Genomic DNA, 72089 nt, shown 5'->3' with positions numbered 1-72089 from the left:
TACTGAGAAGGAAAAAGAAATTCAAAATAATTCAAAGCTGGCTCTGTAAACTGAGGAACTGGCTTATTTTGTGAAAAGATTGACTAATGATGGCCCTGACAAGGAAAAAGAAAAAAAAAAAAACACACTAAAAACTAACAAAAAGAAGTTAATGTATTTAAGACTCAGTAAAGATCCACAGGTGATATAAATCATGGATCAGTTTACACCAGCTGAAGATGATCCTGTTGGTTTCCAAACCCTCGGAAAGTCAAGACTGTGATGATGAAGGTTACCATAGTTGTACCTTCATTTCAGATGCTCATTTGCCCACTGCCAAACTCATCCACTTGACCACTCGAATATTCAGTTCACAAGCACTTGCAGAGTAGTGTCATCACACCAGACATGATACATAAATTACAGTAATAACACTAAAATACTTCCCATGCAACTTAGGCAAAGCTGACAAAACCTAATTTTTCTAGCGGTCTGTGTCTTGAGACTGGGGAATAAAAATCTCGTTAGAGCTCTCAAATAATGCCATAGTTTAAAGAATTTTAAATCATGGGCATTCAGTAAATACCATAGGGTAGCTCCCAGAGAACTGATGGTTGACTGTATAGATAACAGCATGAGGTAAGACAGAACCAGCACTTCAGCTTTCATCACCAACCAAGCACAAATAGAACTGGCTATATTTTCATAACATTCTCCAGTAGGTTAGGCTATAGGCCACAGCTAAATCTTGTGTGGCTGCATAGAGACCTGTTCTCAGCATCAAGAACTAATGTTTACACAAGAAAAATTGTGCAAACTGTATACGAATGTCTAGCATATTAACTAACTCTCTTTGCACAGCTTTTAGTCCACACAGGTGATTCATGAGCTAGGGGTTGACACACCAACATTTTCCTCATTACCTTGCTTATGTAGTCAAGCCCTTTCTGAACAGAGCCACAGAAACACAGATATTGTGCATTTGGATAATCTCCAAGGTCAAATCTTTCCAGGCACAGCAGGGGAGCAGGAGTCCCTAAGGGCAAGAATATCAAAATAAAGACTATAAAAGGGATTGCATACCGCCAAACTGTTCAGCCAGATTTCCAGCAGGAAGCCCAAGGGAACATCTGGAGGCAAAGAAGGGAAATGATCCTCAGCTGTGCAGCTCTAGTAGTCTGCTGAACAAAATTCATAGGTCCTGGCTATGCAGAAGGCTTACAAAAAGTCTACATCATATTCACCATTATAAGAGGATGTTTAAGTTTGGAGTGTTTCTTTTTCTAAATTACGTATCTTTGTCAATTACTTCGTCCTGATCTTGAAAATGCCATTTGAAGAATTTTTTTTTTAATGTCTTTTAAATGTGAATTTCCCCAGTGTTCTTTGTCTGTTTTTGAGTGAGCCTTTCTTTCCAAGTAATTAAAAAAAAAAAAAACAACCTTCACAGTTCTCTGTTTTGAATTCAACTATTTGTCTCTGACCTTTGCTAAAACTTGTAAAATCACAAGGAGATAAGCATGAAAGAAATCATGTGCTGTTCAAGTACTTAAAGTCCAGGGAAATGCACTGAAGTAGAAAAGGGATTAACAGAAGAAGGAGGGTGAGGCCAAGCCGTACCGTGTTGGTAGAAGAAGGATTAGTAAGCAGACTGAACCAGGGGAGAAATTAGCAGTGCTTATTTTGGGTTAGACACAGCCATAGGACGTGCAGAGATAGAACAGGATCTCAGCAGAGGAGAGGTACCAGAAAGAGAGAACAGGTACAATGCATGACGCATTGTAGGTTCACTTTCTGGTGGAGTTGCCATTAGAGAACAGCAAGGGAACACAGAAGGAAACTGCTGAGTAGAGAAAAAGATACACTAGTTAAATGCAGAAAAGAAAGGCATGAACGGGGCAGGGAGGGGGTGTGGAAAATAAGGTTAAAAAAACTGGTGCCTTAGACAGGTTTTAGCATTTTGTGTCAGTGAAGTAAATCTAGCTGGCAGATGTACAACGTGACTGAACATTAGGGAAGCACTTAGAAGTCAATGAGCAAATATAGCTCTAGGTAGTTACCATCTTTTGTGCAGATAATGAGAAAAGAGAAGTGAACTTTAGTGTCTGTAGTCAAAGTTGTTCGCTTTTCCAGTTACAGTATAGAAGTGCAGGGTTCGGAGGCACTTTCTGGGGTGGAAGGGGTAGCCTGGAGGTTTGTATCACTTGTTTTTATTATTCTCTCTCTCTCTCTTTCTCTCTCTCTCTCTCTGTAGAGGGAGCTAGGTGTCCCACTGCAGGAGAGAAGAAGTCAGTGTGTGTGGACTGCCGGGTCTCAGAAGGAGCTGGCTCTGCTGGATCCACCATCATGCAGCTCCGTGTGCTGCTGCTCTTTTCCCCGCCACTGCTTCTTAGCATGCTTGACCAAGCTGGGGCTCAGTTTCCTCGCCAGTGTGCTACCGTTGAGTCCCTGAGGAGCGGTATGTGTTGCCCAGACTATTTCCCTGTGTTTGGGCCAGGTACTGACCAGTGTGGTGTGTCTACGGGGAGGGGCCGGTGCGTACAGGTGACTGTTGATTCACGACCCCATGGCCCACAGTACATCCACGATGGGCGGGATGACCGTGAGCAATGGCCCATACGCTTCTTCAACCAAACCTGCCGGTGCAACGGTAACTTCTCTGGTTACAACTGTGGGTCATGTCGCCCCGGCTGGAGTGGACCTACCTGCAGCCAACAAATTAATATAGGTAAGACCATCAGAAATAGGACATGAAAATTACCTGTTGGCAGTGCTTGCTTTGGAATGTACTTAGTGTATTTCTTTTCTTTAAAATACAAAATGCCCTTTATATTTATTTAGCAAATGTATGTTGCCATAGGTGTTAAGGCAGCTGCTAGATGAGTTGTTCAGCTTGTGTACCAAGCACCTACATTTACTACCCAATAAAAGGAAGAAACAAAACCTGTAGTCAGTGCAGGATTATGACCAAGTCCATTAAAGAGTAGAACACCTAAGTTGAAAAAATTGTATTCTTTGGAATTATTTAAAACAATGTATATAGACATGTATGTGTCTTTGTGAGTATGTCTGGGAATAATACATATCTAGATATCATGTTTCATACCTTGTGACAACTTTAAGTGTGATAGCAGCTCTTTTGATTCAAAATCCCTTAATACATTTCTGAACTATGTACCTGGCCTTGTAAATTTTTATTTATTTAGTTGCTTTCAATGACTTTAAAAGCCTGAACTCATGACTGTGATCTGTTCAGATGAATTAGCACAGGGACTGGTGGGTCTTTCTGAGAGTTCTTCAGTTTCATCCAGATGTCTAAAATTTTTTGAAATTGTTATGAAACCCTTGTGGGATGGGAAAAATGCTGAATATTGTGCATAAATTGAAAAAGACAAGCAGGTTTGGGGACAGATCCTTGTTCTCAAGTCAAAACCATCTGAATAAACAAGATTTCAGTCTTTATTAGTGAAAGTTTAAAGGCGTTATTGAAATACTGTAAAATCCATAATCCCCCAAATGAGTGACGGGTTCTGTTGACATGAAAAACAACATGTGTCTAGCACAAATGTGCAGTGCCTCTTGCAGAAACAGAAATCAGTACTGCCATTATTTTCACCAGATAAGAAATGCTCTGTGAACATGAGTGCATGTTCCAGCAAGGGTTAACAAAGGACCGCTTACCAATTCAAAATCTTAACAGTAAGATTCCTTAAAAACATCTTATGGAGGGCTGTAGAAAAGACCTTAGCATTTTATTCATCCTTTTAGCTCCAAGAAGCAAAACAGAAAGCAGAAAGTATGGCTCATGAATTGGATCTGCTAAACCAGGTTGCATCCTCTGATGCTCTGGCCTGTTGTCATTAACAATGATGATAACCCTGAAAAATAACCAAGAAATAAGTGTTAACACACACAAACTTAGCAAAGCAAATCTGGAGACAGGCAAAAAGCAGTTTTAGCTGATTTTCTAGGGTATACAAGAGTACTTTTGTCACTTATTAAATCCTTTACTACTCAGTGAAATGTTAAGCACATCAGATTTATTGTGCATGACAACATGAATTTAAATAGGAGAAATTATCTTCTTATTATGCTTTAAGTTTCCACATGGAGGTCACCTCTTTTGTCCATCCATAGATCTGGCCCCAGCTGCTCAGACTTTAGAAATAATTATTGGATTACTGTTGGCATATCTATACAAAATAGCTGTAAAATGCAGTTTGGTGCCTTCATATCTTCTAAATTCACATGTAACTTTAATAATAGTCCCAATTTTTTATTGTGGTTCACGTACATATTTTGGAAAATGAAAAGGTTAAGATGTCTACATAAATCAAAATTAGATGGATATTTTTAGTGTGCTACTTAAAATCAACAACAAAAAACCCTTCAGTGACCAGGGCTAGCACATGAGTTCAGGTCTGCAAAACAGAAAAGCATGTTTCAGGATACAGAGTCCTTGGATGAAATTCATGCTTCATAGAATTATTTCTACAAATTTCAGTGAAGCCAAAATATTCCCCCACTGAATCAACTTTACATAGTGAAATATAATTCACTTTTATTCTTCATATTGATTCATGATGAAGACCTGTTGTTCCTCATATCAACATAGTCTTTCACTCATGTGGAAAATTGTGGATTTTACAGTATTTTTTATAATGAAAATGAGTGCATGTCGAAGAATAGCTGTGAGGACTTCTACCCATGCCTTAGTCTCAACTTAGCCTGAAATCTTCTCAGTCCACGTGAAAGAGTGCTGGACTGGGACTGAGGTGATGTGGACTCCATTCCTCTTGCTGATATACTGGTATTTCAACAACTCAATTTTTTTCCCTGTTTCACTGTCTATATGTGGAAAATAATATTTTTAAATGGTTTTGTGATATACTGCTAAAAAGGACTAATATATGGCTGTTGTTAATAATAGCAGGTAATGACATTAAAGAGAGAAGTTGTACTGTGAGAAATTCACAATTCACTGGTGAATCTGCTATTTTTCCTGAAAAGGTTCAAGCATAAACAATGTACTTCTTCACTAAATTGTCAAGCAGTAGAGCTTCTGATTATTATAAATTGCCATATAGTATTCTTTTCTTGTAAAGTATTACCACAGGAAACCTTAAGTATATTGGATGAAGTTCTGAAAGGTTTGTGTGACAAAGAACTGTCTTTGTCATTTCTCTGACAAGATGGAAGGATAATCTGTAAAAATACTTCTAAAAGCACTAAAATCACAAGGTTTTGGGCTTTATTTTTGTGCGGCTCAACCTTTCTGATAATATATAACATTTTCTATTTGTGCTCAGGACTCTCTGAATTGCCCCAATAAAAAAATGGATGAACGCTTGAAGAAAAAGGGACTTACCTGGAATCATTAGGAACAAAATAAATTAGTCCTGTGAGATCAGACTTGAGTGTTTATTACTTTGGTAACTTGCTTATTTTGTATCCTCACAGTCAGGAGGAATCTTTTGGATCTGAACACAGAAGAAAGGAGGCGTTTTGTGAATGCCTTGCACCAAGCCAAGGTGACAATCCATCCTGACATTGTTATTGCCACACGAAGACGTGAGGAAATATTTGGACCGGATGGCAACACACCACAATTTGAGAATATCTCCATTTATAACTACTTTGTGTGGTCTCATTATTATTCTGTTAGGAAGACTTTCCTTGGTGCAGGGCAGCAGAGTTTTGGAGGAATTGATTTCTCTCATGAGGGTCCAGCTTTTGTCACGTGGCATAGGTACCATCTACTGCAGCTTGAAAGAGACATTCAGGTAAAGTTTGCATTAGTATTGAGCCATGTGTTCATGCTATGTTTTGTACAGTTAAAGAACTTCTCCCCATATTCCAATAAGCAAAAATGATAGCAGCTCTTTCGACACATTGAAATAATTCTGCTTCAATTTCAGTAACTCATTAGGTATACTAAACTTAATAGAGTGCATTTAGGTTTTAGACTGTCATTGTTAGACTGATCCTAAAAATAACATTTCAATCAGAGTAATGGAAAACATAGAAGTTACATAAAAACCTCCTGTGAAAATAGATACAAATTCCAGATATATCCATAAAAGGCATTTTATCGCACCAACAAAGTTATTTCCAGTGTTATTTTTAATATCAAGGCCCTGAATCTTGACTAAGTTAGACTAATCAAAGCCGCAGAAATTCTAAAGAAAAGTATTACAGAGATGGCTTGGGGATTCAGAGTCACATTTTATTTGTATAATTAGTGTAACTGGTTAGAGAAGTTAGTCTTTTGTTACACTTTTCCATAAATCAGTGATTCTCTTGTTTCCCTTTCCTTGTGTGGACCTATCCATAAAAGGAATATATTCTTTTATGGACCACCATCCTTCTTAAAGAAGAAAGAATTAAGTTTTCAAGGTCAGGATTAACTAGTCTTTGAAACAGCTTCAGGTGTTTCCACTAGCTTCAATGGCTCTGCATCCAGGCTGAGGCACAACCTCCCTTCAAAAACCCACATTTGACATCAGTGGCATTTCATTATGTAGAAGTCCCAAGGAGTTGTAGCTCTTGGTGATTTAATATATATTCCTATTTATGTTGGTAAACTTGATCACTCGTTAAGCTAATTTGGCCGGCCAACACATCCTGGTATATAAATATTGGAAGCCAGGACACACTCCAGAACTGTTCAACTCCAACCCATGCTAGACCAAATAATGACAATTTGAAAGGCCAGTATCCCTTTTCCTTACTTTTCCATCTGTTCAGTCATTCCACAGTTGGCTTAGTTATTACATGTGCTACAAACTCTGCTTTTGTTGACAGGCCATTAAAAATATCTGGAAAAATGGGGTATCAGTATTAAGTGATATTTCTTGCTACTCATGATATGATTTAATGGATGAAGTATTGTCTTATTAATGAGGGAGATCCATGAACTTAATTCAACAGTACAACTATCTGTTCTGTTGAACAAAGACATCAACATGAAAAACTACTGAAAGCTTTTACATAAATTTCATAGATTTTCCATAGATTTCCTCTCCTCCGTGAGGTAGGACTCTGACTCTTACTAAGATGCATTTAACTGTTTTTTAACATCCTTCTAGCAGTATAGCTGTCTGGGGCACACATGTATTAACACCATATTTAAATGGTTTAGAACATGCTGCAGGACCCCACTTTCGGACTGCCCTACTGGAACTTTGCAACAGGACAAAACACCTGTGATATCTGCTCAGATGACTTGATGGGAGCTAGAAGCAATTTTGATGTCTCTCTTATCAGCCAGAATTCAATCTTCTCTCAGTGGAAAGTGCTATGTGAAAATATAGAAGACTATGAAACTTTGGGCACCATCTGTAACAGTAAGTATGACTGCTGGCAGACATTTGGAGAGAAAATCTTTTCAATAATAAATAAATATAATACTTTACATTGCAATGGCTTTTCCCAGCCAAAAAGTCTTAAAGTGGGATTTGAATATTTTTGATCCAAGTTTCATCAGTCTTCTGAGATAGTACGTACTTATCATCTGTCTTGCACTGAGGCACCAAGCAGTTCAAAATTTGATCAGGAGCTTGTAGCAGAGGAAGAGCTAAATGCTTTGACTTCCCTTCTTATGCAGTATCTATTCATCTCCTGTGCCATAAATAATTAAATCTGGCAGTGTCATTTCTTAACTGAAGTTTAAGTTTTCTTCTGACTACTTCACTTATCACCTTCATGGCATTCTGCTCCTGAAAGGAGAACATCTAACAAATCCCCATGTTAACTATGTGGACCATGTTTTGAATGTGAAGAATATTGAATCCTAACACATCTTCCTCAGCTACAAGAGGTAAAAAATGCCAGCAAGATTCTTGTATATTCATCACCTTCAAGCCACAACTCAGCATCTTCATGGAAATAGGGGGAAAAAATAGGGAAAAAACATAATATTGGGTTAGTCATCTACGTAATCAGCTACAGTCCTTTCCCCAGCTACTCTGTTAGGATGTCCTCAAAACTTTTGCCCTAGGTCTCATCAAGAAGTCACATTGAAACACTACACAAAATTTTCCGAAAGCACTTACAGAGCCACAAATTTCAGCAAGAGGCTTCTAGATACTTTTTAAAATTCTAGTGCAAAGGATCCAGCACACAGGACCCCATGAAGATTCAGATTCTTTACCTGACATGAGGAACTGACCCATTCATTCAGTTTAAGTGTCATTTGCAAGGGATTTTCTTTTCCCTGTGGTTCAGTCATTAAAAGGATGCATTCTGTGGCCTACTGTTTTGCACCAGTATTGTTTTCCCTCTTCTCTCCAACCCCAGGCACTGAGGGTGGTCCCATCCGAAGAAATCCTGCTGGCAATGTTGCACGGCCTATGGTACAGCGTCTTCCAGAGCCTGAGGATGTTGCCCAGTGTTTGGAAGTTGGTGTATTTGACACTCCTCCTTTCTATTCCAACTCAACAGACAGTTTCCGTAACACAGTAGAAGGTAAGCATGGGAAATAAAAGGACCTGGAACAACTCCAAATAAGTAAATAAGGCTTTCCATTTTTTCTGTTGGAAGTATGAGTTTGGAGACAGTCTATTGGACACTAAGAACACATTATTCTTAGCATTAAGTACTTAGTACTAAGTGGAAATAAGCTCTGGGTAAATTATAGCTTATGTCAGTACTTTAAATGCATAAATGCTTCAGAAGTCTGTCATTGGCATGCTAAGTAGAAACTTGCTGAGATCAGGTCCTTGCAACCTAGTAATAGTTGTCGTTGCTGAAAACAGACAGCCCTTGCCTGCAGATTGATGCAGCTGCATCCTTAAACAAGGCACACAAGTGCTCATAGCAGTTAATCTTGTATCTGAATTAAAACAAACAAAAGAAAGCAAAAGAAATTGTAAGCCTTGGTAGTAATTAATGAAATGGTATTGAAGTAGTACCGGGTACAGTATTTAATGCTAGATATGTTAGTCCTTCTCTCTGGGCCATATAACTCTGTTCTTCTCTAAGCTCTACACATTTAAAATGAAATTTTCTGTCATTGGCATCTGAACACACACCCTCCAACACAGAAACCAGCCTAAAGATTTGATCCATACTGTTCAGCCAGTATACTGCTGGCTGCTTCTGCACTTTAATAAGCCAGAGTTTTTAACAGGGAAGACTATGATTCATAAGAAAAGATTACCAAGTGACAGTTCAGGTCCCTGCCAGACTTCCCGTAGATCCTCTGGCTCTTTTGAAGAGGCATAACTCCTAGGATGGAGAGGATCTGCTCCATTTTCTTTCTCTTGGAGAATAAAACCAAGAGTCTGCACCAACCTTATAAATTTATATGAAAGTTTTGGATGCATAACACATTTGACAAACAGGCTATCAATATCTAGGTATCTAAACATGGTTTTAGCCAATTAACTGTATGGATCCCTCTCTGGAAAGTTTGGCCAGAGCTTGAAAACAAGAGAAGTTTTCATGATGCTTCAGATCCTGACATCTGACATGAGGTGTTCGGGACTAACAGGGTTACATAGGATATCTTCACTGAAAAAACAGAGCATGTGAAGCTTTCTGAGATGTGTTCACAGTAAGCATGGAAATGATGTGTGGAAACGTAACAGCTGGCTCATTAGGATAGATGGCAACATATACACACTTAACTCAAAAGTTAGCAAACGCATGCAACTATTTCACTTATGCTGAAAGATATGTAGGTCCCAAATACATACCTTTATTTTCATGCCATGATATGGTTTATTTTGGCCATTTTTGCATTAGATCCCAACAGCCTTGCACTCCACATTCTCAGCATTCTTCTGTAAAGGCTATTTAAATCTGAAAATTATGCATGCTAGGGACATTTTTCAAATGCCAGTAGGTAGAAAATTAGCTACTCATTTATGTTAAGCAAGGCAACACAATAACATGACAGCCATTCAGAGAAAAAAGTATCCAGCTGGGACTGCAGCTTCCAAACAAAATCTTCACTGGGATTTTTTGTGTTCTTCTTTGCTTGCATATTCAGGGTACAGTGATCCTTCAGGGAAATATGACCCAGCAGTGCGAAGTCTTCACAACTTGGCTCATCTCTTCTTGAATGGGACAGGAGGGCAAACTCATTTATCACCAAATGATCCCATTTTTGTCCTCCTGCACACATTTACAGATGCTGTTTTTGATGAGTGGCTGAGAAGGTATTCTGCAGGTAAGATGTGCTCATGGACAGAGGTGGGATAGGTGGTTGTCAGTCTTTGTAGTCACAGGAGCTCAGCTGCTTCTTGTGGGACAGCAAGATGGCCTTAAGCTTAGGAGAGAGGACCAGGATTTTAATAGTTAATATAGTTAACAAAGACAGAGTAATAACAAGCAAGCTCCCTTCCTCACCCCACTGACACCCATTTTCAAATCACCGTCTGCGAAGGGACAGAAATACCAGGGACAACTAAAGAAAACAAAATATGCAAATACATTATGTCCGTAAAGCAAAGACAGTGTAATCATGGAAGGTCCAAATACTTCATGGACATTCCGTCCTTGTGTGGAATAAATATCTATGTTTCTTCTTGCCAGACAAGATCAGATGCTGTGCACACCCTCACGATTAATTTTGACCACCCTTGTAATTTACTACCAGCACTCCTTAACCATTTCTGTGTCCTTTCAAAGGATGGTCACTGTTGCTGCCCTTGCTTCTTTAACTCTGCAAAGAGAGAAAAGTAATAAGGGAGGAAATGAAGGAGAGGGAGGAAGGAAGGATAGAAGGAAAGAACTGCAAGGAAGGAAGAAAAAAAGAAACAAAGAAGGAAGGAGATGGGCATCAGTGAACTGGGGGGAGAATTCTGTGTAACTTCAATGTCTGTGCATTAGTCTGCACAAAGCAGTGACTGTATTCCTCTTAGGACAATCCAGCCCCTTCTTCCTTCTTCTACAGATGACAGCTGGTGTTGTGCAACTGAGAATTCTTCATGCAGCTTCCATAACCTGCTTCATGTATTTTTCCCATGTCAACTATCAGAGAGCAATTGTATCCCCTTGTGGTACTTACATGACCTATCACAAGCTTTTGCATCATCTTACTAAGATGGATTTTTGTTTTCTTATTTTTTTCACTTCAGCTGCCTCTCTCCTGATTTGCCATAACATTGAAAAAAAATTCCATTGGAGTTCATATCAGCTGCCGTCCTGAAATGCATGAGAAAGCTCTTCATCACTGTTACAATCAGACAAAGCTAGCCTGTAGCAAAAAGATTTTCCAAGTCCTCCATATATACATATTTCTCCTTTTCCATGCGAGAAGAAATTGAAAGCTCATTATAGGCTGAAAGTTTTACAATTTACTGGTGGTTTTTGTTAAAAAACAGAGATAATATTAGTGGGCTTGCTTTTGGACAGAGCAGAGCCCTCCATTCTGGATCTGTCACACTGGAAAACCAATCCTTCTAGATTAACTTAGGTTAGGAACAAAAAAATTGAGGTACTCAAAACCCTGAGTCACTGTTGGAAAAAAAATGAAGTAGTGCAAATTATTTTGATTTTATTTACAGAAGTGTGATTTGACTTTCAAATTTAGATATCTCAAGATATCCACTGGAGAATGCCCCTATTGGACATAACCGACAGTACAATATGGTGCCTTTCTGGCCTCCAGTTACCAATAATGAAATGTTTGTTACTGCACCAGAAAACCTGGGATACAGCTATGAAGTCGAGTGGCCAGGTAAACTGTCCAACCTAGATGCTTCCTCTTTTTTTCTCATCATGTCTTTCTCCCTTAAGTTTATGCATCACATAATAAAGTTGGTTCAAATTTCACAAATAAGATTTGAGACCTTTGTAAAGGTCTATTTCTTTTTTCTTGCCTGGCTTTCCAAATCAGTTGTGTTTGGGATTTAGTACAGCTAAATAGCTACTGATTATAAATAGTTCCTGCATGAAGCTCCCACTATCCACTTCAATTTTTGGAGAAGTTCTCATTTGGATCCAAAACTTCCAGAATTTCCTTATTCTTATATCATACACCTTCATTACATCACTACAGAGAATGTAAATCCCTCACAAACCAGAAAGCAGAAGAAAGGTCCAGGACTGGTTTTACAGTTTAACAAGAGAGACTGAAATTTTCTCACATTTTGGAACAAATATTATCAAGCAAAATTTAAACTAGTTCTACTTCATGATTCATTGAATAATGACAGATACTGAGCTTTGGTCTGTCCCTCTGGTATTTATCCATATATTTGTCATTTACTTTTAATAACTTTTCCTTTTGTTTACCTTCCTGTAGGTCAGGCTCTCCGTGTCACAGAAATGATAACTATCGCAATAGTAACTGCACTCGTTCTTGTCGCAATTATCTTCGCTGCTGCTGCATGTATTGTACGTGTCAAGAAAAATAAAGATGAGTTGCATCAGCCTCTTCTTACTGACCAGTATCAGCACTACTCAGATGATTATGATGGCATACCAACATCAAGCCAGTCTGTTGTTTGAAGTGACAGCATGTTTTTGCATCTGACTGAAACTGTTTATTATGCTGTATTTTATAAATGGTGGGCATCAATCTGCTTTAAAATAAAAAGCATAAACTGTCAGCTGTCTGGATATGTTTGCTTCAGGCTTCACCTCCTCTTTCATCACACCTAGCCATCAATAAGTCACTTTTGCAATGCTAATCCTGTGTTGATTTTAATAGAATTCCACAAACTCTTCAGGGCTCACCTGCAAGCCTTTTTCATGCATATTTCTGTAAAATCTGGTAAAATGTACTTAACTTGACAATGACAATGACATCTGACTTCACCTAGCCTTTATACCTAGAATTCTTTTACAAGGTACTTTTGTGAAAAGGGCAAGTCTAGAATGGGACAGAAGCAGAATCCAAAATACAAGCAGACACCTTGGCTAGGCGAGTGGAAATGTGTTTCAAAATAGTCAGTGTGCTAGGCAAGGAGCTACAAGAGAATTCTGAGGCAAACAGTGTGTTTGAAATCCACCTTTATTCACAAAACATAGTTTTGATATCACTGCTTCTAGGTGGATCTGTGAAAAGAGATTCACCACCAAGAAGCCACGCCAGCATTTGGACACTTCAGCTGCATGTTCAAACACAGCTGCCTGAAGGGGACATCCATTTGAAAGGACAGCTGGCAGCAGCCTTCATTTTATTTTTATTTTGATTTTTCACTCTCGCTCCGTTTCTCTCTCCCATTATCCCCATGGCAGGGCAATCTCCCCAGCAATGAGAGACTTTGCTTCAATTTTCTCCTGCGGGAATTTAAACCTCCATCTCTTGTACTTTGAGAGAAGGCCCTAGGCATCAGGCTGTAGAATAGACTTGGAAAAATAGCCATATGCAACTGCTGTTGAATTTATTCAACATCAGCCAGTAGGAGAGCAACAAACTGACACCTGCCTTTACAGCCTGAGGTAGGGCTTGCGGAATGTGGCTTCAAGACTCTCATCATAACTGGGTACCAATAAATCATCTGATTGTCTTCCTATGATGGCTTATTGAATCTAAATTAGCAGTCATTAGCTGATATACAGAGATGTTCCTGGGTTCAGACTACTGAATCCCACATTATGTACTCAACCCCCTAATTGTCAGACTATAAAGTCAAGCTGCCTCTTGTCTCTCTGTCTGACCCCAGCTTCAACAGAAATGGCAAGTAATTTGGATTGAGCTCCTTCAGTCTGAGGGAGCTCTCCTAGACATTAAGTTATTAGGCAAAAGCAAGGGTCATTTATCTCCTCCTTTCAGCCATGCCTTCTAAGTGCTGTGTTACTCAGTGGTTTCAGTGAGTACCAGGTGTGCTCAAAGCACATTTACTCAGTTGCAAGGAGATATGTAATTTATACACTGAAATGATGTAAATAGGAAGACAAGTACTCTTGGCTAGGCAAGTGGAAGATGGTTTATCATCTTAAGACATTTTACCAAGCATGGCGTATTGACAACAACAAAAATTTACACACATAACTGATATTTAGGAAGAAAACTTTCACCTGTGGCACCCATGGCAGAAAAGTAAATTAGACAAAGGTCTTTTGGGTTGTGCTTTTGGTCTTACTTACAGTCTAGCCAATCAGTATTTCAGGTACAGAAGCAGAAGCTTGAATTGCAACTTAAATGCCTGTTTCTGCCATTCTTGCTTCTACTAAGTAGGAACTTAACAAGTTACCCACTTCAGTGATTTCAATGGATTAAAGCAGGGTGATCCAATGTAGTTTAGATTGGGGTCAAGAGACCTGGATTTTATTCTTAGCTCTGCTACTGACCTCCTGAATGTTCTTAGCTAGCATATTTTTACCTCTGTGACTCATTTGACTCATTTATAAAATGAAGATAATAGAGCTTTGTAAAGTGTTTTTACTTCAGTGGATGAAAAGAAGCATATAGAAGCTTGATAGCAGAAGGAAAACAGCATGGCAAAAGCAGATTTTGTGAAGAGGACATTAGCCATTAAAGCCATTCAATCCTTAAAGCAAAAGCGTACACTCATGTTTTGAGCAGGCCGTAAGTCTTGTGGGTCAGAGAATGAGGAGACCTGCCTGCTAGTTAAAACTGCCACACAAAAATGAAGGAAGCAAGGCAGATTTTTGTAACAGACCTAGAAAGAAGAGGAACAGCAAGCACAGGAATGAGAGGGGGAAGGAAAGTGGAGAACTGTGTGTGTGACCCATTCTTGACAAGGGTCTCACAAGTCCTTCTGTCTTTGGTCACAATTTGCAGTACGCTGAACTATTGCTGGGCGTGGAGAAAAAGTTCCTGCCATTCATTGAAGCTGCTTGGTGTTTGTTCCTGATCTAATCTGATGGGGAAAAACTGTTTTAGGTTTGAAATCTGTCAGCATATGAGAAAATTAAGAAAAATAAATAAACGTCAGAAAATTGAGTGTGTGATAACTATAAGCTTTCGCTTGTTATATGGAGGCAAGAACAGGTAGCAGAAGTCACAAGGAGAAGAGAGGAAGTGAAAAGCTGGAAAAAAGTACTAACTGAGAAGTCCTAGGTGCAGCAATTATGAAGCACATGATGTCACTCCTCCCTGTGACTTTTGCTCCCTGTTCTTCATATAAACCTTTATTCATATAAGGGTTGTATAAGACAGCTGTAAAGGATATCTGGAAATGATGAGAAAGCAGAGACAAATTCATGTTGAACCGATGGCCATGCCAAAAGAAACTGTGACATAGGTAGCAAAGGGTTGACACCATTAAGGAAAAACTCAAAGGAGTCTCAGATTTGGATATGAGCAGAGATCTCTAAAGTGTTGACAGACAGAAACTCTCACACAAATTAGAACTGTGTAATTTACGTAAAATTTGGAGACTGTTGAATAAGTATTGATAACAATGCTAAGGGAACCAAAATCTGTGGATGTAATTGGGCACAGACCATTTTTCCACAAATAGTTATTGGCCTAATAAAATGTCATATTGTTATTGTTTTCACTTAGATTACAGTGACTGTATCATCAAAACAAAAAAAAAAAGAAAAAAGAAAAAAGAAAAGAGAAAAAAAATATATTTTTAGGCCTCTTAGGCTTAAAACAACTGGGGATGTTAATGATTTTTTATGTTTATTTGCCTTCTTAGTTCCTAACAGTATGTAAGTTTGGCTTTTGAAATTTATTTCTCTTATAAAAAGCAAATTCGTAGGCAGTAACTAGTGAATTCAAATAATGAAACAATAATTCAGATTCTCTCCAGCCAATTTTAAATGAATAGAGGTTTTGAGAATATGCAAGAGAGAAAAGCAACTAAGGTCAGAAACAGAAATTTTATAAATAAAAAGAAAGCTGCCAAAGCTGCATTTGACCTTGGAAAGGAAATATTGAAAAGGTTCTTTGACCATATAAATGAAAATGCAGTAAATGCAGAGTGAAGATTAGCATGATCCAAATACATTTTTCGATGTCAGTGATAACTGACCTCCATTTTCAATAAGATGAACTATGCTGATCTTGTACAGAAAAAGTTAAAGGCTTATGGAATGAGAGATAGAAATTGCCTTACAAGACAGAAACTAAACAATATATCTGTATCAAGACAGCAGGTAATTTCCATCCAAGAACCTAAAAATTACACACAAAACTGTAAGTCCATCTGGAAGGTGTTTGAATAATTTTATCAGGTCAGCCAAAGTATTGTGCAATTGAGAGCAGTAATATTTTATGGGGAAGGGAAAGTAAAAATGTTCTGTGCACTTCAAGCTTATTAATTTAGACTCAAGAGCATGACAGTCTCCAAAACAAACCATGAAAATATAATTGGAATCAAATACAGCACAGATTTATCAAAGATAGACCATGCTAACTAGCTTAATAGCTTTCTTTGATAAGTTAATTCAAAGATTTTATTTTGGAATTATAGTGATGCTGAGCCTTTGATAAAGAGCCATGTGCTTAAGCCTGAAAAGTTAGGAATTGGAATAGGATCTGCAGACTGGGAAGAGAGTTAACTAGAGAAGAGATGACAATCCAGTATTGAAAGAAGTACTAGGGACTTTACTAGCAGAATTACAAAGACTTAAGAATCAGCCTTATTTACTTCTTTCAAGAGAGATGTTAATGAACAAAACTGCACTGCATGGAAAGTCATCACCTCTAGGACAGTACTGGAAGAGAACATATAGAAGCATAAGGGTAACCTGCAGAAATATCTTGTAAACTTTAAGATTTGAAGAAAGGTGAGAGGAAGTGAACCAGCACAGCAATGGTATCTCCTCTCTTCCCCTACATTCCAATAACATGAATTTCTATTCCCACATGCAAAATTTTCCAGTAAGGAATAAAAAAGCATTGCAAACAAGCTTGTAACAGAAAACCTTATGCCATCAATGTGATACTAGTGTGAAAACAGCAAAGGCAGTTGCTTATATGATGTAGCACAGTTTGTTCAATAAATGTACCATATATCCTGGAAGTTTAAAAGATTCTGTAAACTGGCTGCCTACAATAAAGGCAGCATCTGGGGAAAAATTTCCCTTACAAACTGCTATTTCTACATGAAAGAAAAGATTTTCACAGGCAGATTGAAGAATTCAGTGGAAGCTGGTGGGCAATTAGGCTGTCCAGTTAACTTCTTCTTAATGGTGGGTAGTACAATCATAACTTGCATGAACACTTTCTTTGGACACAAAGCTGAACTATTTTTGTAACTTAGAGAAACATTTCCCACCCCAGAAGTTTCACCTCTCCTATGTGTGGAAGGGCTAAGTAACACTGGTTAATAATGGCTTTATGTTGACATAGAACTGGAATGACTCCCAAAACGAGATTTATTGCTGAATTGTATTCAGTTTTTCATCTTAATATTTTTTATTGTCCAAAAAATACCTTCCAGCTACACACTTGACTACCAAAAGAATAATTTGGCAAGGAAGCCTGATTTATTTTCAAAATATTAATTTGGAGCAAAATGTATGGATCTCCTCTCTCAAAACTGAATTTTAATTTGAAATCTCATTTAACCTCCAATTTAGAATGAAAGTGCTGGCTTTAGCAGATGCTTTGTTCAGGTGCTGGTTTATGGGAAAGGGAAAGGGAAACAGCATTCACAATATTTGCTTCTTGCTGCTCATTGGAGGGAATTAAAATATGACAATTCCAACTAAAATAAAACTTGGATTGATTTCTATGTAGACTTTTAAATATATAGCATAGTGTGCATTGTTTTTTGTCATCCTGCCAATCCCACCCTTAATGTCCAGAGGTACCTAAGGTAAGCCACTGCCAATGCCAACTAATGTGCTTCTCTTTTCCCCCTTTGCCCCTCAAATGCTGGGTGCAAAGGAAGGGATCGAAACAGTAATTTTACAGTAAGTTAAGTTTGCATGCACGTAGAAACTGACTTTAACACCTTTGGCAATCAGCCAAGCATGGATTTGGATGTTATAAGTAGTAAGAGCTCTTCAAGGAATAGGACTGGTATCTTGCTGAAGTCAGTACCCCTGATCAGTACAACAGGGACCCATGGTCCTTTGCTTGAAGCAAAGAAAGCTGCAACGGAAGACAGAAGCAGTACTGCAGAATTAAACATCATTAATCTGAGGCTGAACTGGTGATAGAATGACTGCCTAAGAGAATTTTAAGCTGTCCACACAACCTGTCTGTTTACTACTGGTGTTAAGTTTTATTTTGCTTCAGTTCAGAAAGGTTGAGAAAACTACTGATACAGATAAAAGGCCTTGTGCTGAAGAAAATTTTTCCAAAGAGACAATCTCAAGGGAGAAGAAAGGAGGGGGAGAAAATGTTTGTTTAGAAGCAGAAAGTTGTGTTGTAGCTGAAATGGTCTCAGGCTATTAAGCTTGAAGTTTGCAGGAAAAACAATATTTCTCTCTAGACTACCAGACAACATACCAGAAAAAAAGTAGCTCCAAACAATATCATTGCACCTAAGGCCTCCTAGTGGAATTTTGTCTCTTTGTAACACCTTCTACAAACCAATATATAGGAATGATTCTTAGTATGAGCAGAATAGTTAAAGAATGAAATCAAATTAAAAAGTATTGAATGATTGAATTATTATGTCATGCATGAATTAAAAATGAATATGTTGGTTTCGACTGGACTTTGGATGACAAAGATCATCTGCACTTCTTATTTATTAATTTATATGGCAAAAAAAATGTCACCCTTGATAACACCTGCTATGCAATTGCATTTAATATGAGCATAAAGCTTAAGTCTCATGTTTAAATAAGGTGAAATTTCCATTTTACATCTCCTTAGGAACAGTATTCCTACCTCCTACTTGTACCATGGCTTCAAGACTGCTTGCAGTAAAATTCCCTTGTGCTGCGCCCACATGCAAGCAGGGAGTATGCAATGAAGGCCCTTCAGCTGCAAGCAGAGGTTTGGTGCTTGCCACAAGGTGGCACTTCACCAAACGATTCAAGTTGTTTTCTAACATGGAATAGAAAATTCCTCTACTTAACTAAAAAGTCATTTCAAGTTCTAAACACAATTTTCTAAAAACTTATTTTAATTTGTGTCCCTCACCTTCCTATTCCAAGAGAAGCCTAGCTTATTTTTCTTTGGGATGCTTTAAATTGTTGCAGGCTCATTATTTTAAAAACAAGTCCTTAACAGAAACAATACATGCCTAACTGTCTCATATCTGCAATTATTGGTTCACAACAGAAAATAAATACTGTCCATTACAGAAGGTAATTTTTTTCTTTTTTTTTTTTTAACAGGGACAGAGAAGTGATTGTCATATTGTCTTTTTTATCCCTGCATCTACAAGTGAGAAGAAAATGAGGTCCTACCAAACACTGATACTATTTGATATTAACAATCTATTATCTGAATTTGTCCTTGTAGCATTGCTCATGTTTTTCTTCTGGCAGTCTTGGAAGATAAATCAGAAGCTGCAGCACCAGGGCCTGCAAAAAGAGCATCACTTCTTCAAGTGAATAAGAATTCAGAAAAGTGACGCTGATAACAATCAAACTGGTATAAAAGTGGCCAGATACAATTTTTTCAGCTGGACACTATCACTCAATGGCAGTCCCTGGCCTCGATTTTTACCTCAGTTTGGTTTGGTTGTAGGTGCTGGCAGTAAGCTAGAGCAACTCAGTGGTAACCTAGAGCAACTCCAATGCTCTGGAGCGCATGTGTTTCCTGAGGCTCCCTGCGGATGACCACACAGCTCTTGCCACTGTGCCGTTCCCCTGTAGTATTCTCTGCAAGGGTGAGCAAAAGAGATTGTAGTCTTACCGCATGACAGACATGTTCACCCATTCTTGAAAAACTGTATGGCAATTATTAATCAATGACAATTTGGAAACAGGCTAAAATTAGGCTATGAACTACAGAAAAGAGGCTGAAACAGTATTACATTGATGGCATTTCCTTTTTTGAGTAACTTTTCCACATGTTCTGTCATCAGTGTGAGGCTTGTTATAATTACTTTTAATGACCTCTTTAAAATGTCTTTTCTAGGAGTGGAGATTTGGGGTCAGAGAGGAGAGTACTTCACATTTCAGCTTCATCACAGACAGCAAGTGCTGTTTCCGCACAAAATTACCTCAAAACTATCTCTGATCTAGAGGCAAATAGCCATAGAAGTTAATTAAGGCTCTTACCTTCCAGATGTTAGTGAAGTGGCAGGAAAAATAAAGTCTGTCCTCTTAGCTATGGAAGATGAGATGAGGTAAAATGAGGGACAATGAAGGATAATGACATGGAAAGTAAAGTTCAAACATTGTTCTTGGTAATCAAATAATAATGGATATCTGGCACGAATGCTGTGAAGCTTGACAACTCAGGGCCATGTCCTGTATCATCCTCAGGGGTTGCATTTTACACCCCGTAGAGCAGGACCCTCAACTCTGACATTTGCTTCAGTCATGTGAGGCTGTAGGATGTTCCCAGACCTGCCTGGTTGGTGCCCAGTGGTTCACCGTCTTTTACTGTGAAAAGATGCCTCTTGTTCTGCCTCCTCTCTCAGTCCGTATCCAGATGCGACCCATCAGCACCGAGGCTAATGGGTCAGACCACAGGAAAAGAGAGAATTTGCTTTTCAAATATGTTTTCAGCCTGCAGGTTGGAAACTTGCGAAGAATTACTGGTGATGCCAGTATTGGAGAACTGGACAGGTCAGGAGAACTCCATCAACAGGGGACAAAGGAAGACTAATTATTTTTCGCTCATTCAGGGGGAAAGTTATCTTTGTGCATAATGTCTGCTCACTACCTGAGTTTTCAAAGAACTCATGACAGTTGGCATCATGTTGGGCTGAAAGCAGGCCCTCCACATTTGGTTGAACTTCACTTATTTGAGGGGAAACTTTGCCTTCTGGAAAAATATTTTCATGCAAATTTTTGACTTGAAACTTTCCATCCAAAGTAGGATAATTGATTGCTTTGCTGATAAATAAAAAAAGGAAAACAAAAAAAGACAAAAAAAGAAAAAAAATAAAATTAAGATGAATGGGAGGCCATAAAGAGAAATGAGAGCTAAAACATAAATGAGTTTTGCTTGCTTTAATCAAGTTCTGGGAAGATGTTTAAAAAAGGAGTAATGAGTATTCCATTGTGGAGATATTAGCCTATATTTAAACAGCTGTAGTTTCCCTCCTGCATGGACCTTTCTGTTCAAGTAGCTTTTACTCTAGCACAGCCTTCTTTTCAGGATAGCAATCAATCTTGTTTATTGTTTGATATCCACGTGTTTTGTGCAAAAAAAATAATGTGCTATGCCTCCTAATAACTTCCTCAAAAGCTCCAAATCCAAACTGAAACAGCCTTCTTTAATCGCCCCTTCCTGCGGACAACCGCCTCTTCTAAAATCCCAGGTGGAAAATAGCGCAGCAGCGGGTGTTCACGGGTCCTCCTGGGAGCTGGATGTAGCAATCAGCGCAGCTCTTGTTTCCAGGGCCGCCTTCAGGCTCGGGGCTTGGGACTCTCCAGCTGCCCAGCAGCTCTGGGGGGTGGGCAGAGAGGCCAAGCGAGGGTCCCCGAGCCGGTGCCGGTGCTCCGTTCCCGCGGTGCCGGGAGACGGCAGTAGCCCAGAGCGCTGCTACGGCGCGGGGAGCGCGCAGGGTACTGGAGGAGCGCGGTGCCGCCTGGCCCTGCTTTCTGCTTTTAACAAGCAGATTACTGTCAGCTGGTGTGTCCAGGCTCTTGCAGGCACAGCTGCTGGTTTCTCAATTGGCTTGCGCTGCACTTCCACCCCAGAGAAGCAAACAGAGCCCAGTAACTCCAATAAAATTGCATTGCTGTCCCAGGTACGCACAGTCTGGAAGAGGGAAATTTTTATCATCTACCACCAGATGTTGGTGACGTTGAATTTTCATTTGAGGCTACCTAGAGGATACACCACTGATAGTCCCTGAGAGATGGGTACGTTATAGATGATATCTGCAGACATGACTCCTTTCATGCCTGGGGAATGAGACCAAGATGCCAGGGAAAGGGCAAGATCATGACTGCATTTTGACTACAACTTTGCTTCCTCCATAGGAACGAGGGTCTGAAAGGATATCTGTGACACCATAAAACTAGTCAATAAGGTATTGTATTTCCTTCTGGACTTGTACTTATTTCAGTGAAAAGGGTTTGTAGACCAAAGACTGTATTTTAAAAATAAAACAGAATGTCAGAATAACACTTTGTGGCCTCAAAAGCCAAATGTTTGGGTGACTATTTACTTGGCAACACCATGTATTTTTAAGTAAAGAGATACGTCGCTAAAGGTTCAGGTTTTTTAATGAATTTGTCATTATATAAGGGAAATGCCATTAGTGTCCAAGTCAAAAGATGTTCTCTATGTCTAAACAGCACATAGAGTCAGCCTGTAAAACCTCCACATCTCTGCACCCCAGGCTATTCATTGGCATAGACCTTGCTTTTGGACCTCTTTTCATGAAGCACAGAGGGTCACTTCCTTACAAAGCAGAAAGATAATTGAAATTCTTGAATCTATTCCAGGGTTAGAATTTGGGCTGACACATTCTTCAACTGTGGCTAGGCATGTTGTTCTTCCATCTAAAATCAGTGCTTTCAGACATCACCTTGCTAAATACAGGTTATCAGAAGAACAAGCATAAAATAGAGCAGATCAGGCAGGGAATGGTTGGTGCCAGGAGATCTTCCAAGAACTGCAGTTAGGGTTCATGAAGAGAAGAAAAGTAGGCTTGAGATATGTGACTGTATTTAAGACTTAACAGACCCACAAAGAGCCACCTGGTAATATTTATATCTGTGGTAGTAATGATCAGCTGGCTGCAATTAACCTTAGCCTGAAATCAAACCTAAATATGTTCACCTGATCTTTAGGCTTAGTCACCTCATCAGGCTGCAATCTGGGTCTTCTCCCAAGGCAGGCAGAGTTTAGTTAGGATCAGAAAACACCAGGAGAGGTGATCTAGGCTACAGTCCCTACTAGGTAACTGCTGCCATCAGGGGCTATTAATCTTCTTACTTGCCTAACTAAGGCAAGCTATGGATTAACCAGTTCAAGCCAGTAGGATGGGATCAGGGGCAGTTAGAAAGTTAGGCTCTGTAGGGGCCGCCCAGATAAGTTTAATGCTCATAGTGGCTTGTGTTAACCACAGAATTCTACATCGAGGCTATGCAAGCACGACTAGCTACGATAAAGCAGTGGGGATGGCATCACAGTGCATGTATATGTAATTCCAGATTACTGCTGATAGGCTAAGTCCAGCAGGGTCAGACCTGCCTAGCATATGGGTTTGGACACTGGTAGGGCACTGCAAGAAATGCGGATTACTTATCTGAGCTGTACATCTGCATCCAGTGCTGTAACTAGAGACTTTACTCAGACTTGAGTAATTGTGTACAGTATTATAACTGGTTTGGAAGGCTTCCTCTAGGTCTTACCTCAATTTATAGAAAGTTGATAGGCTAAAGCAATGATAATATTCATATCAGTAACTGTAATAGTAATATTCATGCTGGCAGGGAAGACAAGCAGTAAGAATTACTTTTTTGAAGAGAGGAGTTTTCAAGACTATGTCTGTGCTTAGTGAAGGTGATGGGGAAGGGTAGCTGGCTAAGGTCATCAACAGCATTTAAATATAGGTTATTGTGGTCCTGGCCGGGGTTGCTGAGTACACTTTAAAGTGGATGCCTTTAAGGGACGCTTTGTAGGAAAGTGTGTGCTAGGGTACAGATAATGTCTGGAACAGGTTTGCCAATCTGGATTAAGGTTGTCTGTCTAAAGAGAAAATATTAAATCAAATCAATATTAAAAGAAATAAATTACAAAAGCCATGGGGACTGCCAGGAGTCACCAGTTTATTATGAGATTAGGGCTCAAACCAGCAAGCATTGATCTGCTGGTTTGGCAGCCAGAATTTGCATTAGTGGAATTTGGTTTAGCAGCTGAAAACATCCCACAGGCTAAATCTACATTTTGGGTATGTTTGGGTTCAGAGCAAATGACACTGCTAGACCCACATACAAAACAGCAAACAGAATGGTTGAGGCTGGTTTAGGGCTGACCACTGGGGCTAGGGATCAATCAAGGACAGACGTTCAGACTAACAGGTAAAATGAGGTTGATGGGGTCATTGGGATGGTGGCACAGAGCCACAGTGCTGAGGCTGAAATGAGGCTGGAGGTGCGCTGCATGCTTACTACAGTTGGAACAGATCTCCACTTCACATGAAATCAAAGAGCATCACTGACAGAGAAGAATATTTTGGTTGACCTTAATGGACACTGGTGTTTGCCATTGTTTATACTTAACACGGGTATAAACTGAAAATCTTCAGCTGAAAATTGCGTGTAACCAAGTTGGGAATGTGCTAGATTTTTGGTGTGCTTTACCTACCTAGGCAGGAAATAAATAGGCCTAGGAATTTTTTTACCCCTTGATCCTTGCCCATAAATGTTAGTGAAGTTACTGTTAAAAGCTGACAACAGGAAGACTATTGATTCCACTGTGTTTGTTCCATGTTAAATATTTTCCCAGTAGAACTGGGAGGGATGGAAAGCAATTCAAGCCACTTAAAATAATGAGCTATTTCCTCTCCTTCCAACACTTAAAACAATTGCCTTGGGGGAGGGTGAGGAGTCATTCCTGGCAATAATTGAATGGGTTCTCTTCATTTTATACCTTTCAAAGACATCGAAGTTGTCTGTACTAAATGACTCTTCTACACCTGGCAGCTTTGATAACACTGTTCACCTCCCATAATAAATAGGATTAGCCTTCAGCACCACTTTCATTGACATTTATCTTGTGACACTATGTTTTCTATCATTGCAAGGCTAAACACAGACCTTACCGTGTTTGTGACAGGTCTTGCGCCTGTCTGCATAGCTGCTACTGTAGTGAATAAACATCTGCCCCCTTTATCTAATAAGCAAAGACTAGATGACATCAAGTGGTGTGCAAAGGAGAAAAGGTGAGAGGTTGCACAAGGACTGTCTTTAATAAAATGTCAAAAGTGAATCTTTCAACAGCAAGGTAAAAGGTAGGACAGCAATCATGATCTCATTTGCACACACTTCCTGACCTCCCATCCTCTTCCCCTGTCTGCCTGGGGAAGATGAGAAGCCTTGTGCTTTGAATAATGAGTGTGGTATCTTTGCTAGGAGAGCCCAGAAGATTTGTGCCAGGTCTGGGTTTGGGTTGCTATCATCTCCCTGGGAGACTGTTTGCAAAACTCAGAGCTGGTAGAAGAGCTAGCAATATGCTCTCAATAAGAGCACTGCTGTACTAGTTTAGAAGACAGAACCCTTCTGCTATCGTCTTGAAATTTCTGAGGAATGAAGGTTTGTCTTAGCAGCAAGCCACACCAGTTAATACACATTATGAAATCCTGCAAATCCAAGAGACTATTTTACTTACTTACCAACACAGATCTATTTAATTCTTGAAGTGAACTTATGTAATATCAGAATCCAGAGGATTTAATCAAAAAAGAATCCAATATAGTGTCTCAAAAATGAAACAGCTTCATTCACTTGTATTTCTAATGTAAGGGGGAAAAATCCTTTGTACTTGAATTTAAAATAATTTTTTTCAATAGAAATTCTTGGAGACAGACTGGAAAGTAACCACTCCTTTAGAAGCTGTACAAATTCTGGTGCTGTCAAAGGCATTTTGTCCCTTTTGAGTCTTCCTTTCACCCTCTACCCCTCAGCCCTCCCACAGTGGATGGACACAGGAGTGTTTTTGCTGAAAATCTGACCTGCAAAACAGTTTCTTGCTGATCGCCAAGAATACGTGAATACTCTTTTTTAGTGAAATTAAACATGGAACAGAACACACTCTTAAAGTTTTCAGCTATTATCTAGGAGCCATGGCCCTGAAAGAGCAATCAAATGTTCTGAGGATGGAAGATCAACGATGAATGTAGAGATCTATTGAACTGCACTGCATGGAAGGACTCTGGAGGAAGGATTGAGTGGCAGAATGAAGTAGTGTTGCAAATGATCAGCAGTTTCCCCGGGGTAGGAGGAGAAGTAACGAGAATCAAGGGGACAATACCTAAATTATGGAGCATAGAAGATTTTACATGGATCTTTGCATGACAGGAAACAATCCTAAAAGTATTTAGACAGTCTTAATGGGTATCTTAGTGACAAGTTATATTCCTGTGGTTTCTCTGCACTAGGAGTTTCACTGCTTAGACCTCAATAGTTCATCCACATAAAAGAACTGAAGAGTACCCCCCCTAGAGACTGAGTTGATGGAGGCTGGGAATAATATGCCTTAGCTCTTGCTGAGACTGTGTAAGCTCTGGTAATATAGTTTTGTCCTTTGTAACTGTGATTCTTTTTCTTTGAGTTATTTTTGCCTTGAGTATCTGACCAGCTTCTACTGTGAGGAATATAGCTAACCTGCATCTTTTTATTTTGAAGTCTAGAAATTAGCATAGTGCTAGTAATAAATATATCATTGAGAAGAACCAACCTATCTTCCATTTCTTAACATGACAAATGTGTGCAATACCTTACATCTATGCTGCTGGAACAGCAAAAACAGGAATGAGCAGTTTGTTCTCTGTGCTTTTGCTGAAACTGAAAATATGCACCTTCACATTACTCAGTTTCATGTGACACAAAAGTTTCAGGATCCTGAATGTCTTCATGGTGCCAGAGAGTAGTTAAACATCACAATTGGCTTACAAAGCCACAAGGTTTTCTCTGTCCAGCCAAGCTGAACAAAAAGAAATTTGAATGGCTTTGCAAGTCATGTGTTCCTTATGAATCAGTCTAATAAAGCACATCTTTACACTACTCTTTGTTTATTGGTTAGACTGGCACAACTGTATGTGTTATTATTGTGGTTCTTCTTTGCATTAATGATCTCGCTTCCCATGCTTTCTCTTTTCATCTCCTGCTCCAGGCAGGATTTAACTATTTTGCTACCATTTTCCAAGTAAACAGACTTCTTTTCAATATAGTATGAAAAGATGCGTCCATTCAGGTCTATCGGGGGAAAGTAGGGTGTGGTTTCTATAGCTTGCCCAGTAAATTGCACCTAACTGGCCTCTGCTTGAACCTAACTCTATTTAGCTCCTTTGGCATTTCTCAACAGTATTAGAATGGCTGTGCTCCCAGGAGCAGTTTATGGAGCATATGAGCTCCTTTTAGGAAGTCTTGAAAGCCTGAGTAACTTCACAGTGTCTGCAGTCCAATTCTGTGCCTAGCAGTAGTGATAGCCCTTTCTTAAAATACAGCCTTTCTTCACCTCTGTCCATCCTGGACAAATATCTGCAAATTAATATGCAAACACTTGCATTTGGTAAAAATGGCTAGTTCTTAAGAAACCTAGTTGGTTCAACTGCTCAGTAATCCACTGTATCCCAGAGGCATAACTTCAGCCTTTTATTCTTAATTCTTTCCAAGGTCAAACCACAAATCCTAAAGCCACAGAATGGTTTTTATTTCTATAAATCTATTACAAACTCTAAACTGTTTCACAGTACTAAAACAATGAGATCACCAGATGTCTGGCTATTTCCAATAGCAAGGCTGAAACCTGGAATAATATTGGCATCACTAAAAGAGGAGGCAAGCTGCAAGGTGTAATACAATGGGTCTTCTGGGCTGGCCATGGAGAGTCAGTTGTGGCACTGACATGCCCTTTTGGCCTGCTGAGCACAATCCACCTGAAGCAACCTTAGGCAAGTTTATGCAGCTTGACAGCTAGTAAAACAGTAGATTTTCATGGCAGCTACTGAAATAAGATAACGGAAGTTTTGAGGTGGTTTTTTTTTTCTCCTTGTTTAACAGAAGAGAGATAGAAGAGATGTGAAAACTCAGACAAGAAGTAAAAGAAACAATCCAACACTTTTGACCAGGCAAAAGAAAATGAGGTAAGGACTAGGAAAAAAAAAATCAACAAACAAACTGAAAGTCCATTTTTTTACATTTGGATATATGCATTAATTTTTCCTCTCAGAAAGTGTTGCTTCTCTTCTAGCACCTCTTTGCTTTCCAGGTAAAATGTGTATGATATACTCGCAAAGCTTGTAGACCTGACTGTTGTTGAAAAGGGTATCTTACCTGTGGTCAGTTGGCTTTCTCCACTCTGAACTCCTAAAGTCGTCAATGATTTATGCTCCCCCATGTAACATGCTCCCTCAATGAGCAGCAGGGGGTTGCTCTGTCCCCTTACAACCAAGAGCAGTGAGAAAGCACTTACACCATTAAGTCAGTCACTGACTGCTAGGACAGACCTTGATGTTTGCTTTAAGAAAGTCCAAATATGGAGTCAGGTGCCAGATCTGAAAGCAGAAAACTACTCTCTCCATTTTTACTGAGTCCACCATGCTGATCTTCAGGAAGTAAGGGAAAGGAACATGTACAGTATCCTGCAAAAGTAAAAAACAAACAAACAAACAAACAAACAAACTTGGAAGTCAGGTGTAGATTAAGGACTGGGACAGACTGAGTGGAAGGGAAGTAGGAAGGTGGAAGATGAGGGGGGAAAGTGTTATCAGATGAGAAATGAAGGAGATTGAAGAAAACAAGTGTTAGAGACTGATCTGGAAAGGAGCTGGGTTTAAGCAAAGAGAGATGGAAAATGAAGGGCTTCCTGGTCTTACATGATGGTTTTTAATGATTGGGAGGCATAATGGGGAATACAACAGCTGGATGAGCTGTAAGTAGGAGAGGGTAGAGAAAGGAGAAATGGGATGTTGCTGGACTTGGACTGGGGCTTGATTGACAGAAGAAACATTAGACATTCAGCAGTGAGCTCAGGACTAACAGAGCAAGAAGAGTAAGACTGAAATGACAAAGCTGAGAAGAGAGCAGGAACTGAAAGATGTGGGTGAGAGAAACGATGTTGAGTCAGGAAGCAATTGAATTGGAAGAGGTAAGATGTGCGTGAAAATAAAGCCTGTGATCACATAATTAAAGGTACTATTGAGAGTATACAGCAAGACAGTTTGAGTTGAGCTGCACAGAGTTATATGTATTCTTGCAACACTTTCCAAACTTATGAGTGCTTAATTTCTGGGCAAAGCACCAGAAACTGAAGTAGTGATAACCTTTGACAATAATAAGATACTTCATTATTCTACATCCAGATAAGCAAGAACTATGATAATTAGAATAAGGCTCCTTTGAAACCCTTCTTTCTCATGGAAGATTTATTTATGTCCTTAGGTTTTACTATGCAATTTGAAAAGTTTCTACCCGAGAGGCCAAGTTTCATTCATTCTGCAGATAGGGACATGATACATACAGACCTGAAGTGATTTTTCTGAAGGCCTCAAAATGCCTGAATACTGAACTAAGCTCTCCTGAATGCTAATGCAGTATTATTTGACTGTTTGTGCTACGCTGATGCACCCAGCTTTCTCCCCTGAGGCTTTTTGTCCCCTCTTCAGGACAAGAAGTGATCCTCAGGTAACATTTCTACACCAGTATGGCACAGACTAAAAATTGTCCCCACAGATTTTCTCTAGCTAGTGTGTTAGATATCTTTCACCTGATCTTTCCACTGTGGATGCTGGATGCTCTTTCCTCAAATCACCGCACAGGCTGGGATTTTTAACAGAATAGAACTACTGGTGTTTGTGTGTATGTCCAACTCTGTCAGCAGTAAAAATGAAAATGGCTTCAGCAAAGTGATAGGGTCTGGAAATGATGTTGCAATAAAATAACAACATTCTGTTTCACAGCAAAAGCAGTTCCCATACTCAAGCTTTGCGTTATGATGCATCTGTGATATTAGTAGGGAATACAATCGAACGATTTAGAAATCCCCCCAAGCAACTCTCACATTTCCTCCTGTAATGTGTCAAAACAGCAAAGGATGAGCATGATTCATAGGATGTTGTTATTCTGCTGCTTCCTTATGTGTCAGATCTGACTGCTTCTAGAAGTTTAGTTTGCTTTCTGCTGTAGATGTAACCCAATGCTTGGGACTAATGTGAGGGTTTTGGCACAACTGTAGGGGAAACTGGATGGTTGGAGGTTTTTTGTCCCAGGAAAAAAGGCTTCTGTCTAGACTGTTGCATTGACTAGAGTTCTCTTGTTTATTTTATTTGTAAAACTGATACACATTATGAATTTCACAGCAGTTAAAGGAGTCTTCTGTTGGTGCAATTGGAACACAGTTTGTTGAAGTAGTTTTTCAATCAGTGGCTCACAAACCTTGGGAGATCTGTGGACTGTTTCATTGTTAGGCTTGTTTTGCTAAGGAGACTGTAAAAACTACTGTCAGTAGACTTAAAACTATTGTACAGCAATGTATCTTTCTGCAGGAAAATATTATGAAGTTTGCAATTGGGAAAAAGGGTTAAACCACTGGACTTGGAGGTTGCTGAGATGGCTGCATGTCTTGGGTGTTGTCCAGAATTCTATACACAGTCTCCAGTGTTGCTTACAGCCTTATATAAATCAGTATAGTTAGCACTGTAACTCTGAGACAGAAGCTTACCATAAGCTTTAAGGCTTCTATATTAAGCTTGACCGATAGGTGCAGTTTATTGTTCCATGTATTTTTAAAGTAAAGGCTGGGTTATATAACTGGTATCTACAATCTTTGCCCAGTGGCGGTAATGGCTAGTGAAATAATGTATGTACATGGGCAAAGCAGCAGTGAAAGAATAATAATGCTTTAGATACGCTTCTGTGTTCTCTACGTGCAATGATTAATGCCTCTGAAGTCAGTAAGGTGCATTAGCACAAGTTGCTGTGAACGCATTGAAAAACTGGGCCTTCTCTGTATGCCTTCAGTTCTGATTCATCTGGGTTCTTGTACAAGGCCATGAAACAGCAAGTGCAGCAATCTCATCTCCTCCCTTTAAACAAAGCCAACAAAACACTTACTTGTGTTTCTAAACGCTGTTCCTGTGTTCCTTTTTCTGCTCTCTTTTCCCAGCTCATAGCAAGGAGCTCAGGAAAGGGGATTAATCACTTTTAGAAGACATTGCTGACACAATATGTAAAAACTGACAGAAATAAAATGCCCTGCTCCTTTCTCCACCCCCATGTTCATGTTCTACTGTTCACGGGCCTTTGGGCACAGGACAATGCATTGCAGCAGTATTCCTGCTGCTGCTGAGGTAACAGTTTGTCAGTGCAAGGTGCCCTTGATCGCCATTTCAGACTTTCACAGTTCTTTTTCTTACAGCTAGATACAGTCTTAAATTTGGGGAAAGCCTGTTTTGAGGTGAACTACCTACACACTGCGTGGCCCCAGATGAAAGTTCTGACTTTGGCTGATATGACCCAAACTTCTCCTGCTTTGTAAGCATGCACCAGGCTTTATTTTATTAGTGGATTTGAGTAATAGTCGCCTTGATGATGATGATTAATGGCTTCTGTTAGTCTACCTGACCTTACTCATCTGCAGTAGTTCTTCAGTTCTACAGTATCTTTATTCTTCCTGAGGGACCTACTTAAGAAGTTCAGCATTATCCTGCCCAAGCAGGAGTCACGCAATGTGACACTGAAGCATGACCAATGAACATCCAGCTCAAACCGCCTCACCCTCCTCTGGGTGTTGGTTTGAATAAACAAATAATGATTGCTTCCTAGAAGCTTCTAACACAGAATACTGGCATTAGTGGGGTAACTGGTTGAAAGCAGGAAAGGCAGGACTCCTGCCTACCACACCCTGTGTTGTCATGTACCTGGAACTCTTTTAAAGCTCCTGCAGCCTTTGAAGACAAGACGGAGGTCCCACTTCTGTAGCCTGTACTTCCAAGGGAAGGTCCACTTACAGTAATTATTTATGTAAAGCTTATTTACTTCAGTGAGACTGTGTGATTCCTTCAGGACCCAGATTACTAAAACTTCATCTCTGACGGTTTATTCATCAGAGCCCCCAGCTCCTTGGCATAAGCAATGCAAAGAATATTTTCTCCTCATTATATATGGTAATGTCTTTGTCCAACACTTAAGAAGAAGTATACTTTATTATTGGGAATAGTTTCCTCATTAAAAATAGCTATTTTATCACATCATGAAAACTAACCCCCACAAAACTGGCTATCCTCCAGGAAATTTATTTTTTTTAAACCCTTACTCATCTACGGTCTGATATGATATAACTCCAGGTTAAATATCAACCAAACTTTTCGCTGTACTGCAGGAATCTGTCTGACACTGTCAACAGATTAAGGAAACAGAAAACTTATATGGACCTAGGTACCTGCTGGCTACTTTCCAAGATATTCTTCCAGCGTAATTTTTATAAAGGCGAATGAGTGATGACAACTTCTGAGCACTCGGCTCAGTATGGCTAAGCATTTTATGTTGGCCAAAGGTCGAGATCTGTCTGACTGCTCACACGGTTAAGTGGAAACCTTGAGCAGTCTCTGGATTGGGCTAATGTTTACAACATCATTGAGTGAAATTTATCTTGGACCGCACTCTAGCTGAAGGACAGCCTGACCATATGTGCCCCCTTTGGATCTGACTTCAGAAAAAGTCTTACATTGTAGGATCATATTACAACTACTTTTGACCTCTAAGACACCTTAAAGACTTCACTTAATAGAAATTGAAAAGAAATAAATTATAAAGACATAAATTATTATTAAAATTGATGATATAAATAACCTGAGCTGCTGTGTCTCATCCCTTAAGTATAACATCCCTATAAACAAATTTGCTTTTGTTTTGCTGTTCCTTTCCATTTTGAACTCTAGCACTCTTCAATAAGCACGATCTTTTATGGAAAGCATAAGAAAGCATAAACTGAAAACAAGCCTCTTCCTTCTCAAGCTGCCCATTGTTGTCCTGTTTAATGACTTTTGTCCTCTTATCTCCCATGTGATTAGCCTCAGCAATCACTCAAGAGCTAAATCTGCAGAGAACTACCATTAAAATAAGGATCCTACCTTACAGGCTGGAAAGTAGTTACCTGCTTAAACTACATGCCTGAAATTCATAAAATCAAGTTGACAATGTGATCTTTGTAAAATGCAAGTGTGTTGTGTGATAACAGTATTTTCACCCTTCTGGACAAAGACAGTACCATGTCTTTGCCAAGAAAAACGACACAATGGAATCATTTTAGGATCACCAGTTTACTTTCAATATGTTTAGCATAACATCCACTCCCCAATTTCTTCTGTAAAATCATGGTTTGACCTAAGGCAAGTCTAAGGCAGTGCTCAGTAGAGTGACATGAGGAAATTTTTATTCCTCACCTCTTACAGCCAGTAGGAGAAGCAGATGAGATGGTGTGACAACAGAGAGCCTATCCAACAGGAAGCCGAACGCCCTCATTTCTTCTCTACACAAGTATCCACACTTTGCTGGGCTGAACTATCAAGACTTCCAGCTACAGAAGGAATGAAGTGGTTGATAGGAGGATTTAACAAGGCGTTAGAATCACTGAATATGTTGTCTATCTGGACTTAAAAAAAAATGGTAGCAAAGACTGATCTAAATGGCTTTATCTGTAGATTCAAAGTAAGAGATTCAAAAAGCTCTGAATCTCACCCAAAGAGTGGACAGCACAGGGCAGAAAAGAAGAACAGGCCGACATGGGAGGACTACAGAGATGCTGTTCACCACTGTAGGGACAAAATTTGTGTGGCCAAAGCTCGATTAGAGTTCAAGCTGACAAGCACTGTGAAGGACAACAAAAATGGCTTTTTAAAATATGTTAACAGCAAAAGGAGGACCACAGATAACATTGGTCCTTTACTTGATGAGGTCAGACACCTGACAAATAGGGGTGTAGACAAAGCAGACATATTTAATGCCTTTTTCACTTCTGTCTTTAACATCGATGATGGGTTCTGGGACCGCCAGAGCCACCCTGGGAACCCCAGAGCCCTGTGTTGAAAGACTTTGACTGGGGGAATGATAAACTCCCAGCCGACTCTGAACTTGTTTCAGACTTGCTGCTGCAGCTGGATGCGCATAAATCTGTGGGGCCCAATGGGATTCATCCCAGGGTACTGAAAGAGCTGGCCGATGTCATCACAGGACCTCTCTTCATTATTTTGCAACAGTCTTGGGAGTCTGGACAGGTCCCAGTCAACTGGAAGCACACCAAATGTTGTCCCAATTTTCAAGAATGGTAAGAAGGAAGACCCTGGTAATAACAGGCCTGTCAGTCTCACTTCAGTGCCTGGTAAAATTATGAAGAAGTTTATTCTGGGAGTTTCTGAAAAACACTGGAGAGACAACGCAGTCATCGGTCATAGACAGCATGGGTTCATGAGGGGAAAGTCCTACTTAACTAACTTAATTTCCTTTTATGACAAGGTCACCCATCTGGTTGACCAAGGGAAGGCAGTAGATGTGGCATTTTTTTATTTTAGCAAAGCTTTTGATACTGTCTCTCACAGTATCCTTCTGGACAAAATGTCCAGCATACAGCTAGACAAGTCCGTAATACATTAGGTGAGCAACTGGCTGACGGGTCGGGCTCAAAGAGTTATAGTAAATGGAGTTACATCAGGCTGGTGGCCAGTCACCAGTGGGGTTCCCCAGGGCTCAATTTTATGGCCAGTGCTCTTTAACGTTTTTATAAATGATCTGGATGCAGGAATCAAATGTACATTAAGTAAGCTTGCCAATGATACTAATCTAGGAGGAGCTGTGGACTCCCTCGAGGGTAGGGAGGCCTTACAGAGAGATCTGGATAGTCCAGAGAGCTGGGCAAACACGAACCATATTAAATTTAAGAAGAGCAAGTGCAGGATTCTCCACCTGGGACAGGGTAATCCTGGTTATACATACAAACTGGGGGGCGAGAGGCTGGAGACAAGCTCCAAGGAAAGAGATCTGGGGGTTTGGGTTGATGGCAAGTTGAATATGAGTCAACAGTGTGCCCTGGCAGCCAAGAGGGCCAACCATGTCCTGGGGTGCATCAAGCACAGCATCACTAGCCAGTTGAGGGAGGTGATTGTCCCACTCTACGCTGCACTGGTATGGCCCCACCTCGAGTACAGTGTGCAGTTTTGGGCGCCTCAGCATATGAAGGACATCAGACTATTAGAGTGTGTTCATAACAGGGCGACCAAGATGGTGAAAGGTCTCGAGGGCAAGACTTACAAGGAGCAGCTGAGGTCACTTGGTCTGTTCACCTTGGAGAAGAGAAGGCTTAGGGGTGACCTTATCTCAGTGTACAGCTTCCTCAAGGGGGGCAGTGGAGGGGAGGTGCTGATCTCCTCTCTTCGGTGACAGCGATAGGACACGAGGAAATGGAATGAAACTGCATCAGGGGAAGTTCAGATTGGACATTAGGGAAAGGTTCTTCACTGAGAGGGTGGTCAGTCACTGGAACAGGATCCCCAGGGAAGTGGTCATGGCACCAAGCCTGGTAGCGTTCAACAAGCGTCTGGACGACGCTCTTAGTCATATGGTTTAGTTTTAGTTAGTCCTGCATGGAGCAGGGAGTTGCACTCGATGATCCTTATGCATCTCTTCCAACTTGAGATGTTCTATGATTCTAAAATAAAGATAGAGGATCTGTCCCACGGGATGAAAATACAATTTAGATACTGTTTCATGTACATGTTTTTGTTTACTTAAAGAGAAACCTATTTCCTTGAAATGCAGATTAGTCTACCAAATCTGGTAACCCTGAAGATTTAACAGGGTGGCTTTAACACAGGCATACCTTTTTATCTGTAAACCCATCGACTTGCATGCAGTTATACCAATGCAAAGCCTGTGGGAGGTGACAATCAGGCCATCAGATAGTAAAGCATAAATTCATGAATGCATAGAGTACATTATATGGTTTACTTTCTGAATGTTGCTCATCTGGAACAACAGAAAGAATTTATTTTCATTATTTTCAGATTATTTACAGTAGGGTTCTGGGAACTTTTTTATCAATAGGAAGACTTTTTTTAAACTAACATGAGACTTTGGATTATTTCTTCTTACATTTTCATTTTAAAAAGCTTGATAATTGAGGTAACCTGAAATCTGAAAAAAATTAATCTTTCAGATCTTGTTTTTAAAAAGTCACTTCAAAAAGAAAGTTTGAATACAGTTGAATCATGACCTTTTTTATAAGGTGCTTGTTTTATAACAAAGAACCGTCCTTTTATTATTCAATATTGTGGCAACAGTAATATAAACTTAAACTTTTACTTAACAAGATGTTCATAGTTCACATAGGAAGAACTTCAACATGATCCTCGCTAATTTACAGAATGGCACAAATCATTAATTTGAGGTTATATAGAAGATCTTTTCCCAATATTCACAAGTTAAAATAGAACTGTAAGACACATTTGGGGGTGGTGGCAGTAAGAAGGAGGATTCTGATTTTGTGTGTGTGGCTGCTTTTGGCTTTCTTTTCTGGGAAGAATATTGATGTTCTTTCTGTCTTCTGAACTAAACAGTCCCAGCAAATATGAGAGACATAAATGTCTTTGCATATGTCTCAAGCAAAGGATTTCCAGATGTTCTGATTATATTGACACAATAAGTGTCCTGGCCTAAAATCAATGTACCTGTAAGATTATCATACATTTCTGTGGGATTTTTGCTTGACTGTACCAAACCCTTGCAAAGTTCTCTAATCAATAACTCTTAGATTTTAAAGTACTGATGAAATTATTTCACAGACAACATCTGGTTTGCTGTAACAATATTTTGTTTTCCCAAGCTCACCACACCACTTTTTGTGATTCTAGTTGCTGTAAAGGACCTGGTGCCCAAACAGAGTGCCTGGCCTCACTCTCTCAACCCCAATGACACACGTCAGCTGCAGCTCCATGGCTGGGGCTATTCATACTCCAAGTTTCATGCCTAAACGGTTTTTCAGTGCCATGACAGGTGTATGCAGCAACACCCCAGGCCAAGGAGCAACAGGGTGCTTCCAGCACTGCTATCTGCACGGCCAGCACGTGCCTCGCTATCAGAGTTACAGCAACAGGCTCAGCTAGCAAACTTTGCTTTTTAAAAGGAGGAAGGGGGTACAAAAATAATAATAATAATAATAATGAGGCGGGGGGGGGGGGGGGGGGCAGAATCAGCCTGCCTCCAATAAAACCTGTATGACGAGTGGGAATAGCATTCACACTGTACGTATAGTTCTGTCCCCGTTAGAAAGTGATCTAGGGTCACAAAGCTCTGAGGACTATTTTATTTTATTTTCTCTTTTAGTTCACTTTTTCTTTTCTCTTTTTCTCTTTTCTTTTTCCTCTCTTCTCTCCCTCTCCTCCCCCTTTTCTCGCCCTCTCCTCTCCCTTTTCCCCGGAGGAACACGCTGTTCCGAGCCCGGCCCCGGAGCTCCCGGGAGGGGGGCGCATTTCCCGCGGTGCGTGGGCGCCCCGCCGCCGCCGTGCCGCGCCTCTTCTCCAGGCATTACGGTAGGAGGGCCACGCCGCGCCTCTTCCACCTGCCAGCGCGCTTTAAAGTTGCAGCCGGCCGAGACGGGCGATGACTCGGGTCCCGCTGCCCGGGGCGGCCGGGCGCGCAGGCGAGCCGGCGGCAGCTGGCGGGGCGCATCGCGGTCCCGCAGCCGTAGCAAGGCCGGGGCGCATCGCGGTCCCGCAGCCGTAGCAAGGCCGGGGCGCGCCCCCCCTTGGCTTAGGGGGAGTTTTTCTCTCTCGCCCCCGCCTGCCTGCTTTTGTCTTTCCACCCGGTGGCAAAGGAGGGCCGGGGAAGGGCGGGGGGGACGGGGGGACGGGGACTGGTTCGCCCAGGAAATCCCCATGTCTGCTGCGGGTCGCCTGCGCGGCTCGGCCGCCGGCCCCGGCGCTGCCGCGGATTACCGCACCTCCGCGCCCCTGCAGCGGCCGGGCGGCCGCGGGTAGTGCCGGCGCCGCCGCCGCCGCGGGCCCGTCCGGGATAAGCCATGGAGCCCGGCGCCCCGCCAGACCTCCGCGACGTCGAGCAAAAGCTGGGGCGCAAAGTGCCCGAGAGCCTGGCGCGGCCGTTGCGCGGGGAGGAGCTCCCGGGGCGCCCCGCCGCCGCGCCCGCCCGCGGCCCCGGCGCGGCCCCCGGCCCCCGCCGCCGCCGCGCCGCCACCCTGGCCAGGCTGGAGACGAAACTTCACCTCCTGAGGCAGGAGATGGTGAGTAGCCGGGCGCCGGCCGAGGGCCCTGCGGCAGCGCTTGGGGCGTTTGCAGCCCTCCCGCACGGCCGCCTCCCTCCCGGCGGCACCGGCCCTCCGTGGGCAGCGCTCCCCGCAGGGTCGGCCGGGGACGGGGCCGGCTTTCCCCCCGCCCTGCGTCCCGGCCCCGCCGCAGGAGGGTGGTGCTGCCCGCCCCCCCCGAGCAGCCGCCGCCGCTTCCCACCCCTCCTGTACCGCCGCGGGCCGGTGCCGCTGGGGTGGCAGCAGGGAGGCTGCAACCTCCGCTGCCGCTGCTGCTGCCCAGGTGAGGAGGAGGTTGTTCAGCCGAGCGGCGTGGAGGGCGTACAACTTGTCTCTTTTTCTCGCAGAGTGGCAGTTCGCTAGTGACTCGCTGTTGGCCTCTGTTCCTCTGTCAGTTCCTTAACAGTACTGAAAGCTGGGTGTATCAATAAACAAAATAATGCACTTATCTATCTCTTTTGTAAATGCATTTTCTGCATTGCACCTGTTTCCTGCTGATGACTAATACCTAAACAGACACTCGATGTTTTGGGGCTGAAAATTTGGCCTTGTATTCAGTGACTCAGTATCTGGACATGGGTCTTCAGAGACTTACTTAGTTCCAAACAGACTGTGCAGAAGATGCACAGTAGTTCTTGAAGAAACAACTATTTATAATTTGTCTGAGAGGTTTTTTTGCCAGTGGTCTGTGATGGGGCTCTGCTGTGTTTAGTTCAGAACTTCTGACTTGTTTAATATCTTGTTGCAGATGCTTGTCCTACTTTGTATGTCACCATCTCAATAAATTTATTTTTTGATGATGCCATGAAACTGGCTTCATTTTTTTAAGGCAAACAAAAACCCACTCTTTGCAAGTGAGCAAGCAACTAGTGAACATTCAGCAGTTACAGTTCTGACAGTGCGGAGTACTTCGGATATGCAAGCGTAGTTGGCTTCCATTTTTATTAGAGTGTAATTGTTACCCGGAGTCCCAAAAGACTCTTTTTTGGTAGCATTTCTTTCCATAGCTCTTGCCACTAAGCTTATTCAAGAACAGTATGGAATTTGATCTTGTGGGATGAGGATTTTGCTGGCAACGTGTTGAGATGACTTTATGCAACTATCTTGGTACTCGGACGTTCACAGCAAACAAAGTGATCTCATCCTATGTGAACAAGTATAATGCCATACCATCAGTCCCTGTGCAACTTCACATATATACAAGCAAAAGGTGGGTGGGTTTGTAAGAGTTTTTAAAGAATAAGCTTGCTAGGGAAAAAGGGACATCAAGAATGGGTATTCTGAGAGTTAATTGCCAAGATGACCTTAATCTTGAGTGGTAATTCATAAATCACACTTCCTATTTTATGGCTTCATATGGTTTAAAAAATCCTCACAAATCAAACTATCAATGTATTTTAGTGTAATGATCACTGTGAATTTCAGTTTTTACACTAAGTTCCACATTGTCAGCATATCTCATGTTTATTTTCTAATTTTAAGCTTGCACAAGGGTTGTAGAGTGACCTGCAGGTAGCTTATAATGTAAAACTGTTAGGGATGTCAGACTACAACGGAAACAAATAAGGTAGCCAGAGTTCTTGGAATGACTGTGTAGACATCTCATGACAGTTAGGCCTATTAAGGGGGGGGGGGGGGGGGGGAAATGAGTGACTTGGCCTCATCACCTTTTCCTTTCAAGTTGGTCTCTTCACCTACCTTACCCTTGCAAGTTTCATGTCACAGTCTTCAATTTGCCTCTTCTTCGTCGTGCCACCCAGTTTTTTCCCTGCCCTCAGCATGAATGTGTGTTAGTCCCAACATCCTTGACCTCTCCTGTTCCTTGTCACTTCAGTGACTGACTGACTTTCACATCTGAGCTCAGACCTCTTGCCATTTGACTTCTAATCTGTGTATGCCCATTAAACCACCAATATAATCACTATTTGTAAAAGATGAAGTATTGGTACTGTCTACATCTTTTTCATGTTCTCAGCTGTCTTCTGTAATCCAGAGCATGAAAGTGAACTATCTTCCTGGGGTTTTTCTCTATTGTCTTTAGCGACTTAAGGGTTTTCCTCTATCCTTAAGGTTTCTTCAGGTTCTTAATCTGTTACGTTCACCTCTGCAATTTTCTTTGTGACATTGTGCAGATCTGATCAATTTAAGAACAATATTAGATAAAAATCACACTGTTCCTTTCTATGTTTCGTTCTCTTTTTTTCTGCATATCATTCCTAAAACAGAGCCAAAACTTCTATCTAGCTTCTTATTTCACACCTCTTTGTAGCATATTATTCTCTGGCTTCGCTGCAAGGCCTAAGAGGCCTTGAACATGTAGAAAAGTAGTTTGTAGCTTCTGCAGTAGTAAACATGCATAAACCGGAAAAGATTAGAAGTTTAGAAAACCAAATATCATCTATCAAGATATCTTTTTCTAGTTCTGCTATGATGGCAGCTTCTGCAGACCACTCACTGAACTTTGGATAGACGCATCTGTGCTTTTTTTGCTTGCTTGCTTCAGACTTGAGACAAACTTTTTGTAAGCATTTACAAAGCAAGGTTATTCAGGCTCTTCTTTTCTAGTCATATAAAAAAAACTTGACACTGGTTACTGTGCTGACATCTTGATCTTTGATGCTGAGCAGTACTGTCTCATTATTTTCTTGGGTTCTTGTTTTTGTTAAAAGTATTTTGGACAGATGTGGCTATTTTCTGTTTTGCTTTTTGTTTTTTTTTTTTTTAAACTTGGCTATATACAAATTATGCAATTATGCAGCTCAACTTTTGTCCTTTCCCACAGCTATTGTTTGTCACAATGACTGTGCCTGTGCTGACAAATTTCAACTAAATCTGACAAACAAAGCAATTTTATCTATACTGCCTTAGTATGTTTTGACTTATCATTGCATTTAAATCATGGTGAACCCAAAGCTCTTGACTGCGCTAAGGAAGTATTTTACTGTTAACTACGTTTCCTCATTGCTTTCCAGCTCATAGCTACTATAAAATACCTCTGTGTTCCCCCAACATCCTATTGTTTGGCCCCTGACAGTAAAGAACAATGGAAGCATACCTGAACCTGTTTGTAATGCTTGGGAGTAAACACCAAGCCTTACCTCAAGTAGTATATAATTCTTCCAGTGACCAGAGTAAATTCAAACATACAGGAGTAGAAGTAGGTGGAAGTTTTTGTTCATTTAATACTGGAGAGCCATGTCCTTCCCTGTCAGTGCACACTTTGCCCTTCCAAAGAAATTGATTGTCTGTTCTTCCATCCATCTTGTTTGTGAGAAGCCAGTGCTTATCTTGCTTCAGAACAAAGTAGAGGTATCTGTTGGACTGGATACTTCTGAGGAAGAGAGAGATGGTAGAAGCTTTGAGAATTCTCTCTCATAGAGTTTGCCATGTCCTTGGGCTGGAAGAGCATGAATGAAATGGTGGAAGTGATTACCTCTCCTGTGTCATCTGCTGCAAGGGAATGTTAAGAGATAAGCATATTATGGTGTCAATATTTGACTTGGAAATGCTGGTTTTGACTCTGAGTTAAAGAACCTGACAGATCAGTGGTGTGTGTGTGGCAACTGTAAATATCCTGGGTAAAGGCCTTGAGGCTTGCATCTTGCTTCCTCAGATCTTTTTGCTGTTCCCAGTGTCTGGTTCTTTTCCCCTCAAGCCTGATTTTGCTGGTAGTCACTGGGATCACAAAAGCACCACAGAGTATTTTTCTTGAAATGTGGACCTGCTTGGCCAGGCCTCCTTCCTGGCTTTACCTTCAGTTTCACCCACCGAGGCCATGATGGAGACTGTGTTGGATCCTGAAAACCTTTGAGGCATAAGGACACCAAGTAACAGGAGAAACAATATGTAATTGCCAGTGTGGGTCAAAACGCTGTGCTCTGGTCAGCCTAGGATGTGATGAATACCTCCTACTAGCCGGTGTGCCCTTGACTCAGTATAAAATTTGTCACAATGTTAATGTTAAACTCTTTCTTCTTGTGGTATTTTAGGTGGAATCTTCCATTGGGGGATTAATAATAACCCTTTATAGCTACAGCCTTGTTTCTGATGTGTCATTCAGTACATGTCACCATTCAATACATGTGACTTCAACAGCTACACACTGAAGTAAATAATGAGTGAGGTTCATTCTGCAGCCCAAAATGATACCGCTTCAAAAGCCTCATTTGTCCTTCACAAGTTCTGGGGTTACTCAAAGGGAGATTTCCCTGAACACCTGAAGAAAGAGAGTGTGGTTTTTCTTTTCATTTGAAAGTTTCCCAAATCAACTTTTTATTGCCTCTTTGAAAGCTAAAAAAGTTAAACAGAGTATAGTCTGTATTACATGCAATAAAAAAAATAGCATGCTTTGCATAAAAGTATTTTAGGCAGAAAAGGTAAACTGTGTCTTGGAAGTGAGGGGTAAATGGCAGTGCTGGGACTTTTAGATGAGATTCCTTCCAGTGAACACTGTTAAGGATCAAATATTGTTAATGAGTCTGAAGGCCAAACTGGGTATTCTGAGTGCAGCAGTTTTTGTGGTGAAAGGATAAAGAAATGGAAACAATCCTATTGCCAAGAAGCCGAGTGTGTCAGATTTAGGGTAAAGGTATTTGAGATAGAGGCATATTCCTGTGCTCTCTTATTAGCTGAGTTTTCACCCCCTCTGCTCTCCTAGTTCTGTTTTAGTATAACTGTTTTTAAAAGGCTAATTAACATGGAGCCCTGACAAAATGAAGCAGAACTAAAAGTACTTTTTACTAATTGCAACTAAGGCAAATATGATTGTTACAATGCCAGTCCTTCTCTTATTCTTTTCTTTTCTTTTTAACATATCCTTAACATGTAAATGAAGGTGCAGGTTGGAGGGCAGAGCTGCTATAACTCTGTTCTACCAGCTCTTAAGATTTTGAACAACTTCAGATTTGCTTAGATTTATTAGATCCACAGTTATGGGAGGTCTGCCTTTATTAGTTTCTTTAAAGGACCTTTTTAAGAAAATCAGCAACCGTGACTTGAAATATCTCTAACACATGCTGTAGGTACAGGCTGCTACATTCACTGTTTTCTATGATAACATCAATTGCTTTAATTGCAGGCAAGATCTGATTCAGTGTGTCTAGTCAGCAGTGCAAAGCTGTGTATCAGATGCTGGTTTTCTATTAGATTAATTGGAATTTTTGCTTAAAAACTTGATTGAAGATAAAATCTTAAATATAAAATTACTAGTGGCTAAGCCTCAAGCCTGTGTAGGAGTGTTTGATTAACCTTGATTTCTTAGTGAGCAGTTATTCAGTGAATCCCTGAAGTGAGGCTCTGCTTAGAAGTAGAAGGAAGGCATACAGAAATAGAAATGAACTTATTTCCCCAAGTCCTCCTGAAGTTCACTGAAAAATCTGGTAATCTTGGATTGTGCTAACGACTTTTCTCATTCATACCCTCCAATTTGGATGATGTAGTAGAGGAGTTTTTAATTTTTACATATAATGCAGATTGGGCAGTGATATCAGGATACTTGGGTTAAAAGAGATTTGTAGATTGATCCTTAGGGAAAATGATCAAATCTAGCAAGAAAAAATTGCAACCTAATTATAGTACCAGAACTTCGCTAAGTTTTCCGTCTTTTCAGACCACCTTTGGAAGGACAAGATGAGCAAGATTATTTAAATTAATGCATATTTAAACATATCTTTTGACTGGCAAATCTCACCTAGTGCCTGGCAAAAGGATTTGAATTGTGGAACATCTCCATGTTGTACTCAGCCAGTGCTTATTGGCTGTCTCATTCAGCTATGGCAGCCGCTGAAGGGTTCAAGTCCCCAGGAAGTACAGAGGAATATGTGCTTACATTATTAGCTACTGCTTGACCAAGAGTCTATGAAACATTGCTGATACCTTACCTAGCAGCATCAGTGTGAAACACTTCAGTACAAGTGCTTCTGTCTCATGTATGGATCGTCACAGCATGTCAGGGATACTTCACTCGAGACTCCCAGTTAGACTGCCCATGTACAGATGAGTCTTTTGCCAGCCCTTATTTCAAAGAATATATATTATCATTTCATGGTGTTTCTTTCCTGATTACTTTGTTTCAAGGGTAGAGGAAGCATTTTGGCTTTGAAGTCTGATTGCTGATAACTTGCAATGAAAAAACATGAAGGCTAAACCCCTTCTGCACAGTGCTCTACAGTTTAAGTGACTTATAATAGCTTTTAGCAAATAGATTACAAACTTTCTGATGAAATCAACAGAACAGCATGATTTTCACAGAATAGCCCAGGTTAGAAGAGACATCAAAAGATCATCTGGTTCAACTTCTGTGGAAAAGGGAGCCTGGATGAGATTATCGAGCACCCTGTCCAGTCACATCTTGAAAACCTCCAGCAATGGGGACTCCACCGCGTCCCTGGAGAGGTTGTTCTAGTGATTGATTGTCCTTGCTGTAAAAAATTTATTTCTTATATCAAGATGAAACCTCTCCTGGTGCAACTTGTACCCATTGCCCCTTGTCTTCTCCATGGAGCTCCTTGTGAAGGGAGACCCTCCATCGTCTTTGCAGCAGAGCTTTAAGTACTGGAATACTGTGATGAGGTCCCCTCTGAGACTTCTCCAGGGAGAAAAGACATAACTCCTTCAGTCTTTCCTCAGAAGGCAGGTTCCCCAGCCCTTTGATCATCATCATCTTCTGTGAATACTTTGTTTTGTGTGGATACTTATAGCTAACAATAATTAAAAAGTACCTTTTGTGTATGAGCAGGACAAACTTGAAAAGCACAAGACGAAATAATATATTGAGCAGAGGTGACAGTGAACAAGTGCGTTTCTACTGTTCGATACTTTTTTTTTCCCCTAACAGCAAATAGTTAAAGAAAAATACATTTTCAACTTACTTTTTAAGGGTTACAAGACCCTTTGTCTGTTCTTTGCCTTCAAGCTCAAAACCTAGTAAACTTTGCACATTGGGCATGTTTATTTCCTCTTGTTTCATTTCTGTCCATGTCCTGGAAGAGAGGCTGGACACTGGAATCTGGTCCAAATGAGGATGAAGTTAGAGGAGTAAAAAGACAGAGGATCTGAGCTGTTGAAAAGGAGTTAGAATTTAATTAAATTGAGTGCAATTTCTCTCTTGGATTACACCTGCATTTATAACCATGGAAGCTGGGCATCTTACATGTAAGCAGCTCCAAAAGATGGTTCTCAGACTGCTGTTTGAATAGATGAAGAAGTCTGAACAGAAAATTATGGGCAATCTCATAATAAAAGGGCAATGTTTTGTTATGAAGGCAGACTTGTAGCCTTTGTTTTCCAGCCCTCACTCTCATAAGTGGGACTGCTAGTTACCAGCATTTACCCATGATGGATTACTTTTTGCCTTCATGCTAGTTGTTCTCTGTGTTGAATTTTCGCTTCAGCCACACACTGGTGTGGAACGGGAGCTGGTATTTAGTAGGGCAACTGGACACTGAGATGGCATCAGCGTATCATTTAGTTTCTTAATTTGAGAAGTCTGTAACTATTTGGAAAGCAATGCTAAGGCCACATCAGATCAGGTGATCTGTCCTCTACACAGTCTGTAATCTTCTGTATAGATAATTTTAAATTCTTACTGAAACACAGGTAACAGGCAGTTAACAGGCTTGAAACTTTAGCATAGTTTTTGTGAATGCAAACCTACTGGAGATACATAGGAAAGTGATGACTTTATAAGCTGTGATGACTCAGAAATAGCTTGACCAAATATCGCACTAAAATAACTGCAACAAAAATGGCTTTTTCCAGGCTTGTCAAAAGCTATTACATTATTTACAATGCTGAAAAAACTGTTAATTGCAGCTGTTAAAAGCAACTAAAGAAGGTGGCAGGAGAAACTTGAATTTGGCATGAAGTGTGAGGGTGTCCATCAACACCGAAATTCTGAAGAGCAAGATTACCCAGTTTTGGCTGATTAGTTTACTGAATGCTTAGGGGAGGAAAAAAAAAAAACAAAAAAACCCACACCAAACTTGGTAAGACTTTCATATGCCTGGTTTTCTTGTTAGGAAAGTCTGGATGTATTCTGGTCACTTAAGCTGTTCTGTCTTGCTGTCCTGTAGCCTTGTATGTACTGTGGTTGTTTTCAAGCACAGTTTTGAAATATCATCCTTGTCATTGGATAACTCCAGTTAGTGCTGAAAGGGAATCATAGTACTAAGAATTTGAAACCTGTGTATCTTGGTCTTTTCGGCCACTTAAGGAAAACATTAACTTTTTTGTGGCAGATGGGATAAGTTGTTCAAGTACTGGGGAAGGATTAGAGAGAGAACTGGATAGGAGTGACTGCTACAGAGTTTGAGGAAGAGTTTGAAATATTTGTTCTGAAATATATGACTGCAATAAAAGCTAAGGAGGAGATAAATAATTAAAATAATGATGTTTCTTTAATGTAGAAGATAAAACATTCCTGCATATCTGTCCTTTGCAGTTAAGGATATGACTGTGAGGGAGTCTTCCTTTATCAGCTGAATGACTACAAACCAGCTCTAGCTGGGAAACCTTCTGTGCCTGCATTCACCGTAGTAATGCTGATTATGAAGTAGTAAGCTTTGCCCTGAGGGTAAGTTGCTTTCTGAGCTTGATTTTACGCTGTACCATGATGCACAGAGCCATGTTAAGTATACAAATTGCCGTGGTATCCCTAGAGCCAAGTATGCACTTATTTTGAGTCTATAGCAAGCTGTAGCTGTGCTAGGAGTAAAACCTAGAATGACAGAGAAAATATTTTTGTGTGTGTCCATTGAAACATTTATATTGTAATCCACATGGCATTGCTGTTTGTCTTCCTGTAATAGACAGGTGTCTGACTAGGATACTTAATTCAGTAGTTACTGAATTCACAGCTATGTAGTGGCTTCTGTCAAATTAAAATATCACTAAGGATTGTGCCTGCAACATGTCTAGACTCTGTTTTGTAAAGTAACCAGTACTGAAGGATGTGGTTTGGAGAAAGATTTTAACTATACTTATTGAAGTAATCTTCCTTCTTTTTCACAGCTTTTAGCATGTTTTCTCTTTGTCAACAGTCATTTACAGCTTAGGTGTCAATGGATGTCTTTCCATGTCTGTCTTTTTCTCTAGTGAGAGCTGGGTTGTGTCCAAAGTGACCAGTGGGCCCAGTAGGTACATCCTGAGACGTTCTCTTCAACAAGTTCTGAAAAGCTGTTCAGCAGTTCGCAAGCTTCAAGAGATGCTTGACTCTGCTGGGGAAATGTTCGTGATAAACAACTAGAAGGAGCCCTAGTCTGGAGGGTGACCAAAATACATCCAGAGGGTCTGTAAGCCACTTTGTATTACAGCTTTGAAAGGTATAAACAACACAGCTCAAGTTTTTTCAAATCTAGAAGCATATTCGGATGGTCAGTTATTTCAGAAATATCCTGTGCTGTGTTCCAGCAGTGAGTCCCTCTGGCTGCCTACCCGCAGATGAGTGTGTGGAATAAAATGCGTCTGAGGATTCCCCCCTCAAAGTTCCTCCAAAGGAGGTTTTCCTTCTTCCATAAGAGGAGATAAGGGGAGGACACTAGAAAATATATGTATGTCAGGTGTTAAAGTTAGCTACTCTGTTTTGTCAGAATATGCAACCTCTCCCAGAGCTTCCAGAAACATGGAGAAGAGCGATACTGGCAGAACTATGCACCCCTGCTCTCAGCAAACTAATCCTTCTCCTCCCTCCCCACCAACCTGCCATTTCTTAATACTTACGTTTTGTCAAGGGAATGGTATGGCACATTTATTAATTAACAGGAAACACAGAATAGCTAAGCTGCTAGGAGAAGTTATCTGAATGTTCCATTTACCGTGCTGTAAAATAAACTCCTCACACTACTGTATGGCCCTGCTGGGTGCAGTGCCAGGTGAAATGAAAGCATTTAGTGCCTGTAAAGCAATGCTAAATTGCCATTTAACTACTGGGAGTTTCAGATTTTACAAACAATTTACTGGCTTAATTTGTAATTTTGTTCACTGTTGTTAGATACCAGCTGAATTCATGACTAAAATGCTTCCAGAAAGAGAATCACATTGCTGCTTTGGCCATGAAACCTACCTCTCTCTAGATACAGATGGAAGAACACATCCAAGAATTATAATGTAACAAATGTGTTGAGTGTTTCCAGGCTCCCACGTTTTTACCCCAAGGTAGAAACAAAGGTATGACAGCTCTGTTGCTTTGCATTTTTCTGAGTATTATTTTTTTCTGTTTTCCTACCGAATTTCCACTGGTTTAAGGAAGTGTTCTATTTGAAATGGTTGCACTGCTTTTTATAACTTGGATATGCGCTTATGAGACATAACAAACATTGGACACAACTCTCTTAATACTGAGTGTTTGCTGAAAAGATTTTTTAATTTACAAAGCTTCAGATTCTGACCTTAACCCTTCCAATAATTATAAATGACTAGGAAAAACAGTCCTGACAGCAAGGAGGAAACTGTGAAGCATTTCTGTGTAAGCAGAAATAGGATCTGCATTGGTTTGCCACCTCTTCAGAAAACTAGTGAAGTGAATATCTAGCATCTTTCCTGGGATGAGACTAACACATAAGTTAATAAGGGTGCCTGGAAAAGGCCCGTTCCAGCCACATCGCAAGCCTGAATTTGTTCTTTAAGTTTGGCTGCTAATACAGACCATTTTTTCTGTTGGTCAAAGCCAAATGATGTGTGTCTAGAACAAAGTACATGATAAAACAGTGGCAACGTAGTGTTTCCATGTAGTTTGGTACTGAAGAATCCTCTCCATGGGCAGGACAGTTTTCTGAGTAACAGAATTTAGATGGGTCTGTGCGAAAACATGACAACCTGGAGAAGTCATTCAAGGAGTCACTGTAAACTCCAACTTCAGACTATTGTTCTAGTCTTGTCAAAACTATGCAGTTGTGACAGGAGTGAACGTGAAGCCAGAGCAGTAATTTTTAGAGGACTTTTCCTGATCTGTGACTGCAAGTGCATTTTGCCTTCACAGGGCCACTTCAACGACTGTAACTGCTAACAGGCTATCCATATGTCCTGGGAAAATCGTGCCATACACTGAAGTATTTTAGTCTCAAGTGGTGGCCTGTAGCAGGTTCCTAGTGTTACACAGTTCATAGGAGAAAACTGTAAATCCTGCAACAGTAGAGGAGAAAGCCTCTTTGCAAGACAAGAGCAGTACTACTAGCATGCTGAAGCAACAGTAATTTTCTTCCAACTTCAAATGCCTATGGAATTTACATACGTCTTCATTAGCGCCTAGCACTAGTTGCTCTGACTGAAGAAATGGAGTGGAGGCACAGTTGCTGTTTTCCCCATAGGCAGATGACCATCAGTTCATATAGCTGGTTATGCTTTCACCAGTGCAGAGCAGCAGTCCTCTCATTTCAGAGGAAAAAGAAATGCAACCCAAACAACAATTATGATGTTTAGGCTTTTGTCATTTCTCTCCTTAATTTTTATTATTTTTTTTGTATTCTGTTGAAGATTAATGACAAAATTACTTCAGAAGAGCCCTAACCAGCCCTTTTGAAATACAACCATACTTCTCTAGTTCAACTCTGTCATGTCCCAGATTTCCTTGTCTAGTTCTCTCACTTCCCAGGTCACTCTTGATTATTGGCAAAGGCCATATTTGTCTTTTCCTAGCCATCTGGTGAAAGTCTTGCACCTTATTTCCGCTCCCCAAGTAGCTTAGTAGCCAGTATTTCCTTAGTAGAAGGAGAAATGTGAAATGTAACCAATGACCTTGATTCCTTCCCACTCTACTCATACCTCTGGTAACTGCATTGATAGTTATGATTAATATTCTTTGCTGAACTAGCATCAAGCCACACTGCCCCAGTAGTCTGCTATGCAGAAATCTTTGCTAAGAGCAGGTTTAGCTATTAAAAGAGCAATATGACATGAGCTAGAGTGGTGTAGGAGAAGCTGAGATCTGCACCCCATGCTGTGGATGATGGTTATTGGTCAGAGGAGGGATTAAATAACACGGAAAGACTGGTACTTAGAGTGCCTGTGAAAAATAAGAAACAATTTAAATACCTACCAAGTAGATATGACAATGATTACCAGAGAGAAACATGCTATACATCAGAAAGCAAGTAGCAAGAAAAAAATAAAGGTTAGTTAGCTAAGTCCCTATTTCATCACCTCCTGCTCAAATAAAATAAATGCTAAATCAGCTCGTTAAATATGGAAGCACCACAGAATGCAGAAAGATAAACATCCAGCCTCAGAAGGATGAATGAATGTAAAAGGAAGGTCCTGATTATCTTAAAGCTTAGTTGAATGAACATGAAAGGGAGCAGTGAGGAAATGTAGGGGTTTGAGAAGAGCAAAAAGCTTCTAACACTATGGGAAGTTTTTCCTGAATGTTTCCAAATATCCCATACTGCTGTCATAAAAGCAGCATCTAACCTTAGAAATGTGTCTACTATGACAGAGGTGAAAATGTCCAGAAAAATCTATACTATGGACCCGCACAGATTGACAGACAAGATAATACGACTGCTCCTTCGTGAAGTTGCTCTGTCTCCTGATTATTCTGGCGGTGGCTCAGATCTGGCCTGCTGACTTCCTTGCTTTAGCTGATGGGTGTTTGGTAAGCTCTGCTTATAGAAGGAGAATCCTCTTCTGGCTGATGTCAAATCACGCTGTCTCTCCTTCCTAGTTAAAAAATACTGCTCACAAAGCTATTATATTGCTGCCGAATTTTACAGAAGGACCTGTAGAAATATTTATTGTAAGCATTTGGTGCAGGATTGCACTGGAACTGCAGGAGGTTCAAACAAGATCATGGCTAGGCTAGAGCTTTTGAACTAGCAAGGTCAAGGGCGCAGACAGAAACTGACCATTTAATGACTGCTCACTTTCTGAACAGCTGGAACTTTAGTCAATGTAATGAATGCTGCCTAAAAATCTGCTATGGGGGTTTTAACAATTTTGGAGTCTTCAAGAGAAACAATCTCTATAAATCTCTATAAATAATCTCTTTTGCAAAAGACAGCAAAAAGTAAGCGATCAAGACTGCTTCTGTAACCTGCCACAATGTTTTTATTGTGACTCATTATGGAAGTGCAGCTGAGAAGGGTCAGTGTAACTTGCTCAATGTGCAGAAATATACTAGATCAGCAAACTGCAACTACAAATCAATGATGAGTCACATAAATTTAGCTTTTGTATATGTAGCTTTTGTATGTGCTCTCTTGTCTGAAGATTACCACAAGCCTAAAAGACTTGAGGAAAGAAGTGGGAAAATGTTCCAGCAATACATTGTAACACAAGCCCATGCTGAAAGAAACCAGACGTGCAAAAAGCAGTTCATCTACATATATCACTGTTGGCTGAAATTTAATTTACCTAAATCAGTGTGAGGTAAATCACAGACACACATGGCATAATGATGAACATTGGAGCACCTACCTCAACTGACGGAGAGTCTCATCTCTGCTAGACTTTGGTCACCACCTCCATTGTTTATGCATACGAAGAAATTGAAGAAATGAGAGAGCTCATATACAGTGTCAGGTTGATTGGATTACCTTGAATTATTGTAGTGCTTGAATTAATCCAAGCCAGTTGACTTTGTGGTGGAGTGGATGTGGAACATTCCCACAAGCAGTTACAGTTCCACCTGTGCGTAGCTGATCCCTTCCAGCTAAGGATAGTAAACCTGTGTTCTTGCGCTCTGTCACATAAAAGCTCCCTGGCTTTTTGACGGGTGATGCTGAAGATTGCATTCAAATTCAGAAGTCAGTCTAGGACTTATGCTTTTTCATCTTGATTCTGAAACACCATTGCCCAAAGTGGCTTAATTATATGAAGAAACGAATGCGAATATCCTGAATCAGTGGGACAATTTTGAAGTAGGCAAGAAGTTTAGTCATGCACATGCATATGTACTAATTAAAGTAGGATGGAGCTCATGCACAGCCTGTTAATCTCCTGTGTGTTTAAGGAGCAGACATTTATCCCTTATCTGTCATTTATGGTTTTATTTTAGACGTGTTAAATGGGAAAAAAAGCATTTATTTTACTGTGTTATGAAGCTATTGTAATATCATTCTGAGCTTGCCAACCTTCAAGTGGCATGCTTCATGGTTTATGGTTGTTGCTTAGTAAACAACGCCTGTGTGTGTGACCACACTCATCCGTGTTGTAAACATGTTAGCTCAGTGATTCCAATTAAATGATGCTTGCATTCACATATTCTGAATTTTGGACTTTGGTTGCTTTAGCTTGTTATGTATATTCTCACACAGAATTGGTTGATGAGGTTTTATTGATGAGTTTTATATTCTTTTATATCTGCTTACTAAATTTGTATCTTTATAAGACTTAAATAATTCAACATTGCCAATGAATGTTTATTTTATTTTTCACACTCTCACCTTTCTCCTTGGGTATTAATTGTCTTAGTTACTTTAAAAATTGTTACTCCGTGTTTGTAATAGCAAAAGTAACACTAGGAGAAAGTGGAATAAACTTAGCTTTTGTAAAGAAAGAGACTTCTGAGAATTCAAAACAAATTATTATTTGGACATTGATTGTTAGATTTTTTTTTTTGTGTGTGTTACATCTCAAATGAAATAATGGAATTCATTATTCTGTGGAAAACTGAGGTAATCTGCCTTTAAAAAAAGAAAGGGGAGGTAGGCATAGCTGGGTAACCGTAAAGCTGTTTATCCTGAATGACACGGGAAATAGAAGAAATGGAATGGGAAAGTGGAAAGCTGTCTCTGACACACCCTAGAGAAAGGAAAACAGCAGTAGCATTAATACTCCTCAGCCATAGTGGTCATGCACATCTGTTTGGCATGGGAAGATTCTACTGGTTTGAAATTCTGTTTGTAAAATGGGTGATAGAGATGGGTATGGCAGTGTTTAACAACAGATGGAATTGGCTCCAGTGCCCATTTTATCTAACCTCTTCACGTGCTGATTCTCTTCTGCAAGATGGCTCACGTGCTGAACTTCTGAGTGGCTTTCAGTGGGGTACCATATTTTGCTACAGTTTCCATCCAGCTTCTATTTGTTGTGGAATATCTGTCCAAAACTATACTGTTTTAGAAATGCACATTCCATAGTAGCCAAGCCTAGGTTAGTGTTTGAGTCCTGCTCGAGATCCTGTGCAGAGCAGAGCTTCTGAGCTGAGTGACTTAAATAGCTCCCTGAATCCCTTAACCTGTAAGTTTAAGGTTTTGTGTCTTGTAGTGACTTATTTTACTGTGCTCTGGCTAAAAGATTTGTCTTGAAGGAAACACCTTGTTATTCAGGCTCACTCATTTCCTTTCCTTTTTCTAGTGGGCTCTTTACAACACACAACATAAAGGTGTTGAGGAAAAAATGAAACCTAAAATAAACTTAGGAGTATCTTTTCCTCAGACCACATTTTGTGGTTACCATTAATATCCCTGCAGACTTCCTGTAGTTAAAAGAAGCAGCAGCAGCAGCATGTGACCCCAGGAATCAAAAAGAAAGTAATCTGCAGAAAGGAACTAGAGTTGTGGACCACTTTGACAGATTAAAAGGATATATTGAACAGAATTTTTAGTTTTGTCATTTTTGGAGGGGAAGGGGACCCACTGTGTTTGGAGCCGACTGAAAGCTGTGTCTGCAGAACATGCAGCAGGAAAACACAAGTCCATTCTGCCTGTAGTCAGAGTGCAAGTGTGACTTTGATCCAAAAGCAACGTGACCAAGCTAGGGATAGCTAATGCGCTATTTTGGGTGACTGCCAGGAAGCGATAATTGTCTTTGTTAACAGCCCTGGTCATTAAGAGTTTTATCCTAAAACCAATAACCTAGTCAAGCCCTTTTTTAAAAACACTGTATCTATAAAAATAACATGAATATTTGTATAGATCTGTGCATACATATATGTATACAGATGTCCGTATGTTTGTATATATATAAATTCTCTTGAATAAATTATGACAATGTTGCAGATGTTATTATGGAAGACCATAAGCAAGGCTAGTTTTGTAAGGAAGAAATATCTTGTTACAACAACCAGAATGAGAGGGAGAGAAGCACAGCCAGGTGTTTAGGCCAGTTATCCCTTCCAGACTTAAGATCTGGTTGTGTCTGAATGCTAATCTGTTCTGTTCAGCTGTGCTGCCAGACTGTGTTACTTGAAAGATGCTCACTGTCACTTTAATTTCATTATTTTCTCTTGCTATGACTAGCTATTTAATGTTAAACATTTACAATCCTTCCTGGGGATCTGCACTATTATGATTATACAAACTAGGCAAAAAGATATAAAAGCTAGCCTGTAACCAGAATTTCTTTTTTGCTCTCTTGTCACAATTCGTTTCCTCTGTACCCCACAAGTTTGTGCTGAGGACTGATGCATACTCATACACACCTTCCCTGTTGTGGTGCTGTGCTCTACCTTTAACTCAAAGAGCAACTGTAGAAACTGTTCTGAAATACCTGTATTAGCTATGATACACTCTGTTTAGATTATTTCAAAAATGCACCTGTTACTGTGCATAACAAATGGAGCTGTCAAATGTGATGAGATTTTACTGTGTTTAGTCCCTTTAGCTGAACCATCTTGGAACTGACTTCTTTACTGTACATGGGTTGCAGGTATGTAAGTGAGTACGATCTAATGTGATTGTATCTGGGCTAAAACAGATAAGAAGCAAGAAATGTCATAGTGACATTTTTGTGTTATCAAGCAGATGCTGAAGTAAACCATATTAAAGAAAGATGACACTTGGTGGACTACTTTTTAATGTCTGCTTTAGGAAAAGCACACTCTTGATATGGGAGACTTGGGATGACATGGTAGCTTGGAAGGGGAGGACTCAAGTATGCAGGAATGCAAGCAATTACTCCCAGTAAGGCTGTTCCACAGAAATGCTGAAGCTGTGGGTGTATTTAGAGCAAAAAATGATTTCCTGTGAACTGAATCTGCAATCTATGAGATGTCTACTTCATCTAAAAGGGGACTGTTTCATTAGAGGCATATTGGTGCTAGTTCTGTTAAACATTTCCCTAATCAGTCTTTTGGGAAATTTGCTGTCTCCAAGCTTGCTTATATTCAGCAAGCTACTGAAGTCTGTAGTTGCATTTGAGAAGTCAGGTAATTTGCTGCTTTTATGACAGCCTCATTGCTGAGCAAATGGTTTATGTGATTTATGGGTAGGAGTAGAAGAACTGGCTTCAGCAGAAGGGCTATGAAATGGTCAATCTGTTTTCAGAATCTCACATCTGAAACAATGATAGATGGGTAATATTGTTAAAACTGTGAATGGTAAAGCTATTTTGCACAGGACCAGGTTAGCTATGTTAAATCCTGTGATATTGGATTGAGGATAATACAGAAGTCATTCTGGGGACTGGGGAGGGAGACTGGGAATACATGTGAGAGTTACGCAGTATGTTACTAGCAAAGCTTGAAATCTTTGTGTTGGGTTGATCCTGGCCAGTAACTAAGCACCCACCAGCTGCTCACTCACTTCCCTCTCCAGTGGGACGGGGGAAAGAATTGGAAGAACAAAAGCGAGAAAAACTCATGGGTTGTAATAGAGACAGTTTAATAAGTGAAGGAAAGAAAGAAAAAACCCAGGTGATGCAAAGTCAGTCACTCGCCATCTCCCACCAGTAGACCTATGCCCAGCCAGTCCTCAAGCAACAGCTACATTGGAAAGACCAAACCCATGGATTTTATTGCTGAGCAGGACATTATATGGCAGGGAATATCCCTTTGGTCAGTTCTGGTCAATTGTCCCAGCTCTGTCCTCTCCAAACATCTTTCCCAGCCCCAGCCTACTCACTAAGGGTGCAGAGTGAAAAACAGAAAAGGCCTTGATGCTGTGCGACCACTGTTCAGCAACAGCTTAGGCCTTGATGCTGTGCGATCACTGTTCAGCAACAGCTTAAACACTGGTATGCTGTCAACACTGTTTAGTCACAGATATAGAACGCAGCACCATAATGGCTGCTAAGAAGCATTGCAGCCAGAGCCAGTACAATCTTCTGCAGTATCTAACAGAATAAAAATGCATTAACATAACTTTTTGAACAACTGAACCAGGTCAGTGGAATTTAGGATATTGAGAAGATGGCATTTGAGTATGGAAAGAGCCATGTCCAGATTGTACTCTTGGCAAAACAAGATACGATCTTTGCTTCCTGAGAATACTGGTTGCATTCCAGTCCATTCTGGATGAACAATACAGGTGCTATATTTCTGTATAATAATTGTGGACTCGGAGAACAGCATAAAATGTCTACCATCTGGCATAACAGATCTTACTTGTTTCCTTCCTTATTTTTCAGTTGAGTGAAGACATTCAAATTTTCGATATACTGTATTGTCTTTTTTGAATTAATAATCTGAAAGTTAAAATGTTAGTGCCCTGTGGAAGAAAAGCATGTAATACATGTGTGTGTATCAGACATTATGGCACACATTTTTGTAGAGAGGTACACTCAAATTATATACAAGGGAAAGTATTTTCCAAATGCATGTATTAAAGCAGTGACATATCTGCATGTAGTATGCTTGATTAGTACAATTAGAGGATGTAAGAACATGTGATAAGATGACACAAATTACATGCTAGACATGGTATCTCTATGAGTTAATCTGAAATGACTAGTGTCTGCTTTCCAGTGGTTTTAAGCATGCATGCCCTATGTTGGCACTGTGGCAAAAGTTCATCTAGGTGGAGTTCTTACTCTGGAAGTGATGAGACTGGAAGTGTGTCTGTTGTGATGTCAAACATTTAGTAGTCCTGAGGTCCTGTTGGAAAGGGCTGGAGAGTTGATTAGGTCACAAACTACCATTATTTTCTCACAGTATGGATGGAAGTAGCTTCTGGCTCTCCACACTTGATTTTATAGTCAAACCCAGAATCATCTTCAGTTTGTCAGACTACCTTGTCAGTATTTTTACTTGTTTCATGTGATGAATAGGAGGTCACACAGATTTTTTTGCCAATACTTGTGATGTTTCAGTTGAAAAGAAAGAAGCAACAAATAAAACCCTTAGGCCTCACCTTTATGTGTCATCTCATTGTGGAAATTTGAGTGAAACAGTGGCTTATAAAGTTTGTCTGTTAAGGAAAACGTGAAGTCAGTTAACTTAAATATACCTGTGAAAAGCAGCACTGTAATATTCCACTGTACTTTACCATTAACACTTCTGTGTGTATGCATCAACCACCACAACTAAGTTGGAAAGTAGGACTTTGTGCTTAATGTGTATTTTTTATTTAGTTATTTTTTGCAAATTGTTGCTCTTTATGTTAATCTATAATAAATGGTCGACTGTGAACTCAACACCTTCATCTAATATGGGTTTAAATAATTTGAAATTTACAGTTTCAGTAAGTTCAATATTTCAGCTCTCAGATGTTTATACACCAGCTTGCAACATGAACTCAGGTGTAGTGTGAATAAAAGTTAAAAGTCCACAAGCCTTTTTCCAAATGATGCACATCTGAAAATTTTACGTTACGCAAGTAACCATGATAAGGGAAATTTGGGGTGAATATTTAGCTGCCTGGATCTGCTAAGGAGCTCAGAGTACTTGTAAATGGAAATGGGTTTTTGTGTTGCTTCTCTGAATAATGAAAAGCTATCCCCAAGAGCTGTCAAAGCAGCTGTGTTTCTCATCTAAATAGTATTGTACTAGCGTGTGTACAAGTCTTGTCATTGATTAGCATTCCTGTTAATGGAGTGCTTATGTAGCCTGATCAGGTTCCCACTTGAACTTCATTGAAAGTGTTAGTATAGCAAAACTTTTACTTTTTTTTTTTACTAATTATTTAAATAGATTTGTCCTAGATGTGAAAGGTGGATTTTTTTGTGTGCTTTTTTAACCCATTCATTGCCTTCAGTCTGCTATTTAGACTTTGATTTTGAAAAAAAAGAGTAATTTTTTAATCACGTTTGCCTTGTAGGTTAATCTCCGAGCCACTGATGTGAAGCTTATGCGCCAGCTACTCATCATCAATGAAAGTATTGAATCAATCAAGTGGATGATTGAAGAGAAGGCCATTGCCAGCAGAGGTAGCAGTTTGAGTGGCAGCCTGTGCAGCTTGCTGGAAAGTCAGGAGACATCCCTCCATGGCAGCTGTAACAGTTTACAAGACTGTAGTGATGGACTGGATGGAATATCAGTGGGGAGTTATTTGGACACCTTAGTGGATGATGTCCCTGGTCACCAAACCCCTTCAGATATGGACCAATTCAGTGATTCTTCTATTATGGAGGACTCACAACCTCTGCAAAAGCATCCCACAATTGATTCTGATGAGTACTACTGTTTTGGTTAATAAAAACAAGTTCCAGTGGGACACAAATGCACTTGTACTTGCCCTTTTTCTTTGCTGCTATTTTATTTCATGTGCAAAACCCCTGAACTTCTCTTGGAAGGAGAACATAATATGATACTTTGATTCCACTTCATAACTTTTCTGTTGTTTCTAATACATTTTCTGCTTGGTGTGTTGGGCTTTCCTCCTCCTCACTTAATTTATTGTCGCAATTTTTCCTTTTTTGTTTTATTTTTTACAATGCTGTCTTTACAGGTCTTTAAATGTGGTGAAGGAAAAGCTTTATCTTTAAAAAGAAACATCAGGGAACAAGAGCAACAATTTTGTATTTGTTGGCAATAAAATATCTTCTGATAAATATATGTTGTGGTAAATTTTCTTGACTACCAGGTTTGGCCTTTCCAAAGACACTGTTCTGGTTGAGCCTTAAGTCTGAATCTTGAAAATACCTCTACAAAATAATTATCCTTTTGTAAGAGATTATATTTGATTTTGTTAAGCTGTCTTCACTTGGAATATAAAGTATCCTAACCTTTTCTCTGTGGGGTTTCTTTCTTCTTGAATGTTCTCATCCTTCTTATCTAATTACGATTTTAAATTCTGGACTTCATTGGTGTTTTGCAGTGATGTAATCCAATACTGGAAGTTCTGCATAAGAGTATATTTCATTTTTTGTGCTTCATATCTTCCATTTTCATTGAACCTGCTGTTTTATGGGCACAGTTTATATCTGTAAAAAAATGAAAGAGGCATCCCACATTAAAAATATCCAATTCTTATAGTTTGGGTACTGAGCCAAAATTCCTCAGCAGAGTAATTTTAAAAATGGAATTTGAAGTCTTGACAATTTTTACCTTGAAGTTCTGAGGGATTTAGAGGGCACTGGTGAAACATTTTACGGGAGGCAACATGCTAGAAGGCATGTCCTTATTTGCTTTTGTATGCACACTCTCATCCTTTACAAGTTTACTTTGGTTTTATCAAATATTACTTAGAGAATGTGGTGTCCTGCTGTCTTTTAGTTTCCTGTTTTACAAAGAAGAGTTTGCTTTAACCTTTTTGTGCTTACTAGTACAGTTGAGAGCTATGGCTAGTCATTCATATTGGAAGCATCTGAGAAGACAAACAGGAATAAACTGCTGTGTGGAAAGTCTCTGTCTTGAGACTCCTGCGGCCCATGCTTTTGTGCGGAAGATTAGGAGCCAGATTCTTCTTTTAATTGCTTCAGAATGATAAAGAAATAAGATTTTATCCTTCCACAGTAAAGAAAAAATAAGAATAAAAGAAATAGAATCAAACTGGACACTTTAACATATTAATGAATGCGTATTTCCAGCTTACAGAAAGTGAAAGAGATATTGATACTTATACATTATCTGAAAGTGTCCCGTCTTGCCATGTCTGTATTCCTACTGCCAGTAAAGCATAAAATTCCCTCACTGAAGAAACTAATGTTTACCAAGTATAATATAGGCTCCCTATTTAAAATATCTTTTACACATTCTGAAGAAATAAAGCTAGTATATGCAGCAGTCAACATATGTTGGTTTGGTTCATTTTGAGATAAAGTAGTAGTCCAATAAGGTTCTGCTCTTCCAAGCCATGTTTCCGTGGACCTGTCTTGTCCAGTCTTGATCAACAACAAATGTGGAGAAAAGATAAAAACTTGAGAAATTGAAAGTGGCAGTTTGTACTTTGTGGTTAGCTCTATTACTTCTCAACACAGTGGATGTCTGTGTCCCTCAAAATTAAAAAACAAGCTATGTATATTTTGCTTCGGACATTATGATTTATTCAAATAGAATGATAGTGAAGAAATGTGTGGTTACCAAGAACAAGGCTTCTCCGTTCAGCTTCTGAGATCAACCAGGGTATTTCAGATAGCTTGATGGAAAACAGAGGCAAACCCTCAAATGGCAATGCTGTGCTGACCTACCATTTTTACGTTTTTTAATTCTTTCCCCAGCTTATGACTGGTGGGCATAGTTTGAAAAAAAAAGGTTGAAGAAAAAATCTTGGAAAAAATTTTTTCTTGGTGTACCATTAAAAAGAACGTCAACTGTAAATTCAAAATAGGTTTTATTACTTTACATTACATTATTTTAACCTAGGGAACAGAACTAACTCCCTGGTGTAAAACTGTGACTCTCTTGAAAGTTTTTCTACCTTTATTCCTTGGTGTGGAAGTTAAACATCAGGATGTATACTCCCTCTGAATGTAATGAATGTGCAATATATACAGCCTTTTCTTCTCCAACTGAGATTTTGGGCTGTAGGCCAAGATGCAGATAAAATTTTTCTACTATGAAGGAAATTCAAAAATATTCTTAACATACCTTCTCAAATATCCACTAGAGTTATGGTGAAATTACTTCAAGGAAAATACAGGCTGTAGCTGTCACCCACCCACTGACAGCTGTAATACTGGATAAAGAGTAATTACATCAATGATAGATTTATCATATCATGATTAAAAAGTTCATTTAAATGGGAATCAAAGCTGGCAGAAAAAAAGCCTACTACTGGAAGTGGTGAAATAAAACCTGTATGTGATTAGAAGCTTTTATTCCTGTGTGTCTTGTGACTGGAAATGGAGAGTATGAATTACAAAATAGGGAGGTCAGGAGCCTGTTAGAAGGAAACAAGAATTTCCAGGTGTCGTGTTTCTCATATCCAGGAACACAAGCACCTTGGATTTTATTTTTGCAGCATAAAATCTTCAAATATTTAGATTTGACTTAGATTCCTTAATTGTATTAATAGAACTTGATAGCCAAAAGATAATAATTTACTCTGACTTCCTGCTTAAGACAGACCATGAAATTTGATTATCTCCTAAAGTCAATAACTTGCAATTGAACTAAAACTTCACTGTTTAGACAATGGAGAATGTTCAGTGCTCCTTAGAAACAATATTCCCATTGGGTAATTAATTTTGCTTTTAAACAATTTACATATTTGTTCCAGCTTCCTCTTGACTTGGTTGACCTTAGTCTTGCAAAATCTTTGTCCGGTAAAAAGAGATCTGCTCTTCTAGCATTTTGCAGAGCTGGGTTCTTTTTTCCCTTGGGTTTACTTGGATTTTTTTTTCTGATTTACACAACTAAAAACCAATGTTCATTAGTATAGGGCAGAGTATCTGAAAGCACTTTACAAAGCTATGTCTGTTTCGAATGGATAAAAGCAACAGAATTAAAAAAAAAAAATGGAAAAACCAGCAAATATAATTCATTTATTCTCTGTGATTTTCTATCATCTTGGCTCTTCTGTCACTTAGCTTGCTTCCAGGCATGACAAACAGTTTCAAGACAATTTGTGAAATCACAGACAACAAGCAACACCCAGTCCATTCTTATTTCCATAGTGCTGAAGTTTTGTCTTTGAAAGACATTCCACTATGTAAGTTGTGTAATTCAGAGGCAATAAGGGACAGTCAAAAAAGATAGATTCAGTATGCTTTCTGTTTTAAAATAACTGTTTCCTGCTAATAATAGGAAACAGCTAATAAATGGATGTGCTCTGGTTCACAAACAGACTATTGAAGGAGTGGAAAAAAAAAAAAAGCTCAAACTTTCACATCTGAAAACTGTGGTGCTTTAAAGATTCTGCCAAGACAGTCTAGCTGTGAAGTTTTCTTGCACTTTCAAAAGAGCAATTAAAATGCTTTGAAATCTCTCTGCCAACTGCCAAGTCTAGTATTGATCTCAGGGTTGCATGACTGTTTGTGTCTCCACAAATGCTATGAGAGGATGAAGAAGCAAGCAGGAGCTCTTGGATCCATCAGTAGGCCAGAAACATTGTACTAGCACACTGAAGACAGAACAGTATCTCTGCTTTTGGAAGGCACACTACCATTGTCCTGCGAATTGAAACAGGATGACAAAAAAAAGGCACAAATCTGGTGTATCTTGTTAAAATGAGCCCTGACTTTTGAAGGGATTGGTAAAATGCTGGAAGTACTGTCAAAATGTTTGAAAGTTTGAAGTTTCAAAAATCTTTCTCCACATTTCCCTTTGAAAAAGAGAACTGGTTAGTCCAGGCGGGTGAAGTGTAGTCTGAAGTAATGTCTAGTTACACCACATAGTTGTATCTCATATAACCCCATATAATCCACTGAGAAACTGTGGGGTTTTTGTTTAGTAATCTTAAGCAGGAACTAAGCTGTCTAAAAAGCCTGTGCTAGTATTTTTCATGTTGCCAACACTTCTTCTGAACCAAGCCTAAAAGTTGTGTCTTTGATGTCAAGAATTAACATATACCCAATAAACATGGGATCAGTAGAAAGCATCCATCACCTTACAGCAAAGGAGGCTTTGTTTCACTTTAAATGTGCTCTGTTACAGCAAGTTTGTCTTTCTCACAATAGCTATAAATTTACTATAGAAACGGTGTAAGAGCATCATGCTCTGAAACAAATAGAAGCTGTTCCCTTACCTAAATTAAAAAGACATTAATGCTGCCTGCACTTGACCTTTCCATTGGTCAGAGATTAAATTTCCCTAGTAAGCATATCTAGAGTGAAAACAACTTCTTTTTTTTCCCCCATGGAATTTTCTATGCTATGGCATTCCACTAATAATATAAACAGTCTTCATGAAGTCTTTTTAAAAGCATGGTCTTCCAGCAAACATGTCTGGTCTTCAGGGCTGACATTTCTCTATAGTCTTGCTTGGTTTTGTTGGCTCAGTCCCAAAAGAAACATTTGAAAAGAAATGTGTGTTAGTTACTGTTAGGAGGCTACATGATGCAAATGTCTGAGAATAAATATTGGTAACACAGCTTATCTTTTTTTTTTTTTTTTTTTTTTTTTTTTTTCCAAAATTGGCTGCAGAAACTATGTTGGTATTCCTGAGCAATTTCTTTTTTTTTTTAACTCCATGTTTGTCTGACATCCATATGGAAAGAAAGAAGCAGACTGAGCCCAAAAGTCTGAAATCATGCTTTTACCTGTGGACCGCAGAGCACACTTACCCTCAGTGCAAACTTGTCAGCACTGCTAGGTCCAAAATTTTATAGCTAACAGCTGTGACATTATAATACATTAAAACCCTTTTATATGATCACTGTATTGATCATCTTCTGGAAACTTGTGAAACCACTGAAAGCTTTTTAATTTAGAAAGTATACTGCTTTGATTTTGTGAAGGAAAATGTAATATTAGAACTGCATAAACTTTGGTCTATGAGTTATGAACTCAAAGGACAAAGTACACAATAAAATTAAAAATTGTTTGTGTTAGGTCTGTCTTGTAGTAGACTGTGTTTCTCTTCAGTGTTATTGGAGACATTGTTTCTCTTCAATGTTTGTTATACCAATTGAAAATAAAAAGCAGTTTTCTTTTTTTCAGGTGGCATTATGTGAGGTTTTGTCACAACTGTTCAAAGTTGTTGTAAGAGCAAACAGTTGTAGTCCCTTATTTAAAAGAATGCACTAAAATACAGAGTTAAAAAATAGATTTTAAGCTTTAGAAATTTTAATTGTAAAATAACTATTTATTGTTCGGCAATATGGCTATTGCTACTAATTTCATTTTAAAGAAAAAAAATCTCATTTTTGACTCTCAAGTTCTTTTTTATTTGCATTCCAAGTCAGATTCCAAGAACCAACACTGCAGAAAGAGCATAAGAAATGCTGTATGTGAGAGCATTTGTAGAAAATGACTTAGTTAATCCTTTGTTCAAGTTTTACTGTCAGAAATGTTCCCATCATCTTACCGGATGAGTGTCTAAACAATAGCATATGACTTATCAGGCAAATCAGAATTAAGCATTACAGCATAAAGTAGTACTTGTAATAAAGTGATTGTGCTGCCTTTTTAGAAAAAAAAAAACAAAACCAAAACCAACCACAAACAAACCCAAAAACATTTCTCTAGGAAGGGAAGGAAGAGAGACAATAACAGAGTAGTTATCGATGCACCCAGTCCTGTGTGCATCCAAATGATAGTAGATCTCAGTATGTGAAGGCCAGATCTGACCCTATGGCCAAGCTTGCAGGAGGCATCCTAAATGTTTTACACATAGAAAACAAATTTGAATGCCTCCTCTGCATTTTCCACTGCAAACCATTTTCTGAACTCTACCTAAAAGTGTTTGATAAACCAATGAAAGAAAAATTGTGAGCCTAGCATTTGGTAGTCTGGCTTCCTAGTTTGCTCATTCTAGTCCTAAGACACACTGATTTCCAGGGGACTGCTCAAATGTTGGAAGGCAAAGTGCTACAGTTGTCATAAAGTAGTACATGAATATAAAAAAACTATTTAACAGGAGCACTTGGTATTTATTTTTCTCCTATCCATTTTTTGAGAGCCATATCTTACTCATAGTTGGTGCTGTTTTTTCTAAAAGGAAGGTTTTTCCTGTGAACATGAGAGAACTCTCCCAATATTTATATATTTTACAATGAAATTGTTTAGGCAAAGTTATTAACTGCCCAGTTGATATCACAAATGATCAAATTAGGGAGAATCTATTCACCTTTTGTGCATCTCTAAGAATTTTGATTGCTCAGAAAACCATCTCTTTCCCTCAGCAATACAGGGCCCTTTTTTTCCTGACAACTGGCTATCATACAGTTTGCATAGTCAAGTAATCCTAAAAATATTTTGATGATGGGGGAGGAGAAGGGTCATTAAAATGCTTCTTGCTTTTTTGCACAGAGAGGCTGTGTTTGGAGCAGTGACATAATCCTTAGGACAAATATGACTTTCATTGTGCCACCCCACCTCCCCATTGCCTGAAGTAATGTAAATATTTGCTTCAGTCCATGAAGCTACTCAAAGTCATTGCTGGGTCATTTTCTTTCTGGTATTCAACATGCTGATATCAGCACAGAGATTTCCAAAATGAGTCATAGTGCTGTATGAGAAGCTACCAACTTGTTTTAAACTTCACACAGAACAGATTGTTTCTACAGAACACCATCAGGAAAGGTAGAGTTGAGAAAGGCTTTTAGATAATACTTTTTTTTTTTTTTTTTTTTAAATTAAGGTAAGCCTAAGGATTTCAGTCCTATCATTCCACTTGTTATATTGTAGCTTAAATTACTTTGGCACCTGAAGAAAGCTGAAGGGTTAGTTTCAGGTTGTGACAGGAAAACTGTGATTTATTGATGGCCCTTTATGCAGAAGCATACAGAAAGATACCACCAAAAATGGTAGGAAAATACTGTCATGGTACTTTTTCCTCTGAAATGAATTAAAATTCAGAATATACCCTTGGGTTTGCTGAAGGGTGCTTTTTTTTTGACAGAGAGAGAACATAAGCTCTCCAGGGAGTGTAGTTTCTTGGTGAACGGGGACACACAGATGAGGGAGGGAGTGAAAATGGAGAGAATAATTTGAATAAACAGAGTAGGCCACTAATCCTAGTGAAGTATGCACTAGCAATGGTCCTGGAAGCCAATTAAAATCTGAATGGATTTCCAGAGGTGACCCTTACAAAGAACAGGGAATTTGAAACAGTATTTGTGGAGACTTCCTTCTGGGTAAAGGTTAGGTGGGTGTAGGGTTTGGGGTTTTGGGTTGGGGTTTTTTTTGTTACTTTGTTGTTGATGTTTAGTTGTTTTTTTTCCTTATTGAAGAGTAAACCTTACATTCCTACCAATCTATAGTCTAGGAAATCAAATACCTTTCCTTTTTCTGTTTGTATTTTCAAGTGCTTGGCTGTCAGAGCCAGTAAGAGGAGCTCCTCAAAAAGTTTCTGGTTAGAAAGGCATTCACTGAATAATGCTAATCTGTAACACCATGACTGGAGTTGGACTTTCTGTTAAAATGCTGACATTTCTGTACCTTTAAATAAGCATATATGAACTAATGTAAAATATATTTGAATTTCCTCAGCAGAAAATAAACTTGAAGTAGATTTACTGAGGAAGTAATTCTTGTACCAAGGTTTGCTTACATTTCTGCACAATGTGAATTTTTTAATTTTTGTGGCTCTCTTTTCCATAATACAATGAATTAGAGCTTTTTTCCCCTTCCCTTTGTCATTTGGGCCAATAAAATTCTAGCAAGACTGTTAATCTCGTTTATTTCTTAAAGAGGTAGGAATCATTTAGAAAGATAGAGAAATTTCCTGTGTTTTTTCTCAACGAGTTAAAAAATTGTATAGGACGTACAAGGCAACATCCATGTCCTCAGATCCTTTACCATGGCAATTAGGGCAATAAAAAGTACAAGTCTAGTTTAGTCCACATTTCGAAGTGGATGTTGATCTTGATATTATGACAGGAATATATTTAAGGCCTGAATTGCCGGTTTTGCCATGTCATCAGGCTGATGAGCCATTGACAATGTAAACATGATATATTGCCATGGTTTAAGAGTAAGTGGCATATGATCTAGCCTGGGAAACACTTTCAGTGAGGCATCCTAGGAATGGCTGATTTGTGCTGCCAATCCCAAGTTGATTCTTACGCTTTTATACAGATGAATATTAATCAGATAGGACCTGGTGGTATCTGGAATGTACAGTACACAGAAGACTGTACCATTACAGTCTGTCATGAACAATGTGCAATTCATTCAATTTATTAATGCTCTGTTTCTCCTTTGGGCAAATCATTTCACCAGCATGTGATAATAGAGGGCTTCAGTCAGACACTTCTGACAAACTTGATATGTTATTGGACAGAAGCCATGTTCTCAAGTGAAAACTCACGGCTTGCTTTGCTGGGTTTTCTCACAACCGGGCCTGGAAAAGGAACACACATTTCCATTAGTGCAAAATTATTTGATGCAAAACTTCAGAGTCTGCTGGCATGCATATGATACTGAAGAGAACTATTTAGTGAGAAAGATTAGGAGTGGAAGAGAGGGGAAAAAAGGATTATAACATAGCCAATGACAAAAGATGTTGATGTCATGTAGGTTCCAGACAGTAGTTGAGAATGAAGAGCACAAAGCAGGATCAGTCATGAAAGACAGGAACCAGCAAAACAGTTGCATCTCATTTGTCTGGTCTATCTCCTTTCCAGCATTGCAGATCTCACAGCTACGTACACTTGTAGGGCAATCACAAGCCATCACTCCTTTTCACTGGCTGTTTCTACACATATAGGGGATAATTTCATGAACCCCTTGAAGTGCTACAGCTTGCTCGGCTTTTCTGTCTCTTGTCACAAACCACTTTCCTTTTTCACCTTGAGAAGAGCCTGGAAGAAACTCTAACCTGTACCTTTTAACAGTCAGGGAAGGAATCCTGACAGAGAGAGAAATGGCCACTAATCAGCCCACCTTCCCTTTCCAGAACGGCACTGCAGGCCTTGCTAGCTACTGATTTTTATTAACCAGTACAGTAAACAGAGCTTTATTAGCCAAAAAGTAGTGGTGAGGGAACAAAGTTCATAGGTTTGGTAATTCCTTAATTCAGCAACAGTCTAAATGCTGTTTATATTTCAGCAGCTTGTAGGCACCCAATACAAAATAGGGCTTTATTGTGTCAAAACATCACAATAGCACATAAGAAAGACTAGGCTTTGCCATGAAGGAATTAAAAAAAAAAAAAAAAAACCATGGAAGAATTATTTCTGGTTTTGATAGGGAGCGATAAGGTACAAAGGTTTGTCACTTTTCCCTGAAAATGAGGGAGGATCAAAGTACAGTTTGGAATAAAGCCCAGAGTACCTGAAGTCACATAACTTCATCAAGGACTACCTTTTCCTATTGACAAAATACTGTTCTCTGCTGTAGGTATCTCATTTTCTAATGTGTCTTATAACTTTCATCCTCTAAGGGAAAAAAGTAATGTACTGTGTAAATCTTCATGTTTTCTTCATGTTTTCTAAGTATTTTATCCTTTGTGTGTAGAATATTTTTCTTTTCAGATAAACAAGTCATAGTAATTTCTTGGACAGTTAACCTCGTTTTAGAAATTAGGCAGGTTTGTGTTCTGTGACAGAACATCATCTCATCTCATCTCATCTCATCTCATCTCATCTCATCTCATCTCATCTCATCTCATCTGTTGTTTTTGGAGCAGCTTATTTTCATAACGCTAAAGCATGGGCATTGTTTTCTCTCTTTTGTTGCTTTATTGGAAGTTAAAAAAAATAATAGTACCATCTTCCCTCTCAGCTTCAGTTTCTTTACAGCTGACAATGCTGATCATTGACAGTGATAAAGGACTTAGTTTCAAACTTCTGGAAGAATGTTGTTGGGATATTTTTGCCTTTTTGAAAAACAACCAACATGAATAACATTTTGCAAATCTTGCAAATCAATCAGCACTTGTTCTTTAATTTAATTTTAGAAGTGCTTCTCAGGAGGAGGACTTTTTACAGTAATAAGCTCACTCATTATGATTCAAATATGGGGAAAATCAAGTCCAGAAGAAAATTAGCTCTTCTGACACACAAGGCAGAGTGGAAAGCGGTTATTCTATGCCCCAGCACAATTTTCTTAAAGAATAAGGCAAACAAATATTTTGTCTACTTGCCCCTAGCTATCCTGGCAGTTCAATGGAGTGGAGGAACTTACCTTTTCATGGGAAAGCTCTGACAGACTTTCCAAACAAACATTACAAAGCTGATTCATAGCCAGTCCCCGGCAAACCAGTTTCTTACTACTGTTCTGCAAGAGTAGGCCTCCATTTCAGAAAGATACTTAAGTATGTGGTTAACTTCAAGTAAGTGAGTAATCTCATTGACTTCAATGGGACTATTCATGTCCTTAAATGCCTGGCTGAATCAGGAACTAAATCTTCCTGGTTATCCTTTCAGCCTGCACAGAGCCAACTCTGTGCAGACACGGAATCTTTCCAAATGAAACTTTGCCAAACGGTCTTCACTTGATATCCACAGTTCATTGTTTTCAATGCTTCTGAAATGCATCTGTAATCATCACATTACTGGAAGATAGTTCAACTTTCAGTTGTGTCCTTCTTAATCTTTACAGAGATCATCATGATTCTCTGATAACGCTGTCATTGAAATTGCGACCATACCAGGGTTCAGTCAAAAAGTAAGGGGTTTATTAGACAGAGTATGAGTTAGTTTTCTTTTTTAAGAGCCAGTACTTGTTTTTAGAGGTGTCACAATGTAGGCCAACCTTTCAGTCAGTCTTTCTAAAAAAATGGAAAATATGCATTGGGCCAGGAGTAGGGGAAAATGCTAATCATTCAGTCACAGCTAAATCAGTACTACTTTATGTCATGATACCTGCTTAAGATATTTAAAATTTCTAATTTCTTTGTAAGCTTGCCAGGTATCTTCAAATTAGCCCATGAAAAAATGAACTATCAATGGCTTTCTTTTCCTTTTTTTTTAAAGGATAAGGGGTGTTTTATGTTTCATCATACTGAGTAAAGATGGCACTTCTCAGTTGTTTCACTGAAGAGCAGTCCTACACATTGCTAGTGTGTGCTCCTGTGAATTGTGTGCTAACATACTGTAGTGTTGTGCCTGAAAACATTACATGTGTTATTAAAATCCAGAAAAGTGAGAGCAGAAGGAAGGATAAACCTACTTGTGTTTCTCTAACTGCTCTGTATGGATACTGTTGCGAGATCCCTATTATATTTTTACTGATATCCTCATTCCATGAATTGTCAACTGGTAGTGACTTAGGTCAGACTGTAGACAAAGGCTTTTTTTTTTTTTTTTGCTAATGTTTCTTTTACTGCTGGAGTTCCATTCTTGTCTATCTACAAAAAACAAGCAACAAAAACCTCTTCTTTTTTATTTTCTCCTAAGGAGTCATGGGATAAAGACCTAAAGAGCCTATGAAGTCATGAGACTATCACAAACAAAGGGAGAGAAATGCAGCAGAAGGTATCCTTCTAGTTAGGGATATACAAGAGAAGCAGTATTGCTGTGGAGGACTATATGTGTCTTGTGATCAAGACGTTCAGACATGTTATTGAACTTTTCATACAGTGTCTCTGGAACTGGGTATGGATTAACAAAAGGAGATTCCTTTTTTCTCTTAAAAGGAGAAGAAAAAGTTAAATGTGTCCTAGCTATCTTCAAGCTTTCTCACATACCCCATAAGTGGAAAATAGGTAGACTTGGTAGTTCTAGGGATGAGGAAGCAGAAATATATAGAAATAGCTGGCATTTAAAAAGAAAATACGAGAATGAGACCTTAGCGTGAACTGCATCCTTCAAAAATGCTTGAGGACTAACCCTCTTTCTGTCAACAGCTACACAGTTGCTCCAATTTATTTATCCAAATAGTCCCAGGGACTTTGATAGAATGACTTCTGTGTGACAATAAATGGCACACAGTATACCAAAGCTTAGTCCCACGTAGTGTGACCAGTGTAATTTATTGTTTTCTATCAGTTATGCTGTCAAATCATCCACTTGGTAGATGAAATCAAACCTTAATCTGAGAGCATAAGCACCTAGTTAGTGTAAATCCAGAAGATGTTGGTAGACTTGGAGCTGCCAGTCTTCTTACAAAAGAGAAAGGAGACGCAAACCCTCATTTTACAGATCAAATCCATTTCTGTTATGGATTGGTTGTTTTATTTTAAATGGAAAACTATCTTGCAAGGAAAGTTCCAGCTATTTAATCCTCATTTCTTTAATATAATTCACATTTTAGTTAAAAAGGTGATTCATGCTTACCAGAATCTGCATCTATTTTGTTTTCAGTCAAAATGCAATATTGTTTAGGGAATGCTTATTTGATTCACTGTGACGCTCAAGGACATTCAGACAAATGGTCGGCTGGACCACATTTAATGGATTATATCAAACGGAATGCAAGAACCAAGAAACCTGTATAATAGGATCTGGAATTAAATAAGTATTGACCAGTGCCTAAGGAATCAATGGCTGTTGAAAAAAGAATGATTACAGTAGATTGCATCTCCAGGGTATAAGCATATAAACACATGCAAGTGTTTGAGCTTTTGAAGCTTTGTTCCATTTAGGCACTGGAGTCCAACAATAGAAAAAAACCTCGGTATTATTATCTGGTCTGATTGTTGTTTTCACTGAGAAGGAGAAGCACTACAGGGACAGTTATTCTTGTCAAAATATGATAATATCTTTGTGGCAAAAATTACGGGTGGCATAAATTCTTTCAGAATTGTCTAAATGTTTACAAGAGCCTGATCTAGTCTGACAAGAGCTGGAATGTCTGTAATCGCATTAGGACAAAACCATCAATTTATACGCACTTCAGTCTGAAAAGCTATGTGGTAAAATGGCTCCAGGGGATTCCATGCTGATTACACAAGAAAGTCTTCCAGATCATCAACACAGAAATATTTCAGGCCAGCATCTCACAGAAGTGTAGGACTAAATCATAAACAGTATCGGCGTAGACAGACAAAACACATTTGCTTGGCCAAAAAAATGAAAACAGAACTATCATACCCTCTTCTCAAAAAATCTGGCATAGCGGTGTCCTTGACAGTTTTGTACTGCTTTTTGGAGATATTTCTACATGTGAGGTTCATATTTATGTTTTCCCTATGGAAACTATGTAGCCTGGTGCTTTCAAAAGAGTATGCAGCAGCAGTCAATTATTTTTCAATGTGAATCTCTTACATGGTTGATTGACTTCATCTGTCAACAAAGATAGATGAATATTGATGTTCTTTCCAATATTATGAGATACAGTTTAACTACTTCTATTGAATGCGGTGAGAGTTTACCTTTGACTTGAATAAGTTCTCCTAAAACAAAAGTCAACAGCTTAAAAATATAGTGTCTAAAACTCAGCAAATAATTCCACATTTAGGAATGCAAAGAAGTGGTGCAGCTTCTCAAAGCACTGAGCAATGTGAAACAACAGGCTCATCACTGTTACACTTTATACTTAGCAGAAAGTGTTGCTAACATCTCAGCAGAAAGTATTGCCAACATCTTAGCAGAAAGGTGCCAACATCTTAAATTCTCTGTGTCTGGAAATGTGTAGCAAATGCACAAATGAGGTGCAC

General features: G+C 39.5%; 2 protein-coding genes across 5 annotated transcripts; both read left to right on the top strand.

Annotated features, from left to right (window-relative positions):
• The first annotated feature begins 2325 nt into the window (after positions 1-2325).
• Positions 2326-12438, top strand: TYRP1 (tyrosinase related protein 1). The gene is made up of 7 exons (XM_009466574.2): positions 2326-2707; positions 5440-5762; positions 7121-7325; positions 8278-8445; positions 9974-10153; positions 11519-11665; positions 12233-12438. Exons 1-7 carry the CDS (start codon positions 2326-2328, stop codon positions 12436-12438), a joined length of 1611 nt encoding a protein of 536 aa, XP_009464849.1.
• A 25156-nt stretch (positions 12439-37594) lies between these two features.
• LURAP1L (leucine rich adaptor protein 1 like) lies at positions 37595-58559 on the top strand. 4 transcript variants are annotated; one of them, XR_015701101.1, is made up of 4 exons: positions 45379-46487; positions 47009-47201; positions 47904-48079; positions 57823-57948. XR_015701101.1 is itself a non-coding variant. In XM_087742621.1 (2 exons), exons 1-2 carry the CDS (start codon positions 37676-37678, stop codon positions 58195-58197), a joined length of 594 nt encoding a protein of 197 aa, XP_087598747.1. In that variant the 5' UTR covers positions 37595-37675; the 3' UTR covers positions 58198-58559. The 4 variants fall into 4 exon arrangements, 1 of the variants encoding a protein (XP_087598747.1); XR_015701100.1 differs by having other exon boundaries at positions 47009-48079; XR_015701102.1 differs by lacking the exon at positions 57823-57948 and adding an exon at positions 50343-50433 and having other exon boundaries at positions 47009-48079.
• The last annotated feature ends 13530 nt before the right edge of the window (positions 58560-72089 follow it).

Source organism: Nipponia nippon, unplaced genomic scaffold, assembly GCF_047370975.1.
Source record: "Nipponia nippon isolate SJK-2023a ecotype South Korea unplaced genomic scaffold, ASM4737097v1 scaffold_8, whole genome shotgun sequence".
Classification (NCBI taxonomy): domain Eukaryota; kingdom Metazoa; phylum Chordata; class Aves; order Pelecaniformes; family Threskiornithidae; genus Nipponia; species Nipponia nippon.
Note: the sequence above shows the minus strand (reverse complement) of the source record. Positions and strands in the feature narration are given on the sequence as shown.

Bases quoted from the DNA above. Each gene is read 5' to 3' on its own strand.
- TYRP1 (XM_009466574.2), top strand. From the start codon at position 2,326: ATGCAGCTCCGTGTGCTGCTGCTCTTTTCCCCGCCACTGCTTCTTAGC. The intron at 7,326-8,277 runs GTAAGTATGACT...CTCCAACCCCAG, and splicing joins TTTGGGCACCATCTGTAACA to GCACTGAGGGTGGTCCCATC. The intron at 10,154-11,518 runs GTAAGATGTGCT...TTTCAAATTTAG, and splicing joins GCTGAGAAGGTATTCTGCAG to ATATCTCAAGATATCCACTG.
- LURAP1L (XM_087742621.1), top strand. From the start codon at position 37,676: ATGGAGCCCGGCGCCCCGCCAGACCTCCGCGACGTCGAGCAAAAGCTG. The intron at 37,895-57,822 runs GTGAGTAGCCGG...TTTGCCTTGTAG, and splicing joins ACCTCCTGAGGCAGGAGATG to GTTAATCTCCGAGCCACTGA.